This window comes from Watersipora subatra, chromosome 3 (genome assembly GCF_963576615.1).
Source record: "Watersipora subatra chromosome 3, tzWatSuba1.1, whole genome shotgun sequence".
In the NCBI taxonomy this organism is placed as follows: domain Eukaryota; kingdom Metazoa; phylum Bryozoa; class Gymnolaemata; order Cheilostomatida; family Watersiporidae; genus Watersipora; species Watersipora subatra.
Genome location: NC_088710.1, coordinates 17,825,712 through 17,897,800, shown reverse-complemented (window position 1 = coordinate 17,897,800; position 72,089 = coordinate 17,825,712). Strand labels below are relative to the sequence as shown.

The following is a 72,089-nucleotide window of genomic DNA, read 5'->3' as shown; positions in this document are numbered from 1 at the left end:
TTTGGATGATTTTCCTGAGAAACCAGAGCTAGTATGTAAATTATTTACTATCGCGAGAAGCGTTTCACATCTCGTAGCCAAAACAATCATTATAAGTAACGGCGGTAAGGGTGCGCAACTCCGGCACAAGACCATTAAGTCGATTTTATACGTCACAGTTTTCGGGATTTTCGAAGGGTTTTCCTCTGATTCTTTATTAGGTAGACCTGTGTTTGGCTGTCTATATCTCAGCTTCTAGGGGGTCAATCTCCTTGATACTTTTTTTAGAACATCAGTCAACGCCTCAAGATAACTAATAAAGCATAATAATATTATGCTTTCTCTATTCTTTAAAGACCGTGGGTTATGTGATGAACAAATAATAAAATCAGGTTACCAGACAATTGCTGAATAAGTCAGAAAATGCGTTTATGTCAGTGACCCCTAAAAAACGCATAAATACGTTTATGGCAACGTAAGGGTTATACAGTTTTGGTTGTGAAATTGGTTGCTACCTATCTATTTTCTTCTTCTTAGGATTAGAGTGTGAAAGTCACGGCAGGAGGGACCTAGACGTCATTGATAGTCTAAGAAACAAATGGCAGCAAGTGATCAAATTGAATTGTCGATCTCACCCACACATTTCAACCTGTGGTTTACAAATACGAACTACTCCCAAATTGAATTTTTTTCTTATTAGTGAACTGGACCTGAGGAATGTAATGTTTTTTCCACTGCATTTATTTTCACACCACTATATTTTCGCACTCATCAGAGCCACGAAATTAAGTTGCAGCGAAATTTTACTCTGTGTGCTACTCACGAAACTAAATACTAGCGAAATATAAGTGTCCTAGGGTAGTCAGAAAGCGCCATTACACGCTAGTATTCACATATCAAGTGTACCAGTTTAATTTTATTGCTAGACAACCGCCATATGGACTAAACTGTTTATATTTACTCCATTCATCGTTTGTAAAATTTTATTTATATTTGAAATATTTTATTTGTACACTCAAGTTTGTAATAAATTATAATATATCTATACATGAAATAAAATATATAATTTAATCAAGTTTGCTGCAGCGATATCAAGCAGTTGTTGTCGATGAAGGGGTCTAGGTTGACTGGTTGCTTCTTTGCCAATATTCCTGCCTTGATGAATATTACTACTTGTCCCTAGTTTTTGTAATCGGAATAGGTTGTTTCATTCTCAATCTGCAGTAAACACCAAAAAGAAAACATGTTAACGAGTGTTGAGGAAGTACAAAAACAATAGCTGAAGCATTTAATGAAAGCGATCAGTTTTTAAACAAAAGAATTAACTAATGCAGTTGATTATGAAAAAACGTATCTGCACTGCAAGTCAAATACATACCATAATGTCCAGATCAGACTCATGATCGTCCTTGACTTCGGTATTAGAAATTGATGGAATTGATTCTAATTTAAAAAGACTAGGAAAGCTTTTTTGCTATGCTGAAGCCATTCCGAATAACTTGTAAAAACCTTGAATAATTTTGTAAAGTTTGACGCAATGGCAATAAAGCTCGAAGCCTGGCGATGATTTTAAACAAGTTTTTGAACTCGGCTACGTTTAGTACTTGTGCCTCGCGGCTATTTTCGCAATGACGCCATTCTGCATATCTTGTGACAACCTCGAATAATTTTGTAAATGATTGTGATGCATTGCCAATGGTGTTAGCTCAAAGCACAGGCAATGATTTTAAAAATGTTTTGGAACTCAATTACGTTTAGTATTTACATTAAAAACTAGGCTAGCAACTAGTTTTCAATTTGATGCAGTAGTTATTCTCTTTTGTGATTAAAAGTAGAACTAATTATTCACTGAATTTAATAATTCTTGATTGACTGTTCGCGAAATCGCGAATTTTTATGACCAACGAATATTTTCATCCTGTAGGGTATAGACTGAGGTCATGCATCACCTAGTTAGTTATTACAGACTGAGGTCATGTATCACATAGTTAGTTATTATAGACTGAGGTCATGTATCACCTAGTTAGTTATTATAGACTGAGGTCATGTATCACCTAGTTAGTTATTATAGACTGAGGTCATGCATCACCTAGTTAGTTATTCCAGACTGAGGTCATGTATCACCTAGTTAGTTATTATAGACTGAGGTCATGTATCACCTAGTTAGTTATTATAGACTGAGGTCATGTATCACCTAGTTAGTTATTATATACTGAGATCATATATCACCTAGTTAGTTATTATAGACTGAGGTCTTGCTAACACCGTAATATGTACTTAACTACTTAATTCTTTAACTTAACGGGTATTCAGTATTAACGGTATTGACTTAACTTATTCAGTATAGCTACCATCTCAAAGATGAGATATAGGAGTTACATATATGCAGACTGTCCCGACTCAAATTTATATTATTTAGCTACGACTTGATCTTATTATGACTTGGAAAGTTTAATTAAAAATCGACAATTGATCCAAAATATTGTCTGCTTACTGCAATCAATGAAGACAATTTTGTGTGCACTTATGTTTATGCTTACCAAAAAAAGGTAAAATTTTAGGCTATAGAAAAATTTGAGGAACTGCTTACAGGATGTTCATGTCTGTTATAGCTATGGATTATCTCCACTCTGAATAGTTGTACTTGGTTACTTTCATATAAGACTTAAATAAGCTACCCAAAAATGCGTTGTCCGTTTATGAGTTGTCAGTTTCACTAATGCTATTTTACAGTAGAACATGTATTTAAAAAAAGACAACAAAAACTGTACAACAAGGTCATGGTAACCGAGGGCACTGTACATACCTTGGTTATGGGTTCAGCGAGGGTTGAAACAATCTGATGTATCACGAGTCTAGTTGAAAGGGAGTGCGCGCTGAGGATAGTCCACAACTACGATATTCCACAGAAAAGGTTCTTATTTGATAAGCCGCCACCTGATTATGTCCGTTCTGTCCGCTAGGCGGCGTTTCACTCCCGATTCAGCCTCTAAACATTTGCGCATTACATTTCGTCAGAGGCGCCGCTGAAGATAGTAATCATTCTAACTACAGACGTCGTCAGGTACAGGTGCTGGCCTTCAGCATTGCCTTGTGCGCTGGTAACAAGAATGACGTAAAACTCACTTGGAATATTTCCCAAGGCAAGAATACAGCTTCAGAGCTCTTGATTAGTCAGTAGGCGGAGCCAATTCTTTTTGGCAATTCACCAATTAATTTGCAGCTGGACAATAAGGATAAGGAGAACATCTTTGATTGCCTTTGCTCTGCTTATGATCCTAAAACAGACAAGAGGGTGGAAGAGAAACTGGTAAAAGTAGTTGGGATTTGTCAAGTTAGTGGGTTGAAAACATCCTACTAGCCTATCAAATGCTAACTGTTAAGTCCGAAAAACGACTTTTACTAACCCCTCAATCTATTCACGTATTCATCATTACCATCACTCAGTACAGGGTTTATAATATCTCAGTCAAGTCTGTTAAAGATGTCACTATGAAGTTATAAATATATCGTTCACCAACTCACAAACATGACGTGATAGAAAACGTGTTTAAAACATTTGTCATGTCAGATTCACCTCAGTCAAAAAATCCTTTTTTAAGATGTTGATTACATGGATGATATAAATTAATACGTAAAAATTACTAATATATAATACTAGTATACCATATTAATGGGGGTCCTCCCATGTTTAAATTTGTGACGATTCTGACGACCCGACGACAAGGATATTTAAAAAGTGACAGACAAGACGACCATTTATCAATGTAGGTGACGAGGTGACGATGATTGTGTAAGTAGGATTACTAAAGGTACGGCTGCATGTAACAAATTTTTCGTTGATTCTGAGTTCTGGTCGAAATCACGAAAAACGCAGAATTAATCGGTCGAAATTCAAAAATTCAAAATTTGCGCTGTGCATGCCGACCGAGTTCGTCGACGAAACGCTTTTAACGAGTTAAACAAATTATTAGCGAGCACGACTCTAGCAGCTTTAGCAATTAGTATAGTCAAAGACATGTATCGCGACACACAATAAAAATTCGAAAGCATTTTAACATAGAACACACGATGTAACTGTTTAAGCCGCGCTATTGTTGGTTAGCGAGCACGACTCTAGCAAATTTTAAGATATATGTAGTCCAAGAACATAATGCGACACACAAGAAAAATATTACAGAAAGTTAACATAGTAAATACGATGCAACCGACTTGATTGCGCTAGGGATGTCAACATTTTCTACCACAAAACTTTTGATGCTAGAAAGGAAATATAATTAAAAAATAAATAATTTGTAGCTATAGCGTCCAAACAATAAATACATTCAATAACACAATCTAAGCAGTTGCATCGTGTGTACTATGTTGAATTGTACTTATACTTTTATTGCGTGTCATTATACGTCTCTTGGACTATACTAATTGCAAAAGCTGCTGGAATCGTGCTCGCTAGCACGATTCTAGCAGCGCAGAATAATTCTGTATTTCAATCATTTCGTGATTTTGGTTAAAACCAACGGAAATTTTGTTATGTGTAGCCATACCTTTACTAACTAATGATTTGTTCATAAATCACTACGGTCAACCGAAACTTAACTAGTTTTGGTTTGAAGCATCTGGCCCAGCATTTATAGACTGCCAAATAATTGAGGCAATGAAATGCCGCGACATTGACAGCAAATCCGTTTCCAAGTATGTGACTGACAGTGAGTATTAAAGACAATCTCGGTCTATTGTCAGTACAAGAAATGTAGCCCTAAAAACCTAAGACGGCTGTCACTCTTCGCGGAGTAATCAGCAATGCTCCCAAACATCACTAATATGTTTGTGAAGGCCGCTGGTTGAGCCATGCTTTTGGTTAGCAGAATTTCAAACTGAGCGAGTTTCAGATTTTTAACGCAACCCGGTGCCACCAGTATAGATATTTGTATTAAAATAACAAATGTGAAGAAAAAGGTTGTTTTGGTTACCAACTTGAAAAAGGTGACAGTGATTTTAAAAGTGACGACAGTGATTTTAAAAGTGACTATTCTGACGACAACTTTGTGTGGTAGGACCCCTATTAATGTATTATATACAATCTTATATGGACATGATGATCTCAACCTGAAGTTATTACATTAAGTAATAATTAGATAGTTTGTTGTTTCAAATAAATATCACAAGCAATCAATAAGTAATTAGTAAGAACCACATTATTCAGCAATATTATGTAATAAAACTGTCCTTAGTGTCTCCTAGTGAAAGCAAAGTTGATAATTAGATAGTCTGTTACTGTTCTGATGAGTACAAGTAAATATCAATAAAGTAAGAAGACCCAAGTAGCAGTCTATTTTTAGATAATTCATAGAAACAACAAGCAATTGAACCCCAGTCCTAGTCTTTCTCCTTATTCCACAAATTACAGGTCATTTAGTAAAACTGTAGCATGTGTACTTACAATAGTTATTGCTAAAGTGAATTAGATTGAAAATATTAACAGAAAACTCAATAAAATGGGTAATTCTGAAATATGCACCAGGGTATAGCTCAAGTTGGTAAAAGTCGAAGGCGCAAAAACTACCAAAAGCCCTGAATCACCAATTTACTAAAATACAAATATTTGGCATACAAAACACTGCGTGAGAAAACTGACAGTTGGTAGTCTTCTAGTCTGTATTAGTTGACAACCAGCAACGGGTAGACACTCACAAATCAATAATAACAACTTCATAGCTGTGAAACAAACAACTAATTAATTTTAAGTAGCTTGTGCTATCAACAGAACCTTCTAGAAGATGGTTGGATCAATATGGCTAGGACTTATGAATCTGATGTGTTCGTCTCTTCCCTAACATATTTTAGTACCATTCTCGATAAATGTTCTATTATATGTTTTATTAGTAACAATAATATACTAAACTGCGGGCTATAAGTTATTTCATAGAAAATAGTTTATCAACATCACAGCCTCCCTTATTAATATATATTCCACAAAACATTAAAAAAGCGCTAGATTCTTACAATTATGTTGCCTTCGCAATTATAGCTTCGCGATTGTTTAGTAACAAAGCTAACAAAGAATCTCGAAGATAGACCGTTTGAAAATCACCAATCGTATAAACGAAATAATTCTGTAATGGCGATTTATATCATACCTGACAATTTTCAGATTGAGTCATGCTTGAACAAAAACGCTTAGTCCTAGTCTTATAATAAACTCATATTCCATGGCCTTCCACGCACACGGTTATTCATGAAATAAATGTTTCTAGTTGTCACAAACAAAAACAGTTTGTTTTATCTTAAAAATATGCAGAAATATCAACAAAACAATATTATATTTGTCATCATCTAAAATTTTATCACCTGTGTTTTCGGTTTGGTTTTCACCATAACTAATAACGAATAGCATTGAACTCAGACAGAGCGAGCATTCTATCTCTTTAAAGCATTGTGGGAGGGATTTCAGCAAATAGAAAATTAGCATCTTCATTATTTCGATGTATTCAGCACACCAACTTTCTAATTTTAATTTCAAAAAAAATTTTTTTGTTGATATCGTATGGCGAATAAACAGTTGCATGGCAGGGCCGGAAAAACATCGTGTTTCAGATTGTAAGGCAAAATACCGTATAACAGGGTAACTATAACCCGAGGGTACACTATAACTAGTACATATAGCTGCTAACATGACCGTTCCTCCGGTTACTAACTCTCAGTAAGTATAAAATAGTAAGTCTGTGTGCTGAATGATTGCATGTGTTCAAATATTTTTGTATCGCATTGCCTGAGGACCTAAAACTTGTTGTTTCTATATAAATGACTGTTTGAGGTCTTAACAGATTGTTTCAACTGAATATGATTAAACGGAACCCTCGAAGTACCACTAAATGAGAAACGTATATGACAATGCTTGTCAACAGTTATAAATACTGTTGTAGTACAGCATCATATATCTACTATCTTTGGTAATGTGAATAGTTTTATCTATTAGAACGACACCATGTGTGTTGACAAAACTGTCTGCTCTTGAAAGAAGCACATTGCAAAAAATTATAAGTTCCCTAAGTGTGTTAAAAAAATTGCCTGCTCTTGAAAGAAGCACATTTCAAAAACTTAGTTGACAAAATTGTCTGCTCTTGAAAGGATAGTTCAAAAACGCGACTAGGCAAAAAACTCGGTACCGGTGCAGCACTAGCTTGATCGCACATTCAGGTTAGTACAGAGAGCCCAGTAACAGCTGCTCATCTTCCTAGCAACGGGGTCAATAACCCTGCCCTAATGTGAAACTGAGCTCAGCAATTTGATTGAGGCCTGCTTGGCTAGGTAACAGCATGAAGGCACACCTACTATAAAACCTGTATTTGAACGCCACTTCTATTTGGCTGATACTATTTGACATTCTTAATCTTCATGAGCCCATAAATGCAAATGAACAGTAAAAAAAGTGTCTACAAAACTGTACTAATAATGACTCAATTCCACCAACAATAATTAATTCGTTCGCTGTTTCTGTTCATATCGGAGTCCATTTTTCACCTCCATATCTTTGATTTTTTCATTAGAAACTTTGGTTGCAGCACCACAGAAATAATTAGTAACTGTATCAGGCTAATAGTAGGTCCTTTTTAATATGGTAGTTATACTTCGATATATGTTGGAAAAGGTTTTCGCATTTACGATGGAAAATGTGGTACCACATATTTTGAGGCTATTTTCATTACACGTGGTTTCTCTTTATTTCCGCTAGATGTTTCTATTCAAAATAAAAATCAAAATAAGTTTCTATTCACGCAAAAAGCTTTGCTCTGCTAAAAAGTGTTTGTACGATAATATCGACTAGCTTAACTGTGCATAAGGAGTTAAGGTCAGAAAACACTGTGGAAGGCACTGAACAGCCAGAAGATAATGAAATGGTTTTAAATGAAAGCAACAATCAATGTAATTGGTCGACCAAAGGATGCTAATAGTTTTGTTTTCAAAATGCTGATATTTGTTTTAAAACCAAAGTTTTTGTTGCTGCATGTATTATAATTACGGTTTGTTCATCACGTCAGAGACGTCATTCAACTCGCCTGTGAAAGGGTAAAATTTATCTTCTCAACATAATGACTAGGTGTTGGAAAAATACAACGTTACCTTTTAGGCTTTTCTGAATGTCACTTTAATAAAGCACTATTCTAAGGGAAAGGTTAAAAAATAGACAACCATGACGTTCAAATAAAGATTTTACTGTAGCCTCAGCATGTCGAGAATATTTTAATCCTAGACAGTTGCGTCTGCTCCAAATTTGTCATTATATGCACTTTTAAATTTAAAGTATTGGTTCAACTATTATAAAGAATTATTTAAATTAATATAGTTAAAGTTGAACATAACTGAGTTTATTCATCAAATTGAATTTATTGTACAATATCAACTCGTGTGAAAAACCTTGTTTAGAAATCAATATGAAACTTCATACAAACAGTCATAAGACCAAGCAGCCAACCTGGTAATAGAACTCTTACATACCGCAGATAGAGTTAGGGATACCATTTGCTGATGTGTCACGTGTCCATTATTGCCGGTTCCAGAGCTATGTTAGTCCAGTGCAGTTGTATCCACAACAAATGTCCATATTTGATAAGCACCGCCCTATCCCATCTGGCCACTAGGTAACGCCTTACTCCGAGTTGCGGAACTTGCCATTCGCACAACATCCTCCGTCATGCAGAGCCGCTAGTCTTATATTTATATGGTCCCCACGTGAAGAGCCACAAAGTAGGACTACTAACTGCTTTCTGTATTTAGAAACATCTGGAACATGAGATCCAGAACTGTTGATTGGCCGGCCTAAGTTTTTTCTGGCAGTTCTCCAATAAATTGGGGCCACTCAGGTTTGACAGAGAGAAAAGACAACTCATCAAGGATTCTATTCGTTCTGTTCTTTCTGAAGGAGCGAAGAAACCATGGAAGTAGAAATGGGTCTAAATAGTTGGGATTTGTCAAGATAGTAAGCTAGAGATTTCTTACTGGCTTGTCAAGTCCTTGCTCTCAAGTCCTAACCACTAATAATAAGACGATGAAAATGATACATTTGTTAGATAACCGTAGCATTTGATATCAGCACTTGACAATGTAGCTTTGTGACAGCGATGATATGAGATACACATTTCCTGTCATCTTCAAAGTTTACACAACTTGATAAAACACTCATTTTCTTTCTAGAGAAAATAAATAACAAGTCATCATTTATTTTATACTAGCTGATAAGCTGGCTACGAAGTTTCATGCAAATTTTAAGTTGGAAAAGCTGCAATGTTCATTGGATTCAAAATGTCTAAAAAATTTTAAGAGCACACTGTACGGTGTAAAGTGGTTTAAAACTTACAATTTGTCACAACTCATGAATTTTGCTAGGCAAACTAACTTCGTTACACCCTTACTGTGACTGTCTCTATTTGATAACAACTGTTATCTAGATATATTAGTAATGTATTATCTAGATAAAAGAGATGCAAGTAACTAATGTACTATTACTAGCTATACAACTACTAACCATGGAAGAAGAACTAACCTATAAGATTAATCAAAATAATATAATTGTTGATAATTGTTATTTATTAATAAAGTTATACATACAGATGACAAAACACAAAAAGAGAAAGAATTATGATATCTTTGTTATCGCTATTATCATAGAATCAATAAGACAACATCATTAGTAAAAGTATTCTACAATGATCTAGAAAAACCAGACTATCCAAAAACAGGAGTTTATGACATTTGGTTTGTGTTACAACTTGTAGTGCTTATGTATTTATTGAATACAACAGAACCATTTCCAACCTCAGACAACACGAATAGTAATATTGATTAGCCAGAGCAGGTGCTCTTCTCTCCAGTGTCATCTGTCACACAGTACTGTCCACTGCAACATACAATAGTAATTACTATTTACTACTGCATGACCCGCTAGTTATTATAGAGTCAAGCCAGCCTCTATTTCCTTTTCTAAGAAAAAGATCGCATCGTTTAGGATTTAAACTAACGCCATTCTGTTTGGTAGCTTTACTAATTAATATAATAATATTTTATTAATATAAATTGATATAAAAGCTGATGATAAAAGCCACGTCTGTTCATCTGACTGATGCCACGAATGAACATATGAAAATACGACCAACTGCTGCTATAAATTAATAAAAGGCATCAGTTCATAACACTGGAATATGTACTCAGCAACAACTTTGACCTTGAACTTTACAGATCTTCGGTACAGCTAGCATTTCAATGTTTTGCAACGGGAGTTGTGTATATAATAACTTTTCACTGTCATGGTAGTGCTGCTGGGAAATATAAGAAAAAGTTTACAGAAACAAATTACTGATATAAATATATTCACTATCTAACTACAGTCAAACTTGGCTAACTCGACCTTCATGAGACCGAGAGAAAGTGTGCGAGTTATCAGAGCATTCAAGTTATGAGAACACTGTCACAAGTGCATGTATTTATTAGTACATATACAAACTATATATAAATCAAAAGCATTGATTGCTTGTTGCAAGTCAAGGGACCTCTCATGTAATGTTTTAACAATTTTTATCAGAAAGTATAAATATTTTCCTTTTATTACTTGAAATCTGTTTGTTTGTTTTAGGTGATGTGACCGCCCGGACGTTCAGATTAAAATAGGCAAAACTTGATCGCGGTTGATACTCTCCGAACAAAAAGACAAATTTTTCTTTCGAGCGTTTTAACAAGTCCGTTTTGCCGATTTTTCTTAAAGTTCATCCGAAAGTAACCTCGCTTATCCTTGCTTAGGGAGGGCTATCCCCAAGCGGATGTTAGGTAAAATTTGATTTCTTGCAAACCTTTAGAAAAGTTGTTAACGAAAATATTTTGCCGATGTGGGTAATAATGACGCCTAAGAACTACTAAACGTTGTTCCTTATTTCTATGGCTTGGAATAAAGTGATATTCTAAAGCGATTACAACCATCTCCGTTAGCCGTTCGGCAAAAAAACTGTTCGAGTTAACCAAGTAAAGGTCAAGTTATCTAAAGCAATTTATCACTGCGTGAGAACGGACTAAACAGATCCGTTCGAGTTAACCATGTGTTTGAGGTATCCGAGGGCGAGTTATCCGAGTTTCACTGTACTACTACTATAACTTGGTTAACCCTTTGACCGGGTATAAGCCCCAAAAACAACCGAAACTCATGTAATTTATTTTCAAAAAATCAGAAATTTTGTATTTTAGGAATATACTTAGCTCGAACTGAAATGTATTTACATATGTACTTAAAATTTACATAACATCTATTTACTAAGCTGCTGCTACCAAAAAAATACAACAAAGTACTATTGTCTATGTGTGGAATGCTTGAAAGCATTTCTTACGGCAGAGTACAACTCCACAGCTTTTATACCATGTAGTTATTTGTGTTCCTTTGTAGCCGCTAACCCTGCTCTTGCTACAAACAGCACCGACTTTACGTTTCTTATCTGAAGTTGTCTCACAAAAATGTCTAGCTGTAAAATCTTTAGCTGTAAGAAAAAATAATCAAAATATTCCACCCGTAATGTATCAGCAGGTGGTGTGAAGTTTGGCCCTGTGTGAGCAGAGAAATTGTGGAGTGATGGAGGCTTGTCATTATCTAAGTCAGTAACCGTTTTCCATTGACTTAAAGTCGATATGGTTGCAGTTACTTCATCTTCTAGTCTCTCAATATTAGAATCCTGTGTATTAAAGCTAGTAGCACGATTATTCCTTGATATGGAGCTGCCGCTACCACACACTGGACTCCTATTTACAACGGCTTGAGTGGATATAATATCGTCATCGTCCGAGCTGCTGTAACCAGCACTTTTCTAGGTAAATTCGAAATCTTCAGAGTTAACATCACTTCCATCGTTCAAATCATTATCATATTGATCTGACAAAAGATCGCTAACGATCGCAGGATCAAATAAATTTTTACTTTTACTATTACTTTTACTATTACTACTACTACTTTTACTTCTTACTATTTTTATTTTTACAAACGCCGTGCCGCGATTTGACTGGATTTTCCAACTTCCATTTTTTTGAAAGCGTCACGAATTCGTATTTCTTTAGCTTATAGCACAAAACGACGCCTATCAGATAATCGTTTCAAATAGAAATTTATAGATTAATATCTTGCCGATAATATTTAAGAATTGCTAGCGTTCATATCCTTTATTTAATGTTACTAGGCGACAGCTTTATAAACGTCTACCGAAATAGACATAAATGTCGTTTCCCCAAGCAGCTGATAAACGACATTCCGGTCGTTTCCCCTGTCAAAGGGTTAAAAGATTTTACTAAAAGAGTTACGTCACCATGCCTATTATCGCTATTGATAGCCTCCACTCTTCCTTGGCAGATTTTCAAGTGCTTAAATAAGCTGCCAAAAAAGGGTGCTGTCTGTATACAAATTATTAGAGTCACTAATAAATGCTATTTTACAGTAAAACATGTACATACCTTGGTTACAGGTTTAACAAGGGTTGTGAGAACCCCATGTGTCATTGTCTAGTTGAGCGGGTTTGCGCGCTGAGGATAGTCCACAACTGTACGATATTCCACAGAAAAGGTTCTTATTCGACAAGCGCAGCCTATTACGTCTGTGCGCTAAGCGGCGTCTGTGCGCTAAGCGGCGTCTGTGCGCTAAGCAGCGTTTCACTCCTGATTCCAGCGTCTAAACATTTGCGCATCACAGTTCGTCAGAGGCAGTTGCTCACAACGAGCTACACACTTCGTCAGATAGAGCCGCTTGTCTTCTGTAGTACCGTTTGGTGGTGACAAGAATGACGTAATACTAATCCGCCTCAAATACTATACACGCTAGAATAGAAGATCCCAGAGCTGTTGATCAGTCAGTAGGCGGAGCCAATCCAATGTTCTTTTTTGGCAATTTACCAATTACTAATGTTATACACAGTATAGAAAAGCAGACAACTCAAATATCTGATTACTATGCGATCTGTTCTTGAAATTTGAGACAAATGAAGGAAAGAGAACTTGGACTGAGTAACTGGAATTTGTGAGATTGGTAGGTTGACAACATCTAACTAGCCGGTCAAATCCTAGCTGTCAAGTCCTAACCACTACTTTTACTAGGCACTACATCTATTTACTACAACACCTTCAAGTCTGTCCATCTCTCTGTCTATAAACACAAGTAAACTGTACTGCTCCGTTGTCAAGACTTGATTGAAGTATTATGTCTGTGAGACAGGCAAAGGGCTGTGAGATGCAAACACTCATTATGTGTCTCACAGCCATAACTTGCTCCATCACTACTAAGTGGTACAGTCGGTGTCTGATGAAACAATCACAGTCGACCCCTTTATATTACCTCCTTTCAGGAGAAGAAATGTGTTGATGGTGTGAGTTGTGGTACAGGATTCCATTTCGAGAGTTAACAAATGAAGATGCTTGTTTGTTACTGCAGGCTGCACTGCGTCATTGCAGTGTAATAAGGCAATGCATTACAACTTTCTAGTGCGCATATTTGCTGCTACTGTAACCGCGTTCCTAAATTGCCTGCTGAGCTCGACTGAGCATTTACTTCCATGACAAACTACCTTAAACCCAGCAAATCATGCATACTAGGTGTGTGTATTCTTCTTAATTTGAAACTGCACTTGCAGTGCGACTACGCATCAGTATCAAGTTGGTACTGCTGATAAATTGACGCTGCTGGGTTTACAAATGTCTCTACTGAATTGTACTAAACTTTCAAATGCTGTTTACCAAGCTCCATTCACTTCCTTTCCAACTCACATATCATTCCAGAATAGTGAGTCAAGAGTTGTCACCACTTGTATGTTCAGCAGTCCTGTGCAGTCTGAGAGATTATCATGAGTAATAATTAAGTGTACGGCAATTAGATCTTTCGCTACCAAATAAATTTCTTTACCGGAGTATAATTACATATTCGATAAAACCTGATACTTGACGAGGCCCAGTATAAGCCGTCATAACTCATGAACTACACAGTTTATAAAAATATTTTGATACCAAATTATTCATCATAAAATTGTATATCAACTAATGACATGAAAAATACCACAAATGCATTGCAAAAGGAGAACGAATGTTTTTTTGGCCCTTTTTGAAAAGATGGTGAACATGTCCGAGTCGGACGATTTATCAATATTATTACAGTTTACTGCATTATTGTTACTGATAAAATATGACTATCAACTCTCAGTAGTATTATCGTTCAATAACAATGACCTAAAGTCTATGGATCTAAAATTGGTATAAATTCACAGTTGTTATGCATCAAGCACGACTGGTCATTGCTAACAATAAACTTCTATAACATCCAGCGCTACACACTGTACAGTAGATACCAGAAGGTGTCACCATTTCCTTAATACTACGGACTCTGCATTAGTAACTACAATAGTTGTACTGCATGTGTACTAACTAATGCTCACTAATAAAAGTATGCAATTGAATTATACTGCATACCACATGACTATGGCTCACTACTGCTACTGCACTATTAATACGAATTCGGAGATATCAAAGCAAAATTATTTTTCGTAATGGTCACAACTCTGTTACCCACAATCCTATATGATCATAATGATCTCAACTTAAACATTCCTAAAATGGATTAGGGTATATATGTTGTAGGAATACCTACTAGTGTTGGGCCGGTATCTAATTTAGTGCCGGATCGGATATCCTTGCACATTTTTATTGGTTTTTCCGGTATCGGTATCCTCGGTATTTACTATCTTCGGTATCCTTTGCCAACTAAGAAAGTTCGGCATTGTCGGTACTATTGTTCGGTATGTGGTTATCAGTGTGTCTTTAAATGGTTTAAACTTTAAATCATAATTGTCTCGAACAATTTTTATCGTTGTGCAAAAAGTAGCCTGTGCAAAAAAAAACATTCTTTAGTCAGCAGTATATTGTTACGGCAAAGAGACTCCTTGTTTTAAAAAGCCAACAAAGATGGAAATATAATTTTCATGATAGATGTTTTTATTGTTTATTCTATTAAAAAATATAGTTATTGATACAAACGTTAAGTATAATAAAGAACAGATAGATAATGGCAATGGGCTCTCTTTGTTAAATATACTGAAACAGTTTTATAAAATCTTACTATCACATATTGTAATCAGGTAATGTAATCACATAATTATACGCAGTCCACTTAGAGTCCAGTCCCGTTAGAGTCTTTATACATGTACGTCCTCCCATCTGTGTAGAACTCCCAAACCTTCGAGGCTGGTGGCATTATCAATGTAACGTAATATAATAGTAGATACAGTAAGCGTGGAAGTCTTCGTTGAATTTGTTTGCCAATGCATGCTGAGATTGGCATGTTCGTCATGAAGCGTTTTAAAAATCTCTCCGGATATCCGTATAACCATATACCGAAAGGCTTTTACGGATAAATACCGATCATATCAAACCGGCCGCGGATACCTAGCTGATACCGAAAATGATTGGTTTCCTCGGATACCGATAATCCCTCGGTATCGGTAAGAGCGGATAACCCAATACCGGCCCTACACTAATACCTACTGTATCAATAAGATTTTTTTTAGAACTATTTTTTAGAGTCTATTTTTAGAACTAAAACCACTCAAACCTGAAGAACGCTGTAAATACCTTTTTGTAGTCTTTGTAGTAATGGTCACAACTCTATTAAACACAATCCTATATGACCATGATGATTTAAACCTGAGGGTATTATTTTAATGATAATTGGAAGGTCTGCCGCAATAATATATACAATAGGCGATACTACAACGTAAATAATCTGTTCAAGGAATCTTTACGTTGTAGGGATTTTACATTATAAGAACAATAAAATACATGTAAATTGCCTAATCCATTCCGAGATTTTTTTAAACTCGTTCCTTTGGCCGATACAAAAGGAGAAACTTGACACATTCTTTTTTAATTTATTGGCTGTACAGTAACAGCAAACTGATTGGTTTGCATGTTCAACTCTTCTATTATTGCTAATCAAGTTCATTGGTTTTATAGACCTATTGATTAGATTAATTATATTGTGATCATGATTGATGATAATAAACCATGATTGTGGTAATCTTACAATAAATTGATAGAAAGTACCCATCTTTAACATTTACAAACATTTGCTCATTTTTCTAAACAGCAAAGTCTATTAAAAATCCGGTATGATTACCAATGGAGCGACTGACATAACACCGCAGTCAAGCCGCATAAGCGGAAGAGAACAACTCCATTTCAGTGCAGCTGATACATAAGGTGCAGTGCGTCTTGTGACAAGCTGTTGTTTCGCTCGCCATGCTTGCCGGGGGACAACTCCGCAAAAACAACAGTTTGCCAAGACAGGCTAGAGCACAGGTGTCAAACACATGGCCCGCGGGCCACATGTGGCCTGCCACCTCATTTTATGTGGCCCGCGAGGGCTTAATTACTCATTCGCCCGAGACTTATTCTCCCGTATTTATAACGTTGCTAGGCACACCAACGCGAGTTGTCTTGCCTCTGAAATTTGTCTATTCATTGTTGTTATTTTTAAATTACATAAGAATAATTTTGATTAGTCAGAAGTATAATTTTTGGCCAATCAAACAAACGTACATATATACCTCAATGATCTCTCTGGCAAAAGTTATAACTAAATTACTACGCCCATTTCGACATCTACTGAACCGAAAATCATCGCCGTCACTTTGAAATTTCTCGTTCTCGATCAATTTTTTTCAACTCCAAAAGTAAATATGCAGATTCAGAAGGGGTAAGACAGTGAAAGACTGCATAAATCAAATTGAAACATTATTTTTAATGTTTCAAAGTGTTTACTAACTTTTAATTTTGTCAATTTGCATCGTTACACTCGAATAAAAATGCACTTTTTATGCTGTCAACCGTAGTCAGACAAAAGTTATCATTCAATCTCGATAGGATCATATTCATTCTTAGAACGGCCTCTGAAGTCTGAAAAGTCAAGAACAGAGTTACTGAACATAATGTTATTGTTTGAAACATGTTTATGACAGTTTATTTGAGTTATATTGGGATGTAGGTTTGCCATGTTATGAAGAGAATACTCGCGAGGAAAAATTCGAACTTTCGTGATTTTCATGTTCATGACTAACTGTACATGTATAAATAATATTCATAACTTTGTATTGTATGTAATAAATTACTAATTTTAGTCAAACACTGTATATTTTGTAATTTCTTTGGTGCAAGTCTAACTTTGTTTCAGCAAATAGCAAATAATTTTTTGATTTTTTGCTGCTTACATATTGATTTTGTGTTGCTGCTGTTGCAATATTTAGTGTTTGCAGATTTAATGTGTGTATGCCAACAAATTCATGTTCTTAGTAGCTCACAATTTTTGATTTTATTGAAAGTATGCCCATGTTGATGGGTATTGATTTTTTTCGAAAACAAGTGTTCTGCATGTTTTGCTGTGCAACTGTTCTGTTTGACACTTTAAGTAATAAAGTCAGAGTTATTTAATATCAAAGACTAGTTTAAGTTATTTTATATTATTCGATTACATTTTATTACAATTATAAGTTACATCTGGCCCTTTGAGGACAGCCGTAACGCTGATGTGGCCCTCGGTGAAAATGAGTTTGACACCCCTGGGCTAGAGAGTCTACCACGATCTCAACAGGCAGAGGTTAGGTGTACTCTTTTTCAGCTTTCCTCACAAAACTTGGCATACAGCCAACTGGCTGAGCTAAATCTCATGTAGGCAAAACAAATGACCTTGGACAATGGGCAGTGTGACTGACTCTATACTAGTGCTGGGACGATATTATACGATATATTACGATATTTCGGTACACAGGCGCTACCACTTTCTGATACCGACCGTGCCGAGTGCTTTCTGCCCATATTGAAATATTGGATATCGTCGATATTTGACGATATCGCCAATAATACATATTTCTACACGATTTGATATTCGATTCGTCAAAGAATTATACTGGTACATGGATTCATTAGGGAGTTGTTCTCCCTTGGCAGCTTTTTCTGGCAGACAAGACAACTCCAATAACATACCCGATATTTCGATATACCGGTTGGCTACGCCATCATATCGTACCGAAACGAATTTTTGATATCGCCCCAGTATTACTCGGTACTAGGGTTGGAAGATAGCTCGATAGTCAACTGCGATAGTCAGAGGTTGTCTTCTCTATATGAATACGTTGCCTATTTTTAGCCTATCAAAACATCCGAAACTTATATACCGTTATCAAATAATAAAACAGAATATAACCCGATAGTTTTGCAGATTCAGTCAGACTCAGCTAACTCACTCTCGGATAGCTCAAACACATGGTTAACTCGAACAAATTTGTTTGGTCCGTTCCCACGCACTGATAAAGTGCTTTAGATAACTCAACCCCAACTTGGTTAACTCGAATAGTTTTTTCCCAAAGGCTATACTACGACGGTTGATATCACTTTAGAATATCACTTTATTCCAAGCCATGGAGATAAACCTCAACTTTTAGTAGTTCTTATACGTGGTTATTACCATCCTCGGCAAAATATTTTTGTTAATCATTTCTGTAAAGGTTTGCAAAAAATCAAATTTACCAAACTTCCGCTTAGCGATGGCCCTCCAAAAGCAAGGAAAAGTGTGCTAACATTCGAATAAATTTAAAGAAAAATTGGCAAAATTGATCTTGGTTAAAACACTCAAAAGAAAAATATTTCTTTTATCTTAGCGTTTCAACAGCGATCAAGTTTTGCCAATTCTAATCTGAAAACATTCTTGCAATCACATCACCTAAAACGACAAACCAATCTTAAGTGATAAAAAAGCTTCTATACTTTCTGATGAAATTTTTTTAACTTTACAGTAGAAGCCTTTTAATTTGCAACAAGCTATCTATGCATTTGATTTCTATATAGCAAATGCATTTCTGTTTGCATATGTACACTTATCTACTAATAAATACATGAACTTGTGACAGTGCTCAGAAACTGTTTGGTGTGAATGTAAAAACTGCAGGAAAATATTTTGTTTTGTATCACCTGTTACTCTCACAGCAGTTTATACCTATCAGCAAGTGTGTACATATTGTATAGATATATGGCTTTATTATCTCTACTTCGTTCAGTGAAGCAAGGCTATATATTTCATATTCATGGAGACATGAACAGCATTTAGACTGTGTTCCCGTTTTAATGAGATTTCCTTTTATTTAGCGCAACAGCCAGGGCCCTTCATTCCTCTGGAACATCCTCATCTTCTCCTCGTGTCTCTGAGAATGAGGCTAGGGGCTCTAGTCCTACTTTCTATTGGCCTCATTCTGACAGCTCATCTACTTCTGACTCTGGTCTCAGCGATAGCAGTTCAGTTTCTGAGGAGAGCTTACCACCAGTTGAGTGTTGACACTATTCAATACTGTTTGGTTTACTTTCAAGGTAGCTTAACCGTATGAGACACTTTGTTTAATGTTGTTGGTTTGTTAGTCATGACATGTTCTGTCTGTTAGTCCCTTTATCGCTCAACTTGCTCTCTGGTTTCTTTTAAATTGATTAGGTGAGATCAGCCGGTTTGTCTCACGAACTTTGACCTTTTCCCACTCGACTCTGTTTCAGCTCTTGAAGATTTGCCGTGTCATTACGTTAGAGTTTGAAAGTGATGCTCTATATGGGACCTCATGTAATGATATAGTCGGCGTAGACATCAATGACCCATCCATGTTTCACCATGAAGAGATCGTAGCTGATGCTGGTGAATGCTTTGTTGGTGAATGTTTATTTCGACAGACCAAGTGGTTTTTAAATTTCAGCATTCAAATTTTTCGAAATACTCTTTATAGTGTGGTAGTCCACGACATATAAATGCAGTTATTTACATATATGTACATTATTGGTTTTGTATGGGATACCTTTTGCATTTAATTTTTACCTTGTCCGATCTATCTGAAAAAGAAATTTTGGGATTTAAATTTCAGATTTCTAAGTTTGGCAAGCTTTGTATCTCTGCGCTGACCTGGCATGCTGTGTGCTATTTTAATCAATCAGCACGGAAGATTAGCAGGTGCATAAGTATGCCCACAAATATTTATTAGTATTCCTAGTTGGATGGGGCAGTGTAATGGATAGTACGCCTGTCTGCGGACAGGATAGTTTCAAGTTTAATTCCAATGCGAAAGAGATGTTTTGTTTTTTAAAACGTTTTTGCTGTAACTGGGCACACTAATGACAAACATAGAAACACAAAGATTTACATATACAGTGAAACATGGATAACTCAAACTTCACTGGACCGAGCGAAAGTGTTTGAGTTATCAGAGCGTTCAAGTTATCAGAGCATAGTCACAAGTGAATGTATTTACCAGTAGATACATATACAAACTACATGTATATATAAAACTAAAGTATAGGTTGTTTGTTGTAAGTTAAAGGGCATCTGATGTAGAGTTTTAAAGTATTTATCAGAAAGTATAGATATTTCTATACACTTGGGATTTGTGTGTTGTTTTAGGTGATGTGACTGCCAGAACTTTTTCAGAATAAAATTAGCAAAACCTAATCGCAGTTAAAACGCTCAGAAGACAGTTTTTCTTCTGAGTGTTTTACTCGAAATCAATTTTGCCAATTTTAATCTTAAAACGTCTTGTCAGTCACATCACCTAAAACTGCAAACAAATCTTAGCCCAATAGAAAAATATCTATTCTTTCTGATAATTTTTAAAACTGGACATAAGTAAACATTTATGACCAATGCAAAAAAGCATGCTTTACATCTGATCAGTTGTTTCATTTAAAAAAACTTATCGAGGGTAGTCTGTGACAAGGTATTTTTTTGACAAAGATCAACAGTGTGACTTATTGTAGAAATAGATTTTAAACAGTTATTATAGTCCTTAAAAACTTGTTAGCCTTTTCTAACAAAATTGGCCCATCGATAGGTACGCCTTCACTACGCACTTGTCTAAACCAAGTCAATAATACACCATCCAAATCATCGTGCGACGTTGAGCGATCCCTTAGCCTTGATGAATTTTGGTCACATAATGATCTTATTCTTTCTTTTTGTTTAATCCATGTTGACACTGTACTTTTTGGAAGATTTTCTCTTGTTGATAATGCAGATATGTAGCTTTTGTCCTGCTTCGATTTCCTCGAGTACTTTAAGTTTGTAAGAAGGTTTCTACGCTTTTCTTTGCTTGCGGGATGCCATCGTAAAGCGGATGTCTGTTGTAGCGGACGACAAGCCACGAGCCTATTTGTGACATTTTATCTTTATGTATCCGCATACAATCACTGTTACAATATGTTTTTTGCATGCTGTGTCTATCTTTATTAAATTTTTATCGCTAATATCTTTCAACGTTTATAACTTGGCCGTAACAAAGCGAACGTCTTAGCGACCCTATTAATCATTTTTATACGATTTCTTTTCGGTTTCATTATACGGTACGGGGGAAATTATACGTACACTATACGAGTACTAAAAGCGCTTTCATTAAGAAAGCGGAGTAGTCTCAGCTCCGCGACTAGTGGAAACTCATTCGAAATAAATTGAACGGAGACCGTTTGTGAATTCGGCAAAAAACTGTTCGAATTAACGGTGCCGAGGTCGAGTTATATAAAGCCATTTATCTTTGCGTGGGAACGGACCAAGCAAATCCATTCGAGTTAACCATGTGTTCGCTATATCCGAGGGTGAGTTATCCATGTCGCACTGTATATATATACATATATATACATATATATGCATAGATATACATATACATATATATACGTATATATATACGCATACAATGTTCACCCTGCTCTTGTGGCATTCATCAAGATGTCAATGACCCAATGGAAGACAGAACTGGAGGCTAATGGCAAAAAGCTGGCGAGTGTACAAATTAAACGAGGCATTTATCAAGGTGACTCCTTATCACCGCTGCTCTTCTGCATATGCCTAAACCCTCTAAGCAATATGCTGGAGGAGACTCAATATGGGTACCAGTTTAAGAGTAGCACCAAGATAAACCACCTCTTCTACATGAATGACATCAAGCTGTACGCTAACAAAGAAAGGGACATTGATTCGCTAATACACCTCACTCAGGTATACAGCAAGGACATCGGAGTGATTTTCGGTATTGAGAAATGTGGAAGGCTAATTCTTAAGAAAGGCCATTCTATGCTCACGGATGGCCTAAGAATGCCAAATGGTACCATCAAAGATATAGAAGAAGGGTACATGTACTTGGGGATTATGCAAAGCAACATCAACCACGAAGCCGAGGTACGTCACAAAGCCATTACCAAATACAAGAAACGCCTTCGGCAGGTCTTACGGAGCCAGCTCAATGCCAAGAACCAAGTCATGGCAATAAATACCTACGCACTGCCAGTAATAAGATATCCAGCAGGCATAATAAAGTGGACTGAGGAAGCCATCAAAGAAACAGATATAGCAACTCGTAAACTGCTGACCATGCTTGGAGCACTTAACCCAAAATCTGATACTGCTAGATTGTATCTTGATAGGAAAGATGGCGGTAGGGGACTCAAAAGTGTACAGCAGATAGTGAAAGAGGAGGAGCAAAGCATCAATGCATATGCAGCCTCCATGGCCATCTCAGATAAGTTGCTAGCTGAATTTCAATCGGCTGCTCTTGCAACGGACCTACGCCCTGATGATGAGGAAATTGACTGGCACACAAAACCTCTTCATGGTGCTTACCACCAACAAATATCTAAGGTTGGCGATCTTCACCAGACATATATGTGGCTGAACAAAGGAAACCTAACGGCCAATACAGAGTCACTAATCATTGCAGCCCAGGAGCAAGTGCTCTCAACAAGGCAACTCCAAACGAAAATCTATCACACTAGAGACGATCCTAGATGCAGACTGTGCAAAGATACGCCTGAGACCATCCAACACATCATCAGTGGATGCAAGCAGCTAGCAGGGAACGCATACACTGAGCGGCATAATCACGTTGCAGGTGTTATGTATGGAAGTCTATGTGATGAATATGGCCTTAATAAACCACAACACTGGTGGGAAGCTCCTGGTAAAGTCAATGAAAATGACCGCGCTAAGATCCTTTAGGACTTCTACATCCGGACTGACAAGCAAGTCCTAGCAAACCAACCAGATATAATGGTGGTAGACAAGGAGAACAAGAGGGCTACTATAATATATATAGCAGTACCCAATGACTACAATATAGCCAGCAAAGAAAAAGAAAAGGTAGAGAAATATCTCCCTCTTGGAGAAGAAATTGAAAAATGCTGGAATGTAAGAACAACTGTAATCCCAGTAGTCATTGGGGCACTGGGCGCAATAACACCGGCGCATAAAATGTGGCTTGCCCAAATACCAACAGCAATCAACTCAGGTGAGTTGCAGAAAAGTGCGCTATTGGGAACAGCTAAGATCTTGAGGCGAGTTCTCAAACTCCCAGGTCTCTGGTAAGAGACCCGAGTTAGAGCAGAATTTACCACCCATGCGGGGTATCCAGGGTGAGGAAACAATTTTATATATATATATATACATATATATATATACATATATATATTCCCATGCTACAGACAGTACTGTTTCGGCTATTGAAGCCTCATCAGTGCAGCTCAGAGCTTTGGCAAGGGACGCAAATCCCATTACCAATGAGAGTTGACTTCCTGCCATGAAACAACTAGGTTGCCTCGCAGACTTTAAGAAAGTAAATGTGCTGGCACCAGAGTGCTCAAATCACAAAAGTGATGAACTTTGCACAAAGGCTAATAGTGCCGCACCTCTCACAAAGTGCTCAACCAAACCGAAGTAAGGGAGCATATACTCATGCTACAGACAGTACTGTTTCGGCTATTGAAGCCTCATTAGAGCAGCTCAGAGCTTTGGCAAGGGACACAAATCCCATTACCAATGAGAGTTGACTTCCTGCCATGAAACAATTAGGTTGCCTTACAGACTTTAAGAAAGTCAATGTGCTGGCACCAGAGTGCTCAAATCACAAAAGTGATGAGTATCGCAAAAGTATACTCCCTCTAATTGCACTGCTACCTAGTCACCCAAGTTTATTATCATTCTAATGAAACAAGCTCAAGTGTCATCAATCAGCAGATTCCTAGCTGACTGACCAATTACGAATATAGGTTACGAATAATTTATGAAAATAATTACGAAGTAATAATTTATTTTTAGCGAGCAGTATCAAAAACATTGAGCTATTGTAATTGTAAAATGTTGGGAGTTGCGGGATAATCAAGCCAAAGCTTCAGTAATTGGCAAAGTTAGAATTTATGCAGACTTCACCCAACTCAACAAATATGTGATGAAGGAAATTCATCCAATGGCCACTGTAGAGATCAGTCTTGCTAGTCTGGGAAACGGTGTAAAGTTTTCAAAAATTGATGCTTACAGTGGATTCTTTCAAATACCACTCAAGTCAAGAGTAAAAAAAGTTGACTACTTTTTTGACTCATAAGGGAAGATACATGTATGGAAGACTTCCCCAAGGCCTTTGTAGTGCTCCCGAAGTATTTTCAGCAGAAATGAATAGAATACTGAATGAGATTGAAGGAGTGATAGTTCATATGGACGATGTATGTGTATTTGGAGAAACGGAAGAGAAACATGACAAAAGTTTGGAGCTGGTCCTGGCCGCAATCAAGACGGCTGGTATGACACTGAACAAGTCAAAATTTAAGTTTGGTCAAAAAAGTGTGGAGTTTCTTGGGTATATCATATCCAAGGAGGGTATAAGCGCTGGACTGCGAATACAAGGAATACAAGACTTTCCCACACCCATTTCCATGACAGCTGTAAGAAGTTTCCTTGGTCTTGCAAATCAATATGCATGCCTCTCAGAGAAGCTGGCTGAGAAAAGTGCTCCTCTGAAGGCTTTGCTGAAGACAGGTATTGAATGAGACTGGGGTTATGCGCAGGAGAGTGCATTTCAAGTACTCAAAGAGCTGTTTAGCAAACCAAGCATCCTTGCTCCATACAGTACAGAAAAGCCCACATTTGTGGCCACAGACGCCAGCATTCAAGAACTAGGAGCTACTCTGAGTCAACTTCAAGGTGACGGTACCCGCAAGCTAGTGGCGGCTGCTAGTAGATCCTTTAGTGAAACTGAGCAAAGTTATGCAGCAATAGAAAATGAGGCGCTAGGAGTGTGCTGGGCAATGGAGAAATGTTCTCAATATATCTTAGTAATGAAAGATGTAACGATTGAAACAGATCACAAGGCCCTCATTCCCTTGTTCGGTAATCAGTTTCTAGATAAGCTGCCTCCCAGAATTCAAGGCTTTAAATTGCGACTACAGAGTTTCTACCATGACATCAAATATGTGAGTGGAACTGACAACAAGGCAGCAGATGCACTATCACGATATAACACTAGGGAACCAGAACAGTGTGATATAGTACAAGTAGAAGTGATTGAGAGCTATGTACGAGAGAGTCTGCATTGGAATGGAAGCTGCGACAGATTGGAGAAATTCAAAGTGGAACAAAAAAAAGATGAAACCTTGGGACAGGTTATTAATTATGTTGAACAGGGTTGGCCAGTTTACCTTTTATCCATGGACACAATCCTGAGGCCGTACTTTGAAAGGCGAGGACTACTGACTATGAACAAGGGACTACTGATGCTAGGCATGAGGTTGGTGGTTCCCCTATTCCAGAGAAGTCAGGTTTTTGAGGATATACACAAGGGACATTTAGGCACTACTAAATGCCAAGCAAGGGCTAGAAACAGTTTGTGGTGGCCGTCTATGGCAAATGCAATCGAGGTACGAATAGCTAATTGTAAAGTGTGTAAGAGAGAATTGAATATATCATACAAACCCCTGAAACCTTCCGCTACCCCTGATTGCCCTTGGCAAATGTTAGGCACTGACTTGTTTCAACTAGAGAGAAACAACTACCTGATAGTGACAGATTATTATTCAAGATACCCTGAGATAGCTTTACTAGGTAGAGATATTACATCAAAGAATGTCATATCCCACATGAAAACTATTTTCCGGGCACAGTATTCCAGATTGTTTAGTGTCTGACAACGGACCGCAGTATTTATCTGAGGACTTTCAGAAATTTGCAAAAACATATGGATTCACTCATGTCACAAGTAGCCTGAAGTATGCTCGCGGCAACGGTGCAGCTGAGAGATCGGTTGCAACAGTCAAATCCTTGCTCAGTAAGGAGAAAAGTCCATATATAGCTCTCCTTGCCTACAGAGCATCACCACAGTTAGGAGTATACTCTCCCGCTGAATTGCTTAAGGGACGGATGCTGAAGACAACTGTGGCAGCACATCCTGATAGTCTAATGCCAAAGCTACCCAATCATGCGAAGTTTAAAGCCAAGACTGAGCTTTACAAAGAGAGAATGAAGATGAACCACGATATCAATCCCAAGGTAAAAGATCCTCCAGCAGTGTGTGGTGGAGATCGTGTTATGGTGAGAGATAGTAGCCAGGAGGGCACAGTAGTCAGAGCTAACCAAGATGGCGATCGAAAAGTTATCATAGAGGGAGATAATGGTCAGCACTTGGTACGAAACAGGTCAGCAGTAATCTCAGTTAATGACTCTACTGTAAATGCAGAAAGACGCAGAGTTAATGTCAGATCAGCTACGACGGCAACCCCGAGGATGAGTATGCGGCGCAGGCAACAGCCAGATAAATATGAGGCATAAGCTTAAGAGTATGGTAACTACCATACTGCGACATGCTGCTACATCATATCGCTGAGCAACAAACTATGAACTCTAGACAATCACTATTGCATATTATTACGTACCTTACTCTTGACAAATATTCTTGTTGTTTACTTGCGTTGCATTTACCCATACAAATTTACAATAGCTTATGTGGTTGTCACAGGTTTTATGTGCCAATTTATCTTAGTAGATCATTATCTAGATATGCCAGCTTTTGAGCTTGTGAAGGGATGTTGTAATGATATTAGTACAAGTGCGAGTTTTCTTCTTATATTTATGTTTTCATTAAGAGTAGACATTTTTGCATTTAACGACCACATTATATTCATGTCTGGAGATTACCATGCATTTTCGGTTGAATATAAAATTTAAAAAAAACGATCTTATATCGCTCTCTTTATAATCCAAGCCATCCTCTTCATCTGTGTAATACAACAGTACTATGCAGAGATGGCTTATCTGAAAGTATCGCATAGCAAGGTATACGAGGCTCTCATGAAGAAGGGTTATTTTGCTTATCAATCACGACATCACTGTCCATTCAATTTTATCGCTTGTGATCAATCTATTGAGCAAACAGTTAAAAGAGACTCAGTCTTACAGTGGAATCATAGGGTTTACAACAAAGCCATCGACCTCTCAGCACTGGACTCTATTTCACCCGAAATGAGCAGCTGTACATACAGATATGAAGAAGATGCTTGTGCTTAGTGGTTTGGATGCGGCAAGTTATGAGATGCGTGAAAAGGCATGGAAGGCTGATGAGGAAATGAGGGAAGTTATGAGAGACTCATAACAGCAAGAATAAATCCATTTGCGTTTCAAACCACGAAGCTAGTGCATTTTACAAGTGGTGCAAAGGCCTCCATTGAAGTGAAGCAGGATCTAGAAATGCAAATGTGATAGAAGAGAAACCGCTTTCAGAATTTGTCCAGAAGAGCTTAAGCACCCAAGTACTTGCTTTCAATGCAACCATCAAGTCAGACAAGCTCAAAACCTTCACCGCATTACCATCACCTAAGATGAAACCAAAAGAAAAGTCCTAGAGTGTTTGCACAGACTGTTTGAGAATTTGTTCGTGGTCAGCCAACAGCATAACTTGGATTTGAGAAAAGTGTTATCATTCTCTCTTGGCAACCTCAGCGGATCCCTGGCTAACTCTGATGGCTCTATACTGAAGACTGCTAAGTCGGCTCTGATGTCTGCTGTTGAGAAAGATGCATATGATGAACCATCAATCTATGTTAACCAGAATCAGCTACCAGTCTTTAACCTTTTTGTGGTTGATTTTATGGCCAAAATTCAGAACCTGAAAGCTCCTCCAACTTTTGGCATGGTTGCAAGTCAGCTTTTGCAACAGCTAGTTAGTATTGCAAGCATGTACATGTATGACACATGTCATGTGGATTTTGTTTGTGACACATACCCTGATATCAGCATTAATGGAGGTGAGAGAAGTTGTAGAAGTGTGAAAGGAAAGCAGAAGGTTGCTGTGTTTATCCCTGGTGTAGAACTAACGAGTGCCAAAATGGTCTGAACAAGACTGCCTTGGGAACTTTTTGAAGGATACATGGAGCGAGTCAACTGTAAAGCAGAAACTAAATCTTGTAACAGCTTTTTCTCAAGAATGCCACATGATCAGCTATGACCTTGATAGATCAATTGCTGTAAGCCAAATAGATAGTTTGACATCAGAACACCAAGAGGCAGTTACGCGCATGTTATCATATATCGCAAAGATAATGACCCAGCTCAAAAGTTCTAGTCAAGTGCCAGGACACAGATGTTTTCCTAGGCTGTCTATCTCTAGTGAATGAGCTGCCATCTCAGATACTCATTTACTGCCGTGATAAGGAGCAGTTGAGATATGTAAACATAGGCTGTCTGTCTACAGTCATCACACCCAAAAGATGGAAAGCACTGCTCTGGTTCCATGCTCAAAGTGGATGCGACAGTGTAAGCGCATCCTATTCCAAAGGAAAGATAGCTTTTTTTTTAGCTGCTAAAAAATAATCCTGAATTCTGTAACACACTGAAATTATTGGGAACAGATTTTGAAGTTGGTGGTGATAAAGAGACAAATTCCGCCAATGAAGCCTGGTATAAGATCTTCTGCTCACTGTCTCGCACATCACAATCAAACCTAACACCTACACTAGATGAGTTAAATCTTCATATATCTAGGGCTGCCTATCAGGCCACGATATGGAAAAGAGCCAAGCAAATCATCATCAATGCCTCACCCCCCCCCCCAGAATATTCAGATGGCTGTGAATTACATTAGAAGGTTAGCATTTGAGTGGTATTGTAACCAGAGGTGTGCTTCATGTTTGATTAGAATACGTATGTGTCAGTCATACCTTATAAAAGACTACTGACTAATTGCGTTTTCACTTGCATAATAAAGTACACGGTTCAATATAAAAAGCATTAACGATGAATGTATGTATACTAAAATATTATATATACATGGTATGAGTCTTTAAAAACACTTTTCATTTTGTTTTGTAGATCTGTAATGATATAGGAATTGCGCAATAACAGGGACAAACTGTAAAGCTGCCACAATATCAACCAACCAAATTGAGAATACATAATATGCAGCTCATACGGCAGCGTTTACTACCTGTGTCGTAGTTTTGAATACTAACAATACGGTAATATTCAATCGCTGATACTACCGTGGCCGTAGTAATGAGAACTGAATACTACTTCATACTAGTATACGTAGTAATATTGAATCATCGCTGAAACCAGCTAATTGTTAATGAGAGTTATCTTCTCTTTTTCTTCTTTATGCCAACTTTGTTTCTATGGTATTTTGCTGATCATGCTGTTTTGTTCTATTCTAGCGAGTTGCATTCAATCTTTTTATAGTAATTGAATTCTCGCTGGACTGGTGAGGTTGTGATGTGTAATAAACGAATAATTATTTGTAACTTTTGCACATCACATTTGAGCTGGACATCGAAACTACAACATTTAAAGGTAGAGATTAAACCGTGAAGTTGCTCATAAAATAAATTCTACTTAAAGATTTAAATTTCGGTTTTAATTAATTAAAAATATTCGTAAATGTAACAAATCAATCAAAGGACGGCCTTGGGCAGGCAGGCTTGTGTTGAATGAAGTGATGTATCGTAATGGTTTATTTTCATTTTAGTAATTAATCAGTAATTAATTTTTCATACGAACCTTTACTGTATGTTATTGACATAATTCGTTTTTTTATTAATTAATAAAAAACAATAAATTTAATGTAAAGTTTAGTAGTAGTTAGTTAGGGATATTAACATAACTAACTCCTTTTACTTGTTTGGTGTCTGATAGAGAAAAATAAGGTTAAACAAACAAAGGTTATTTATAAATAAAGTTAGTAACATACAGTAGAGTATAAGTAAGTATAAATAAATTAATTATATAACTTTCCCAAGTTCAGGCCAGTGATTATATATAAATAATCCTCAAATGAAATATTAAATGAATACTGTATATTAAAAATATAAAAAAATATTTAGAGAAATAATCGTAAATAATCAATATGAAATAATAGTAATAACTATTTCACTACATGTTACTCTATGCATTCACTCACGCAATCCCCTACTCTTAATGTGTTAGTTTCTAAAGGAGTGCTTACATGTTTTACACTATATCTAGTTGATATCCTTCAACCAGAAAATTTATTCATTTGAAGTTCATACATGTATATTTGTGTAGTCTAAGCCTCAGACTTGAAACGTGTGGAGTTGATGGTGCCCACTATCCAACTCCAAAATGAGCCAAAGGGTCATCATCCAGCTGGCCTGTGTTGGGTAGTCAATGGGGGTAAAGGCACGATTTGTGTATTTATCATGTGTATTTTGATTGTTTTAGCATGGCTAACTATGATCAGTATCTTGATGTCTGTCTTAAAGAGCAGGCGACTAAACGTCCAGCTGAAGACTATCAGGGCTATTTGAAAACATGCATTGCTAAGCAAGAGTCAAAGCGCAGCAAAGATAATACAGGATATTGTGATTATCTGGCGACAGTACAGCAAGAACTAGGCAATAAAACTGAAAATGGTTAGTGCTGTTTTAGTTCATAAAAGTGTAAATCAGCCGGATAGAGTCTAAGATGCTTTAGGTGAAGTGCAAGATTTTCAATGGCGGTATTCGGCTTTTCACTTACCGCAATGTTTTCTCTTTTTACCCACTTGTTTCATGTTTCAGCACATATGGATGGTGTCAATATAGAGAGTGCCACAAGCCAAAAGAACACATGTATCGATATTGATGCCACCCAGGAAGCTCCTAGCTCTTCGCACTCCTTGAGCAACAAGCAAGATCCTTGTGGTAAACTCAATAATTAAGTCATACTCAGTTATCATTGTTTTTATTCAAGCAATTCAGACATCGGAAAAGTTGGGGGATTGGAAACCTTTTTAGTGCAACTCAGTAACAATAAAAAATGCAGCATGGTCGCATTCACAATTTATGTCTCATTGCTATGCTCCGATATTCATAACTAAATGTGACTCTTTACTCAGGGTATTGAATGAGTTGCTCCGCTTTCCTTATAAATTGTGCAGTATATGAGGCAATTCTATGTAACTAACCATGCGCTGGTGCAATCATACCACTCTGTGACCATATTTTAGAATACCTTCACAGACCAGCAGGCAGACAAGTATCTCCGGAAGTACGTGTAGACTACTCACAATACGTCAGCTTAGTGTCTGGTTAGTATTAGTAGCATGGTGAAAGGCATGCATGTTGTTAACTCTATCAGATGTAAATAGTGTGATTGGTAGGCATAGGTATATCCTGACATTCACTTTATAACACCCCAACCCCACAAGAAAAATATAACTGCACACAACAGTAACTATTATGCCATGCCCATACTGAGTGGGGTGCTTACAACTTTCATGTTCATTACAATGAAACGACTTCCATGGATCATGGTTTAAACAGCAATGTTTTCACTCAACCCACTGGAAGCCATCAGCATGGCATAAATAGTCACCATAGCCCAAAGCAAAGGCCTTTTGTTTATTTCAATACAATCATGGAATTTACTGAATGACTTAAGGTGGATAGGCTTATTTTCCTACCCACCCTCTCTGGCTAAAAATCCAAAACCTACTTGTAAAATGCATTATATGGCAACTTCCTCAAAGGCCTAGATGTGCATTATTATAATATAGGAGGTGATTAACTAGCTAAGCTTGTTATAAACAGAGTTATTAAACTGCAAGACCAGCTAGCAAGTTATGAGATATGTTTGCTTACCAGGATAGTAAAGAACTGTAGTTGACTGATGGCAATGATATACTCTAACTCACATTGAAGCTACACAGCAATCAGCAAGTGAAACTCTTTATGATTGAAATCCTGTTTCTGGTATCAAACAGCCAATGTTGTATTTTCCTGAATTCATCAGCAGCATGATTATTGCCCGAGCCTTGCCCGGCTACTATAGCACTTTAGCTACCACCATAGCCAAATGAGTTTGCGGGATAATGTGATATGTACCCCAATGGTATTTTGACTCTTTTGAGTTCAATGTGAAATTGTTTTCCTTTTCAGAGAATATAGAATCTGAGCCAAGAAGGACAAGAAGGACATTTATAGAAATCAGTGAGGAGGAATGGGGCTTGGTCAGAGATAGATTGTTCAGTTTGTTTCAAGACGGAATGGCTATATTAACTGCAGTACATGATTTAGGTAGATTTTTTGCTATTTGTCAGAACTTGGCAGAACATTGATTTGGATGCTTAAAATTCTCGCTCCTATGACTTGTTAACACAACATTTGGCGGCTTAAGATCAAAAGCTCAAGCCATTAGGATAGTTCGCCAACAATTGATGTTGTATTTATTGTGCTTTAATTTACTTAATAATTGCTTCTCCTAGGTCAAAGAGCAGCATATTATTCAAGCACCGAGTGCCGGGATTGTCTAGGGACAGAGAGTGAATCATATGAACAAGAGATATACATAATTAATCAGGGTTAGTTGAGTTTATACTGGTTTTGATGCAGGACCATAGATATAGTAAACCCTAGATATGCGAATAATCAAAACAAGTGAGGCCTATAATTAGCATGACGCAACGTCATGGTGATGTGCAAAGCGAATCAGCTGATCTATTAACTCCTATTGAATTAGCACTAAAAACTGCTCAATTTTTCCATAGTTTGTGCATCTAAGACTGCATACTTTATTGAAAATGTGTAAAACTTATATACAGTAATACTTCAACTTACGAGTGCCCTAACGTACGAGAAACTTGAGGTACGAGCCAGCTTTTAAGCAAGTTTTAGCACTAACATACGAGCCATGTTTGAGATAGGAGCACATGAGTCAGTTGCCAAGTATGTCGGAGGTGTTTTATGAGAACAGCATCTCTCTGTATTTTTCAACTGCTCAGATTATACTTTTGTACCATGTTTTTTGTGCGCGATTTTCAGTGCAGAATTATGTGAATTAAAAGTACCGTGCGTAGACCGAAAGTTTGCCAGTAAAAGGATAGATAATGCAAAGAAAAAGCGAATGATAACAATTGATATTAAACGGAAAATTATTGAAAAATATGCAAAATATGTATGCGTGATTGAGCTAGCTCAGCAATATGACAGAAATACATCCACAATTATCAAACACAAGGATTGTATTCAAGGCATTTAGTTTGCAAAAGGACTAACCATAGTTTCTAAACGACGCAGCGATCTTCACGACCGCTGATGGAGAGACTGCTCAGGCTTTGAATAAAAGACAAACAATTGGCCGGTGACTGCGTAACTGAAACGATGCTACATAAAAAAACCGGTGCTATTTATCGAGACTATAAAAAATAGACATTCGGACAAGTTAGCTAGTGGTCGTGCATTAACCCTTGGTGACGACACCTGTGTTCGTCCTGATCGCAACATGTTGAAAGGGCGACAAAGGCAAACGTCCTTATATAGGTTTCTCTTAAAACGGCCAGCTGGTCGTGAGAGCGAAACAAAAGAAAAATTAACTAACCAGTGAGAAACTTAAAACTATGAACGCCGAAGAAATTTTGATTACGTTAAGTTGAAGATTAAAGTTTGCTTTTAAGTTTGTCTTTTAAGACTTGGATAAAATCCAAATTTATCAAAGTCAACTGTTGTAATGAAGGATAACTTATCTCTCCCTCTCTGGCAAATGCTAGCGTTAGCTGCTATTGTATGTATTTCATTTTACATTTTAATTAATCACATTTCCTTGCATTATTTTTTATTTGTTGCTTTTTGAAAGCATGTGGTAAGTTAGGACAATAACCAACATCTTCTTTCTGTTACAATATATTGTTTTGAGTGTTTATTTGCATTTTTAGAGTATGGAAACCAATCAATATATGTGACCCCTGCCGTCAGAATGTACAATCGTGCGGTAATTAGATTGTTCACAATAGCACGATAAGTGTGCTTTACCCTATTGTATGATTCACCGTCACTATTTTAGTAAACAGTGGTTTATAGTGCATTAAACCCTGCTCTTTCACGTGGTCTTGTTTATTTTGGTGTCTGACCAATCAAAAAGCCATAATTGCCATTTAACTATACCCATATCGGTGGTTGCTATGGAATTTTCATAACCCAAGATCATAAATATTGGCTCTAACTACGGGTGCGCGCATGTATGTGGCTATTTCCTGTTTTGATGCTTCAGGCTAAAACAAAATAGAACCATCGCAAAAATTACTGCTCGTTGCTGCTATTAATTTAGATGAGTATTTCTACTTAGAATCTGAGTCAGCTGCCTCAGATCATAGTGAAAGCGATGATGAGGGAGGGTTGTGACAATATGGCAACCTTAGAAATGCAGCTTCATACGCAATATGAGGCTGCTAACGATAATGCGAGTAATAACGGTCATCCTAATGAATTAAATCAAATTACCGCCTATCAAAGATCAGCCTGATAACATTCTTATTCTAGCTGTTGACATCAAACTAATAAGTGGGTGCAAATGTAGAGAATTATGCGCTAGTTTTATGTCGTCTGAACAATTAAGCCTCATTAGAACTGTGTATCAAGAATTACCGAAGGAAACATTGAATATGGTTGTGTTGGGACAAATTGCCACTAGCATAATAAACAAACCCCTCCAATGCACTACAATAAATCTCTCCAGCGTACTCGTGCTACACTGTGTGAGTGTTAAACTACATAAAAAGAGCTCTAGATTGAATGGTCACTTGATGGGTTGATATTTCCGCATCCTGATGCCCCCTGTTGTCACTTTTCCTTGACCTTACCATGACCTTCTGTATCGGTGGACAAATCTGAATGCACTTCCAACACTTTGTCAAGTTGTTGGACTGTCATTATATGCAGTCATAGCAATATAGCTTGATGGGAAGTGCCCAGTTTGAAGCATACCCTTTTAATGGAAAACTCCAGGACGGTGAGCTTTTAGCCACACATATTGTTAACCTTACCATGACCTCTGGGAGGTCAACCGTCAATCGAATTAGAATAAAAATGCAACCATCATCTTTTTCAGGGTTTTATTGTAGATAATGCCAGGTTTCATCAATATAGGTTGAGATTAAGTGGTCGGTTGCTATGGCATTTTGATTTGTAAACAAATACCATGATTTACAGTTCATGAATCACCAACTTTATCCTGCTTAAACTCAAAACAACAGTTTTAGTTCATCATGAGACTTTTTCCACTAAATCTTGCATAACCTGGGCATATATAATCCGATTTAAAAAATTTTAAATGCATTAAAATCCTCAGAATTTGCTGATTTCAATTCTTTAATTAACTCAAAAATGTGGTTTTAGCACGATTGTACATTCTGACTGCCTGGGTCACATATGTTTAATTGTTCTATATATAAATAAATTGCACCAACATGTGAGTAAATTGACATACAAGCTCAGTCTCTGAATGCATTAAGCTCATAAGTCAAAGTATGACTGTAATGACTTTGGATGAGAGAGGCAAGAATCTTACACACATGGTAATGAATAATACCAATGATTTAGAAGCTTCTATATCTTTGATAATACAAAGAGTGACCAAATAGAAATTAAACTAATAACAAACTAATGAATCAAATGATATTTAGAAGCAGTAAAGCTGGACCACTGTATCAAACACCCATTAGACATGACTGAAAATAACTAGACGAGATAGTTTTTGTCTAAGGTTGGTTGAACTAGATTCCTGCTTTGAAGCGGCATAGTGTATTCTGATTTTAGTATAGCGATTTACTATAGTTTTGAGTAGACTGTTGGCATGCACTGTACATGTGAAACCTTGATTGAGGTTATGTAATAAGACATATATGTTATTGTCTGTGATGTTACTTGTTTAAAAGCTCTCTGTGTGATACCATAGCTCTCCTTGTGTGAACGTAGGCACTTTTCTGCAGCAATTCATATTCGGCCTATCAATCTGGTCACCAATCCTCCTCTGTTTTTAACTGAGATTAGGGTTATGTCATCACTATTTCTACTTCCTACTACTTCTACATCGGTCAAGAACTTGATACACTCGTCACATTTGAGTTAGAAAAAAATCCTCATCACCGAACTCCTCATCTTCACCTTCCTCAGCTTTTGACTCTTCTTTCTTTTTCTTTCTAGCCAGAGAATGTAGTAGTAGTTGGCCAGTTTTTTCAGCCCTGCTCACATCCAGATCAATGCAGTTAACATTGGGACTTGGTGTGATATCTGCTTTTATGAACAGTGCTCGAAGTGCAGATCTAAAGCTCTGCACATCCGGGTTAATGTTATAGCCACCCTTAGATCCTATTGTGGAAAACAGAGTCTCAATGTGATCCTGGTTGATCTTAAAGGTTAGGAAGTAGCTGATGTGAGGGTAGTTGCTGAAAAGATATTGGGCAATGCCATGTGCAGATTTGGCTGCTGACTCAAAACCAATGACGAAATGATGATGATTTTCCTATTATTTTCCACTAGCAGCTTTCAGCTTGGTGTCTTTAATCGGCATAGATAGCTAATGATATTGTTGAGAACTTCTTGTTTTGAGTTGATGTTCTGTCTTGTCATGGGCAATTCAGGATATACCTAGGGTGTTGTGGTCTCTTCTGATGACATTTCACTAAGAATTTGGTCTTATTGTTACGTTTATGACTTTAAAACTAGCATGTCAAACATGCTTCCACCACTAAACTTATTGCTCAATTGAAGGCTTCGATGCTGTGATGCACATCACTACGACGTAACGTCGTGAAAACAACAGCCAATTATAGGCCTCACTTTTGCTTCATTGTAATGATAGCTATTCGCCAATCTAGGGTTTACTATATCTATGTGCAGGACAATGGCTTGTCGCAGTTGGCTGCGGAGTGACAAAACCCAAACTGCATAATCGATTGTGTTAACAAACATCCTTGTAAAGTGTGTGGTTTGAAGTATGGACCATCAGGGCTTTATGATCTTGCTGGCCAAAAGGCATCAACATTCATAATAGTGAGGGTTGGACTCCTCTCCATGCCACAGCCTCTTGTGGATACATAGTATATTGCCAGGTGTCTTTTGATTGTGGTTAACGGCCGGCCCAGTCAATCCACATACCAGAGTTTTTGATGCTCCGAGAGTCACAAGCCTCAAAGTATGATATTTGTTTAGTCGTGTCATGTTTTACCACACAGTTTTTGTTCCTTTCATCTTTCTTTTTTATCAATTGAATGACAGGTCATGGGTATAATTGTGACCAACCAAATAATATCCAAGTCTTCCTTCTAAAAATAGGCAATACATTCTGATTTTAGGTTTCCGGCATCCATCCTGTTATGTTTGTCTGACATGCGGAATCAGGGAAGATCCAATACAGTTAATGCGCCTCGGATTGTTTCCTTTATCTCCTGACAAATTTGTTTTCTTCTCATTTGAAGTTTTGAATTTGTTGTCTGCTATGACTAACTTCAATGCTTTAGTGAGTTACGCAACTATAGCCAGCGCAGTTAACTTCAACACGAAGAAGAGTTTTCAGGTATGTGAGTAATTTGCTGGTTCATGGATCGTTTTTGTGTGTAGGTGTGTAGTAAACTTCGCACGCTAATTAAACTCTTGATCACAAACAACCTCACTGCTTCATTTACTAAGTGTGTATAGTTTTGAAAATGAATGTCTGTTTACTTATCAGTTATAAATCTCTAACCAAGCGCATGATGCCAGTATTTGCAAAGGGTGTACCCCAAAACGCTTTCAATTGGGAAGGGAAGCATTTTCACATTTGGTACACAAGCTAATATGAACCCTCAATAACGCGTACAGCTTTTTTCCAAAATATCAGATGAGGAGTTTGTCTCACAGCTTCTGATTTTTAATAAATGATGTAAAGCAAAAGATGTATAACTCACCTAAATACTACCTAAACTATGATATTATTACACTTCTGGCAATTTCTGAGCTATTTGGGGTAGTCTTAGAGCTTCAAACTAATATTAACATTGGTGATGATCACAATGTATTTTGCACTTCATATTTATTTACAGATGTACAACGTAAGACCTGAAATTATCAATTGTGTCATGAGGGAGTGGAAGAGGGTGGAGGAACTAGCAATGAGTGAGGAACATAATCTTCTACAGTGTCCAGCCTGTAACACAAAGCCACACACCATTAACGTTGATGGTAACTCTAAGCTATACCGCTATAAGAAAGCAGGAGGGTAAGTAATCCTATACTGCCCGAATTTCCAAAGAATATTGATGTATGGCGCTGGTGATTGTCTTTCAAGTAGCACCTATAAGCAGTGTTATTTATAATTTTTAGGTGGACTGAGATTGATTATAAGTCTGAGCTCATATTAGACTCTACTTATGTTGACAGAGAGGTTGATAAACTCAGAGGCAGTAAATCAGGCACAGCTGTTCAAGAGGTGAATTCAAATTTGATTGCTCCATTTGTTTCACACTGAGCACTAACTTTCTGTCTCATGAGTACCATAAAAGATAGTTCATCCCAATTGCAACAGTCAAGTCACATTCTAGATGTGTTAGACTATTTGGCTGCACAAATATTTAGCTGTTAGTTGGATTACATAGCAGAAGGCCTGTGGTGTTGCATTGGTATAGATGTTATGCATAAACTGCTAGCAGCATACCCAATATTTACAGCAATAATTTGTTGAGTTTTGAATCTCCCTCCCAAGATAAGTTAAAGCTCTACCGGTATGGCGTGTTTCAATTGAACTTTAACAATGTATTGTATTACTGGTCACCATTGCCGGATGTTTCAGCAAGGCTACGGATGAATGAACCCGCCTACAATTTCTTAGCACCACTGACGATGCAAATTGCATATTGAAATTTGAGTTGATTGTATCTTTCATATGAATGTACAACACAAGACATTGGGATTTGATCTAAAATTGGTAATAGATTGTGAAAGAGCACACAGTTATTCCTAATTTTGATACAATCATTTTCAGATACCAAAATTTTTAATAATCGGTGTGTTCCTTCCAGGCCTCCTACTGTAAATAAGCACATCAATCACGTTTTTCTTGAAAGGTTGTTGACGATTCACGTGGGAAGACAAAATTGAAAAATGCTCAAGTCGGGGGAAAGGCCCATTCTTCTAAAGATGAGACCGGTCTCATGCTAGCAACATGTCGACACGTGTTTATTCTGAAAGGACTGGACATTAAGAGAGGAGAGATATTCCAGTATCCATATATACTTCAGGTATCAGTTTGTATTTCATCTATATGTAAACAGAACTCTCTCCTAACGCTGCAAATCATAAGTTTAACATGCCATGATCATAAAAAAAAAATTTTGTTGTGAAATCTAAGCCAGGCGTACTTGAGGGAACTGTCATTTTCCTAACCTTTTGCTTTAAACATGAAATATCTTATGGTTCATGGTGCAATTAATTGTTTTTACTTTGTTCTCTAGAAACAGTTTCCAACAGCACAGTTCTTTGCCTATGATGTTGCGTGTAGGTATTACCCCTGGCTCCAGAAGTTTGATGGGGAAACAGCCAAAAAGCAAACTCCAATGTTATCCGTAATGCATGCTAAATCACACAAGTGGTCATGTCAGGTGATTATTGTTGTTATACGGTAGAATATAGCAATAATTCATCAAGTTTTGCCAAAGCCCTTGTTGGCATAATTTTAAGTTTACCCTCAAGTAGGAAATCCTGATTTCTAAATTTAGTAGATAACTTAGAAAAAATATTCAGACATTTGTACAGTGCTTCCAAAAACCTGCATGAAAAAAGTTCTTTTTTGCTTAGTCATAAATAAACTACTTATGTAAGATTTTGGCACAGGCAAAGCGGAAAACCACTTTCACTTCAACACATGTTACAATGCCACCAGACTCTCTCCCACCCCCCCCCCCCCCCACAGTGGTTGGCTCAGGCCTTAGCGATGTCAGTTAGTGAATAACATTTTTATAACAATTGTATTTTCAGATGAAATGGAGTGGTAAAGTGGTAAAGAGAGCTGGTCGCTCAACTGGAGAAACCTGTGAACAAGCTAACAGTTACCTCTCACGTTTAGGTCCTGTCACTCGAAACTCTCATTCTGCAGGTGCGTTTTGTAGCATCCCATGACTGACCATTTGATGAATTCCGCATAAGTTATTTAAACAGTTGGCATTGCTAGCACTGACCATTGTCCGACATGGGTTTCACCAACCATTCACCCACTCAACATTCCCAGACAAGCTATATTATCAGGCAAGGGACTTTATATTGTCTAACTCAACCCATAATATAAGTGACAAATTCAGGCAACTCAAATGTCAAACTAACAATTACTGCCCTAAATACCAGAGGTGTGCACCTTTTCTCTGTCACACATTTGAGAAATGCCATTTTGGTTGACTCAAAGTGAGGTGGGTGTTGTTTTGGCATAAGATTATGGTTAATTGTGGATGATGGTTGACCTGAATCTTACCGATGTGAGAGTAAGCATCATGTCACTTCGATAGCAGATTTTCGTGTGTCTATGAATTGTGTCTGGTCAGGTGTCTGGGTCTCTTGTGATTATCAATTTTGACCCACACTGATGTATAACATTGACTGCGGGTGAGACTGGAATAGGGGGACGGAGGCCAGCAACTTCTCTCAATAGACCGAGTAATTAGACAATGAACTGCTTGACCTCTCAATACATGCAAACTGAGACCCATTTCTGTTGTTATGATGCTGTGGTGTATGTTTGGATACCTATTTTTTCATTGTCTGCAATAGTGCGTAGGGAGAGGATAACTCAGAGTGCTAAGTTCTGGAATAGCCGCAAGCTTTTGGAACTTCCAGTGTGGATTGCAGCACAGTTGAGCAAGGTAACAAGGTGTATTTCATTTGAGACTTGGTAATTTGGTAAACAGAATTTGTGGTATGAGCTTTGCTTCTAAAGAAGAGTATTGGTTACTAACACTTCTATTTCATGTCTAGAAAATGATAAATGGAAGAAGTTCCGTATCTGAGTTTGTTACTGATTGAAATAATTGCTGTGAACCATATCTTCATCCGAGGAAACAGAACTAATTACCCTGATGCCAGGCATGATCGGCAGAAGCTTGCATCTGGACTCATAACTCAATCAGGCTAACCAATGGGAAGGTTCAATCAATACTTGTATTTTGTAGATGAAGAGAGAAATTAAGGAAATGGAGGAGCAGTTTGTGGTGATGTGTGGAGACTTGAAGAAGAGTGAGGCTCAGATTGAACAGCTAGGAGAGGAATATTCCAAGATTGGAGAAGGTAATAACTATGTTGGCATTTGCAATACGGTCTAATTGGTTGCATTAGTTCAGGGTTCGCAGTACAGAAAACCAAAAAATCCAGTGTTCAGTCCCAGTACAGCAAAAATAATTATTTTGCTTTTTTGTAGTTTTTCTACCGATTGAAATGTAAATTAGTTTATTTTTGGTATTCTTTTCTAGGCGATATAACACCACAGGAGCGGAAGATGGAGGGGCTTGCCTGTCGCTACAAAAGATTAGCATCAAGTATATTGAGTGACCAAGGTAATAATGTACTTTTTGACAGAAGTTTTAATCCATTGAAATCAATGGTACACATGCAAACTGATATTCAACATTTTTCATAAGTTGCCGTAAAACCTCTAATTGAAAGCTGCCTCTATTTGAACGCCACCTATATTTGAACGTCATCTCCAATTGACCGTCACCCTGAGAAAAAGATTGAAAAATAGACCGCCACTCTTCAATTGAACGCCACCTCCATTTGACCACCACTTTGACCTTATTTGATCTTCACGAGCCCATAATATTAACTGATCAGTAGAAAAGTGTCCACAAAAATGTATTAATAATTAATCGTTTGTATCAATAATGATTAATTCTCTCATTATTTAATTTCAAAGCTTTTCGTGAATTTTTCTGTTAAAACTTTGAACACGACACCATAGAAATAATCAATAACGATCTCCGGCTAGTAGTAGCTATCTGTTTAAAGATGTAGTTGCGTCAAAAATGAAATTAGGACCCATAAAAGGCTAAAACATCAGCTACAATTTGATGCCATTTTTGTCTTTGTAGACCAACCCTGTCCAGAGATATATGCGTTTGAATGAGGCCCTCTTTTAAAAAGCTCACGTTCCAGCGGGTGCCAATTTCGTGACGTCACTAGCTTGTTTTCTGAAACGAAACCACGAGCGATAAATATGAGGTCGCTTCGTTAGCCAATCACGATCGCGAAATTTTTATATAGACCGTAATAAATGTTATCACTCGTAAAACGCGTTGTCTGTGATCTCGAAGATTCTCATCGCTAGAGAATTCATGCTCATCGTTACTGATTCAACGCGTTTCAACAATTACTAAGTTATACATAGTTTTAAAATGGCTTCAAGTTCGAGCGACCGCTACTCAGAGTTATCTGAGCAACGTTTAGTAAAAGATTAGAGTAGACAGCCTATGGCCAAAGCTGACAGGCGTCAGCAGCGTTTTGCTGCAGAAGAAGACAGAATGGAGGTAAATTAACTTAGAGTCTTCTATACTTTAGTAAATGTAATATTTTTTATAGTCATAAATACATATACTAATTAATAAAATGATAATTCTTTGCTATCTCCAATCATCGTTTCATAGCTTATCTGCCGTTTTACCTAGCTATAATATTTTTTCGAATTTTCTTTGGTAAATTAGAGTCATGATTACAAATTATTTTCACACGTAGGAAGTGGGTAAAATCGATTGATCATTGCAAATCTTTAATTTCCAGAACCAAAGCTTCGAATCGTTGGCTTGGCGTACTTGTGCCTTTATTAAATGTTTATTCGTTTTTAAAATTACACTCGCAATCTATTTAACTCCCAATTTGGAAGCTGTCAATAGATACGCTTTAGAATGACATATTTATGAATGACATATTTATTGCATCTACTTTGTTTACATTTACTTGTTTTACTTATTACAGAATGTTTATGTCGTCCCACCAGCCGAAGAAGCTTTGTCAGTGTGGAAACTGCTATAAAGGAGAAAGCAAGACTTGAATGCGTGCTGGATGATGTTTTGTTTGAGTTTGTTGCAGTAGATGAATTTGTCTTATTGTATCAGCTAATACTATGTGAGTGGCCACGACTTGATGAATATTTTTAATAAAAGCTTTATGCCGAGATGAAAATATTTTTGCTTGTAAAAAATATATAATAAAATAATATTGTTGAAAAGATAATGCAAAACATGATTTGCAGAATATTGTAGTGAATCGGATATGGTATATGGGTGTCCGCAGAACTGGAGAATGTGAGTTCAAATCCAGTTTGCAGCAGACTTCTCATCCTTAAAACTCTATCCCTGTCTATATTCTTTTCAAAGAGGTGGCTTGCTAGTAGTAAGAAACTAGTACATAGGTAATAGGCGACATAATGTGGGCGGGGCTTATGGGAGGCTGTATATCGTTTATATGGGTAGCTGCAGAACTGTGCTGATACAAAGACCGCGTTCTGCATAAAGTGACTAGACAGAATTACCGTAGACCGGTAGAATTGGTAGTCGGTACCCAAATGTTTACACAAGATTTGGAGAAAGTGAGTAGAACAAACTTTCAATTTTCGTTATTTGAGGCCTTTTAAACATCCATAATAATGCATCTGTAGCAGGATTTAAAATTTTATTCTAGCTAACACGAGCAAATACAAAATAAGATATATGCCAATAGAGCCGCGTAAGACTAGACTTTTATCGCAAATAGCCGATGTGAATACGAGAGATAGAGAGAGGTTGCCAAACGCGTGACATCATTGTTGGCGAGGCTGGGCACGTTTTTGTGGCCTGAGCGTTTTTACGGTGATCAGATTTTTTCGGTTTTAATCTTCAAATATCTTGGCAATGCGATCGCGTAACACAACAAACAACATATCAACTGATAGAGAAAAAAAATGCTTTCTTTTAAGATCAACTTAAATTTTGACGCAACTACATCTTTAACGCGTTCTTTCTACTTCGAAGAAGCCTACATATAAAACGGCTTAAATTTACAATAGTAGATGAACTTTCAATGCAACGCTATAGAAATAATTACTGTCTCAAGCTAATAGTGGTTCCTTGTTTGATGCGGCCGAGCTACTTCGATCTAAGGTTATGTTTACTAAGCAAATTTTACGCGTTGTGTTCGTACTTAATGCAGGGCGCTAAAAATATGATAAAAAGTTGCTGGGATGTTAGTATCGACTAGTTCAGCAGTGCAAAAGAAGAGTTGAGGTCAGAAGATATTGTAGAAGGTATTGGACAACTAAAAGACGTTCGTTCCATCAAAAGCAACAATCAGAACGCAGCTATCCGAGCAAACGATGGAAATATTTTTGTGTTAAAAACGTTAATTTTTGTTTCTGCTTGTAATATAAGTATAATTATGTTTCAATGTTTATGTCACTTGTTCATAAATATTTGTATCATTTAATAGATTGTTATTGAATAATTTATAACTAAGCAGGTCTATAGCATGTTATTTAATTAATAGCGTCCTTGCAGCTATCTTAACACGGCTTACGATAGATCAATGCTCGTAACTCCACTTCTATTGCACGTAAAAAGTTAGTTTTGTATGTTCTCGAAGTACATTTATTAAGCGATCTGTGACAAGTTAGAGGCAAGTTAGCAGATTTATTGCATCCAAAAGGTTTAATATCGCTACACTGGAAAAAGAGAGCAAAATATAGGCGACATTTGTTTCGCCCGTACTAGTGCTAAATTTGCCTTCCGAAAATTTTGACGAGCCATTTGAAACATACACCGCCAGCCTATATTAGAATGCCGCCTCCAATTGACCGCCACCTTGAAAGAAGAGTTGGAAAATAGAGCGCCATGACGTTCAATTAGAGGTTTTACGGTATGTTGAGCTGCCTACCCTTGACTGTGAGGGTAGGTCTCAAGCCATGTTTAGTTCAAAAAGTTAGCCAATAACTCCACTTTCTCAAAGGACTAGACTTCCGTCATGTGCAGCAGTGAATCTACAAAAAAATATTTCCGGCCCAAACATCACTTTAAAGCCTGGAACAACGGCAGAAACAAATTCTTTGGCCAAAGAACAACTGACCCAAGCAACTTCACAATGTTTTACTAAAGATTATTATCATGAGGAGCTGAAATATAACCTTAGCTTCCCCGGTCAAAGCTTCTGCTGGATCTACAGACAACTCCAATGGCTGCTTTGAAAAACTGTTTTTACTCTCAACTTAAGCTATGGATATTGTTATTGTTTCAGATTCTTCCAAGATCAGAAAGAGACACCGCGACATGTTGACCAAAGTCAAAGGGCAGTTTGAAAGTGAGGTGGACAAGTATCTGTCAGGTAATCATTGTGTTAAATTTTATATCAAAATGTTTGAGTTTTAAGGAAAATTAGCTAGTTAGTACAACGTACTTATATTTATATATGATGGGTCAGAATGATTATGATCGTAGTTGTTGAAATATCATCTCATCATTTTGAACAGGTAGAAAGAAAGGAAAGAAAGTAAGCAAGAAGGAACTTCTCCAAGTCCAGGACACCCTATATTTTCCTTGGAGGGTTTCAACACTCGAAATCAGTCCAGGATTGCTAGCAGCAGTGGATCTTCACCATCGGTGAGTTTGAAAAGTGCATAATTTTGGAAGGACCTAAGGGTGGCCAGCAGTTCTCATAGAAAATAAACTTCATACAACTTGAAAGTCATTCCCTTTCCTAAAAAACTTGTACTTTTTACAACAGGAGAGATGAGGTGTTCTATTGCAGTTTCCTCCATTGTTTTTTCTCCATATTGCTTTGGCAACCTGCTTATTCTTCTCTATTAGTTGTTAGCTATTATTATAAGATCAATTGATGTTATGAAGAAGTAGAAGTACTACTTACAGAGAGAGACAACCTCATTGAATACATCAATGATAAGTTAGAAACAGTGCAGGATAAGTCTTGGTTGACCAAGGAGCTTGTTTCCAAAATCAGAGATTGCTTGCTAATTCAGATTGACCAGCCAGATGTAGATGATAATGTAGAGTTTGAGGAGCCAGAATTAGAAAGTGATGTCGATGATGATTGATCACAAATAACGAAGGCATGATAGGATAGAACAAAATACAATATGTTGCTAGTACGCAATTGCCAACATTGATACAGCAAGCTTTCACATACCATTGTCAGCTTTTGTAATGTACATGTATAGATACTTGCAGTCACCTCTTGTCTGCTTTGCAATGAACCTTCAACTTTTTAATTTCAACGTTTGGTATGACTGTAGTGTAAATCGGCAGACTGTTATTATAAAAATATTGTTATTGTAAAATCTATACTGTATAGAAGAAGAGTTGATCTCGACCGTTGACCATCTCGAGTTGACCATTGATCTCGATATAGTTGATAGTACGATAAAATACTTTTATCTCACAAATAATTTCAGTGCTCAAAAAATATACGATTTTGTCCAAGGCTATAGTTTTAGTCATTTTTAACTTGTGAATTCTGATTTTGCAGAGCAGCCCCGGTGCCCAAACAAATATGATTTTGTTTAAATATCATCTTTAATCAGAGCCAGAAAAAGATCACCAATGTCTTTTGTTGCCGCTTCCATCAATCATCTTGACAGAACACCAAAACCAATGATCAAGCTATCCTCATAGTTGCGGTTGGCTAGTTACTTGTCAATTTGTCTGGGATCAAATTAAGCAGTGTGGGGAGACGATTACGATGTTGAACAGTTACTAGGGGTAAACTATTACACGCACACACAAACTATGAGAGCATATTTGAAATCAGCATGTCTGATATGTGTATGACTGGTAGTTTCGAGTTCACGGCTCTATGATTGGGTTTGTTGAATTCTCTGACTTTGCAGAAGCAGCCCGGTGCCCAACCAAATATGATTTTGTTTAAAGAATAGAGAAAGCATAATATTATTATGCTTTATTATTCATCTTGAGGTGTTGACTGATGTTCTAAAAAAAGAATCAAGGAGATTGACCAACCAGAAGCTGAGATATAGCCAGCCAAACACAGTTCTACCAAAAAACAAAAGTGTTTTGGTAATCATCAATATATGACGTATGAAATCGACTTGTGTGTCATTGGTCAATTAAGCCAACTAATGTGCTCTCCTATAACAATCACGGCGTTTTAATTGGTTTAATCCCTGGAAGTATAGAACAATCAAATTGGGCCTAACAATCATCGCTCCTAGAATTCCGAACCAGTCCCTCTGACGTGTAGATTAGTTTTAGCATAAAATAATTACACGCATCTATTATTTCGCAACATTTCGCTATCTTGCTAGTTCAGCTCAGTTTTGTTGTTCTCCTACTTAGCTTCCCTATTCAGACTCATCTTTAGCGTTGTTCAGATTTTTTTTAACTATAGCTAATAAATGGAATCAATTAAATCAATCATCAATCTCGGTTATCATTTGGAATTTTCTACAAATTATATTAGTTACATCATTTATTCTATAGGCAGTTATATTATTATTTTGTATAATATGCATTATGAATATTATATAAATCATAAAAAATAATCATAGATAAGATAATAGATCAATAGAAAAATCAAAGCAAAAGTTATCGTTTTCTTTTCTTATAGCAAGAGCAGCACGGTCAAGTTAGTTTTTTTAAGATTATGGCTGTAGTGAACTTCCAGTCTGTTAATAGTGACGATAATCATGAAAATCAACTGAATGCTGCAGTAGATACACAGTAGAAAAATGATGAAGGAACAAAAAGTCCCATTCCTATTTTTTATTCTAAACAAACTGCAATCGCGGATATCGCATATAGACTATACACGCGCCGTTCGTTGAACAGATGATCTTCGGAGCATATCCGTGGAGATCGAGTTAAAATTTGAAGCACAATAGTCAAAATCTGCTCTTCTGTTTTAAAAAATCATGGCGAGGGGTTGTGGGCAAATGCCTTTACCACACAATGTTTGGATGATTTTTCTGAGAAACCAGAGCTAGTATGTAAATTATTTACTATCGCGAGAAGCGTTTCACATCTCGTAGCCAAAACAATCATTATAAGTAACGGCGGTAAGGGTGCGCAACTCCGGCACATGACCATTAAGTCGATTTTATACGTCACAGTTTTCGGGATTTTCGAAGGGTTTTCCTCTGATTCTTTATTAGGTAGACCTGTGTTTGGCTGTCTATATCTCAGCTTCTAGTGGGTCAATCTCCTTGATTCTAAGCATAATAATATTATGCTTTCTCTATTCTTTAAATATCATCTTTAATCAGAGCCAGAAAAAGATCACCAATGGCTTCTGTTGTGCTTCCATCAATCATCTTGACAGAATACCGAAACCAATGATCAAACTATCTATCCTCATAGTTGCGGTTGGCTAATTACGTGTCAATTTGTCTGGGATCAAATTAAGCAGTGGGGAGACGACCAGTGGAGAGACGATTACGATATTCGACAGTTACTCAGGCTAAACTACTACACGCACACAAACTATGAGAGCATATTTGAAATCAGCATGTCTGATATGTGTATGACTAATAGTTTCGAGTTCACGGCTCTATGATTGGGTTTGTTGAATTCTCTGACTTTGCAGAAGCAGCCCGGTGCCAAAACAAATATGATTTTGTTTAAATATCATCTTTAATCAGAGCCAGAAAAAGATCACCAATGTCTTCTGTTGTGCTTCCATCAATCATCTTGACAGAATACCAAAACCAATGATCAAACTATCCTCATAGTTGCGGTTGGCTAATTACGTGTCAATTTGTCTGGGATCAAATTAAGCAGTGTGGAGACGATCAGTGGGGAGACGATTATGATATTCGACAGTTACTCAGGCTAAACTATGACACGCACACAAACTATGAGAGCATATTTGAAATCAGCATGTCTGATATGTGTATGACTGATAGTTTCGAGTTCACGGCTCTATGATTGGGTTTGTTGAATTCTCTGACTTTGCAGAAGCAGCTCGGTGCCCAAACATATATGATTTTGTTTAAATATCATCAATAATCAGAGGCAATGAAAGTATATATTTATCAGTAAATATATAATTATACAGTTAAATATGCGACAAACGTATAACTGCATGGGGTTAAACTTCCAGGTGCTCTGGTTGGTTTTGCTCATTTCTTCCTTTATATACACTTTAAGCTCGGCCTCCTTTAACCTCGGCTGGTCATGCGTATGTAACTCAGATTCTGTGTATAAGCAATAACTCGTTTGGTTTTAGCAAAGCCGAGTATAGCCTTAATAATCGAGCATACCCTAGGACACTTATGTATTCGCGGCATCTAACTTTCGCGTTTTCGCGGTGTCATCCTCTCGCGAAAGTTTCATGTGCGAAACTAAACTATCATAACAAACTAGCGAAAAAGCGAAACTAAATAGCTTTGTTCGTTGATACAGTAGAATGGAATTTTATAACGACATTTATTTTAACGTTTTTAACGACCACCATAGCATCGTTAAAATATAAACCAACAAAATAATTTGACTGCCAAAATTTTATTACGTTATTATTTTGCAATTAATTATGATTATTTTCCCATTAAGAATGATTTATAATGATAGGAATTTGATGTCAATGCACATGCATTGGTAGCGCTATCGTTTGCTGGGGGCATCAATCAATGCAGCGAGCACCGTGTGTTGAAAGAAAATAAGACACACTGACACTCGCAGTACTACACAAGCAGCATGGCTCTGAAAAGGTTTGGATTCACCACTGACACCTCTTCAATAACTTGTCATTTTTTGAGATTTGTTTTGTTTTAAGTGATGTGACTGCGGAGACGTTTTTAAATTAAAATAGGGAAAACATGACCGCAGTTGAAACGCTCAGAAAAAGACATCTTTTTCTTTTGAGCGTTTTAACCAAGATCAATTTTGCGGATTTTATTTTAAGTTCATTCGGAGGCTTTTACGCTTTAGATGGGACATGGCCAAGCGGGTGTTTGATAAAACTTAATCTTCTGCAAACCTTTATAAAAGTCGTTAACAAAAATATTTTGCCTCTGATGATGATAATAATGATGCCTAAGAACTACTAGAAGTTGATGTTTGTCTCTATAGCTTGGAATGAAGTGATATTCTACAGCGATAAAAACCGCGTCCATGGCCGTTGGGCAAATAACTTTTCGAATAAATGATGTTGAGGTCGAGTTATCTGAAGGAATTTATCATCGCGTTGAAACTGACCAAACAAATCCGTTTGAGTTGACCTTGTGTTTGAGATGAAATGTTACATTTTATCTGAGGGCGAGTTATCCGAGTTGGACTGTACTTACCGTAAAAAAATTCCCAAAAAGATGGGGCGGCTCAGCCGGCCAGTGAAAACGGGTCTGTTGATAGTCCAAGAAACAAATGGCAGCAAGCGATCAAATTGCATTATCGACCTTGCCCACACCATTCTACCTGCGGTTCACAATTACAAACTAGTCGCAAATTTAATTTTTTTTTCGGTGAACTTAACCTGAGGAATCTAATTATGTTTGTTCCACTGCATTTATTTTCACATCACTATATTTTCGCACTCATCAGAGCTGCGAAATTAAGTTGCATCGAAATTTTACTCTGTGAGCTACTCACGAAACTAAATACTAGCGAAATATAAGTGTCCTAGGGTACTTTTTCATTAATAGCCAAAACAGTGTCAACTGTGCCAAATTTGATCATGTTAGCCAAGCTTGCTATAGCCGTGCCAATTGTACTCAGTCAGTTGGCTAATTCCGATCGCTCCGTTGATAGCGAACACAACTAGTTGTTGAACCTGCAAACATAATGTATGATGTATAATATATGAACGTCAGGCCAATGTATTACACAGGTAGGTAGATGTAGCATTGTCTTCAAGTTTCTTCGTGCAACTCAGTCTACTTACAGATATAAAAAAATCAGCAGACTAATAGTAGCATAGATGATGTAATAGAATATATCTTCATAACTTACTCTGTGAGGTTGTCGTCAGGGAAGTGGCGGACTCTGACTGGGTAGTGTGTAAGTTGTTCTACTACAAAATTGTTATGTGGAATATGAAACAGAGATGAACATCCTTCCAAGCAACTTTATCCAAACAAGCATAAAATAAAAATAGATAGAATTTTGTTATCCCACCAAAATCTGTCACATTATCCAACATGATCCAAAACGAAATAGTCATCTTAGCTTATTTTAGAGGTACTCATTACAATACAGAGCTGAGGCCACTTGTAATGCAAGTGGATTTCGCACTGCATTTTAACTTCCACTAGTGGAATGCTAGGTAAAATGCATCAATACATACAATACAATGGCATTCAGCAAATCCTTAGAATGATTCATATTTTACATAAAGTACACCTTCCCCATTCCCTACTAGGGCTTTAAAGTTCTAAACTCACTTCCTTGTTCATTGTCAGCAGAAATTTTGGTCCTCTTGCTTTCTCTGCTGCTCCATTTTTTTTCTGCTCCTTTCCACTGCTTTGCTTTGGTTTATCAACTACAACAAGAACTTTAAATTTGAGGTACAGGCCTTCTGTTTTTAAACGATCAGGTGATAAGAGAAAATCAAGCAACAATTTTACCAAGGGGTGGGTAGATAAAATAATATTAACAAAATTTCAAGCTGTCCCTTGCCGTATAACATGCTTGTCACTTCATGGTAAAAACAATTCCTCATGTTTGGGACTTTCTCCCCCTTCTAAATTTTGACTGTTCCACAATCACCTTGTTTTTCATGGTTTTCTGCGTTTGGTTGCTTACGCTTCTCTCTCGTGCCTTCATCTCCTTGATCAAGCTTTCGTTCTTCACCTAAGAATATAATTTAAACCACAGTTAACAGCAGATCACATGACTTTTTTCCCAGGAGACCTGCTTCGGTAGACAAGTTTTTGCAAACCATTGTTCCTAGGATAGCTTTGGTAAAATTAGGAATTATTCTCACCCCTGTCAAAAGTTTCTCCTGTTGGCTCTTCTGTCATATCTGTGTCTTCTTCTGCCATCTGCCTGTGATCTGCAACTTACAAAATAAAAAGTAGACAAATTAGAACAAATTGATCTAATATATACATAAATGTTATACTGATCATAAGAAAGTTGCGTAGTGACACGCAGATCTTATCAGTTGACTCTTGGGCTGAATGTATTTTGAAAGTATAATCATACTACAAATGGAACTGCTTTGAAAACATTAGGTCTCATCATTTCCTCTAACAGCAACATGGCAGTAAACTAATAATTGGAGTTAAATGGACTAATACATGCTATGAAACATCAAAGTTGACCTACAGACTAAACATGGCCTGCAGTCTAACGTATGAGTGCACATAGCACCAAAATATTAAGCTTTTTGATATGACACGCAGACACTTTTTGGACACAGATAACAGGTTTTTTCAAATACTCAGACTTCAAAAGAATGGTGTCGCTGACACCCACTATCCAACTGGACCCAGCAACATAACTTGTTTGAGGTTTCAGTACTTTCTACAGTATTCAAAGGTGACAACAAATGTATCATAAGCATAACGCATATTGACTGATGACAATGGCAACCCGATATTGCACATGGTGTTGAGATCTTACTGAGAATATCTTCAAGCTGCAGTTCCTGCAATGGCACCCATCGCCCAGTCTCATATAGCATGGCCGGTCCTTCTATCGCTGACTCTCCTGTCGATTGTTGTTCTGCTGGTTCCTCTGCTGCTCTTCTTATTTCTGCAAGCTATAGGCCCTATGTGCTGTATGTAAGTTACAAAATGAAAAAATTATACAAAAAAATCAGAATCAGGGCAAAGAATAATATTTTATGACAAACTCCCACGATGAAGACAATGAAATAATTGATTGTTTTACCAAAACGGAATCACAGGTTCAGTGCAGACAGACAGTTCTCACTAACCCAACAGTCGTGTTCCCTGTTCTGTTCACTGTTCAGAAAATTATATTAATTGAATTTTATTCCCAATCCTTATTTTTATTTACAAGAAAACGAAAATAGATATAACTCAAACTGAACTTTCTTCTATCTATTTTATATTCATATCAATATTTATATTATATTTTGATATCAAAAGACTCGAGAAAATACAGAACACCGCTTTAAGGTTCATTTTTAAACTAAAGGGGCAAGTCAGTTTTACAGAAATAAGAGCAAATACAGGGATCGAGAGTTTAGCTAAACGGCGAAAAGATATTAGGTGTGCATTTTATTTAAAAGCAGTGGAAAAGAAATTTATGGTCCCTGAGTTTAAAAATACTATCAAGCACCACAACACTCGACAGAAAGCAGGTCTGTTTGTGCCAACAATCCGGACAAATGCGTTTTTAATTCTTTTTGGCCGAGAACAACTCGAGACCTGAGAGGTTTTTAGTAAAGAATTGTTGTAATAAAAGAGTTCCCACACCTTTCCTTCTTTCTAGAAGGGTGTAGTGGGAAAATTTTAGATTAGATTAGATGTCGTTGTTATGGATAACGATATTCTAAAACGGGTCTGTTTTAGCCCACCCACCGAGAGCGTTAATAGAAAGTAAAAAGAGAGCCACTACCTATAAAATATAATTAATTATGATTAACACGAGTATTAAATTTTGGCAATAAGATTTTTAGGAGGAATAAAATACAAAATAAAATGCGAGATTAGTACTACTGAGAATAATAATAATATATATTGTGTTGGATTGAGCCACCAACACGTAGCAGCGTACAAAACGTCTTACGCTACAAGTGACAACCAATTACTAACTTCGTGTAGCACTGCGTTGGGCCGAGTTACCAACACGCAGCGGCATATGAAATGTCTTATGCTACAGGTAACAAGTCACCAACTCGGGCAACCTTACGTTAGAATGCGTCACCAACGCACAGCGGCGTACGAGACGTCTTACGCTATAGGCAACACAATTGCTCGTCTCTAGACAGGGGTCGACCCCTGGTCGACAGTCTACAGCAAGGTCGACAGCCAGTAGAGGTCGACAGGTCGACTTGTCCTGCTATACCGAGCAGAGCTTAGAGGCAAAATGCCGAGATACTTGCGATAAATCAAGTAATTCTCCTTATTCAGAAAAACTGAAGACAGAGATGGTTCATGGAACAACATGTATTTCAGAACGAAATAATAAGGCTGATGCCTTCCTTTATATACTATAACATATGCAAATAAGGCCAGTCCATGAGGGCGTGGCTAATCGGGAAAACGATAAAAATAGGGCACAACTCCCTATAATAATATATAAAAAAAACGTTATTTACTTGGTGGCAAATCCACCACAATATATACACAAAGTACCAAACGGTACATCGTACTCCGAGTAACTTTTATTTGAATTATTAAAATCAAATACTAATTTCACTAGGCACGGCACCTAGTGACGTGTTAGAACATCAGCCTTTTTGTTCCTTAATCTCACGAAAAGACTGATGTTCTAGCAATACGCGAACCATATGATAGAATATAAACCACAAAAATTGTCAATCTAATACTCATACAATGTTTATTTTTAAGTATCATTCTGTATATATTATTATATTATCGTTACAATTTTGTACCAATATAACACTGTAAAAATCTGTACAGGAACAATTACACTGTAGATTGTATTAATACACTCTCAAGTATTAACCTTTTATCTTGGCCCGGAAAAGGGGACATTTTTTCTGTTTTAGTATTATTTTTAATCAATAAAGAGTTCAGGATCATCGTAGGCACGTCACACGACTTTTGCTAAAAAGCGATTAATTTAAATTCCTACGTTTTATTCGTTAAAATCTAGCAATTGCTTACTGTTCTTATCAAACCTGTACCTACATTGATTATTTACTTAACAATTTATCAATCATATCTTGTCGCGGAATTCTTACGTTCTGTTGTAGTCTAGTTCACAGTAAGTCTTTTAGTTTTCAGTTTTGTAATTTGTTAGAACCTTGCGAATCTAAGATAATAAGTATGAGCATGAAACGCGACCCCAAAACTACCTTCGTTTTAGACTCAAATCCATGGCCATTTTAATTTCTTTCCTATTTTAATACAGCCCATACACAAGTCTATGACACTGTGCTCCAATGTTTACGGGGTGACTAACTGCACTAATACCTGAGAGATCATTCTTTTATATGCGTTCTGATAGATTGAGGCTTACTACGTTATCTGTAGTATTCGCACTCGGATAATCACTGCATAGGTAGTATATCGTGAGGTCATACTACCGATTCCGTAATATTTTTACTACGAGTAGAGTAGTATTTCATGCAATATACACTGCAATATGATATAATACAATTATGATATTATTCTAATATTTGAATAATATTTTACTGTTATAAGAATTGGTTCCAATTTAAGTTATTGTTAGTTATTCAGTAATTATATGCCATTTTCATTATCACATTATCGGTAGAAGCAAATAAAACATTACAGATATTTATTTGATTAAAATAATATATCAATTATATTGCTCAAAAGTAAACATTCTGAGAGGTGTGAAAACCAGATATTTGAAATCAGCTCGAAATTCTGAACTAGATGCCACTCTGATCACATAGCCCACCTTCAAAGGGAATAAATCACTTTTTTGACAGCTTTTTGATGCCCTCCTGCTCTATTATCTTCATGGTGCTTACATTACCACCGACAAATATCTTGGATTTGCGAAGTATATATATATATATATTTGGAAAATTATTGCGAAAAAAGTAAACTTTTAGTATATGCGTTACAAATTTGTTTCGTGCGGAGCACTCATCAGACGCGATTGTACTAAAATGAAAAGCTTTACCGAATGTGCCAAAATATACCAAAATATCAGAAATGGGCTCGCTGTGGTAATCATGTAATTCAGTGCTAAATGTAACCGAAAAGATAACTCCTAGCATGTCTGCAATTAGAAGTAAATTCATTTCTTTTATTTAATGTGCCTAAGTGTGGTTTGCATATTATGAAGTATTTTTCAAGTAAACATAATTTGCATCGTTTTGTTTTGTTTGTGTATGGTTGTGCTTGAGCTAGTATTTTCCATGTTATGTTGTATGTTGAGTTGCTTTCTTTTAACTTCCAAATGTGCTTGCTCAATTCTGTGTGGTGTTGTTTATTTTTGTGGTTAAACGAGGCTTTATGGTTACTGTATCTAGTTTTAAATTCGGTTGAGCAAAGTCCTATGTAGGTTGCTACGTGGTTGTTTGTGTTGTTGCTCACTGTTGCTTGATATATCACATTTTTGGCTCTGCATTTTCCTTCCAAAGGGCAGTTGTTCTTTTGTCTGCAGTTGCAACTTTTTTCGTTGTCTTCTCTTTGTAGTGTACTGGTTTTATTAAGGGTTTTGTTGCTCCCATCAATGATTGTTTTCATGTTTGGCATTACTGAGTAGCTCAGTTTTAAGGTGTGTCTATTAAATATTGCTTGGAGTGGGTGTTTCTTTGGGAAGCATGTTGTAACTATGCTGAAGAGTTTTTGTCCGATATTGGTTGCAACATTGGCGCTGAATGGTGGGTTGTACCATGTGATTTTTCTTTGTCTGTTACGTTTTTTAGGTTTTTTCATGTTGGTTTCATATTGTAGTTTGCTGTTGTATCCACTTTTGTGGAGTGCTTCTTTGTATGGTGGTACTGTGCTATTAAATTGTTGTTCATCTGATGAAAGTGCGTTTAGTCGTTTGTTTATGTTGTTAAAAGACCACAAAGATAACTTCACAAACCACCCTACATGTAGACTAATCAATCCAACAAAATCGGAAATAGGAAAAATAAGCAAAACTCTGCTCACAGGTATCAACAAAAAAGTGACAAGAGAAACTAATGTAGAATTATGGCGAAGTACGGGTGACGTACTGAATTGGTTTAGAGAAATAAAGGAAAAGCAACAGCAAGCTTTTATTACTTTTGACGTTTGTGAACTTTACCCTTCAATTACAGAGGCACTATTAAAAAAAGCATTAGATTTTGCAAGCAACATAACAAATATCACAGAAGACGAAAAGGCACTCATACTACATGCAAAAAGATCGCTTGTATTTCACAACGACACGGCCTCGTCAAAGAAGAACTCTAATAAATTGTTTGACGTGACTATGGGTAGTTACGACGGAGCGGAGACTTGTGAATTAGTAGGGACTTACTTACTGACTCAAATACCCAAAGAATTGACTCGCAGCATTGGACTATACAGAGACGACGGACTTGCGGTTTGCAAGGGTACACTACAAGCTATAGAGAGAACAAAGAAACTGATATGCAACATATTTAATAAGAACAACTTGAAAATTACTATTGAGGCGAACAAACGATTAGTGAACTTTCTTGACGTAACTTTAAATCTACAAGATGGCAGCTTCAAGGCTTTCCAAAAACCAGGCAACACAATACTATATGTGCACAAACAAAGCAACCATCCACCTTCCATATTGAAAAACTTACCAGACAACATAAACAAACGACTAAACGCACTTTCATCAGATGAACAACAATTTAACAGCACAGTACCACCATACAAAGAAGCACTCCACAAAAGTGGATACAACAGCAGACTACAATATGAAACCAACATGAAAAAAACCTAAAAAACGTAACAGACAAAGAAAAATCACATGGTACAACCCACCATTCAGCGCCAATGTTGCAACCAATATCGGACAAAAATTCTTCAGCATAGTTACAACATGCTTCCCAAAGAAACACCCACTCCAAGCAATATTTAATAGACAAACCTTAAAACTGAGCTACTCAGTAATGCCAAACATGAAAACAATCATTGATGGGAGCAACAAAACCCTTAATAAAACCAGTACACTACAAAGAGAAGACAACGAAAAAAGTTGCAACTGCAGACAAAAGAACAACTGCCCTTTGGAAGGAAAATGCAGAGCCAAAAATGTGATATATCAAGCAACAGTAAGCAACAACACAAACAACCACGTAGCAACCTACATAGGACTTTGCTCAACCGAATTTAAAACTAGATACAGTAACCATAAAGCCTCGTTTAACCACAAAAACAAACAACACCACACAGAATTGAGCAAGCACATTTGGAAGTTAAAAGAAAGCAACTCAACATACAACATAACATGGAAAATACTAGCTCAAGCACAACCATACACAAACAAAACAAAACGATGCAAATTATGTTTACTTGAAAAATACTTCATAATATGCAAACCACACTTAGGCACATTAAATAAAAGAAATGAATTGACTTCTAATTGCAGACATGCTAGGAGTTATCTTTTCGGTTACACTTAGCACTGAATTACATGATTACCACAGCGAGCCCATTTCTGATATTTTGGCATATTTTGGCACATTCGGTAAAGCTTTTCATTTTAGTACAATCGCGTCTGATGAGTGCTCCGCACGAAACAAATTTGTAACGCAAATACTAAGTTTAATTTTTTCGCAATAATTTTCCAAATATTTCATGCTCCACTAATAATCTTTTAGATTTTTAGTGTAGAGTTTTCTTTTTATATGCTTTTGCACTTGCTTTTAGTTTATATATATATATATATATAGTATATATATATAGTATATATATATATATAGTATATACATGTATATAGTATAGCCAAGAAACTCATTCTCCACCTTCTCTAAGTCCTTTTCAAGCTCTTTTACGCTGTCTGTAGCATGAGTATATGCTCCCTCACTTCGGTTTGGTTGAGCACTCTGTGAGAGGTGCGGCACTATTAGCCTTTGTGCAAAGCTCATCACTTTTGTGATTTGAGCACTTGGTCCCAGCACATTGACTTTCTTAAAGCCTGTGAGACAACCTAGTTGTTTCATGGCAGGAAGTCAATTCTCATTGGTAATGGGATTTGTGTCCCTTGCCTAAGCTCTGAGCTGCACTGATGAGGCTTCAATAGCCGAAACAGTACTGTCTGTAGCATGAGTATATATATATATATATATATTTGAAAAATTATTGCGAAAAAAGTAAACTTTTAGTATTTGCGTTACAAATTTGTTTCGTGCGGAGCACTCATCAGACGCGATTGTACTAAAATCTTATTTTAGTACAATCGCGTCTGATGAGTTCTCCGCACGAAACAAATTTGTAACGCAAATACTAAAAGTTTACTTTTTTCGCAACAATTTTTCAAATATTTCATACTCCACTAATAATCTTTTAGGTTTTTAGTGCAGAGTTCTCTTTTTATATGCATTTGCACTTGCTTTTAGTTAATATATATATATATATATATTAACATATTTATATAGATAAAGATATATATATATATATATATTATATATATATATATATCTTTATCTATATATATCTTTATCTTATTTATATATATATATATATCTTTATCTATATATATCTTTATCTTATTTATATATATATATTATATAGATATAATATATATATATTGTTATGTTTCTGCACAGAAGCAATTAAATAGAGTATTAAATTAGAGAAATGGTTTATTGCACACTCCAGAGACAACTGATTTGATAACAGAAAACCCAAGTATTTATATGTTTGGTCATAGAAAAGCTTTGTAAAAAGCTACAAGCATTATTAATAGCTATAATGAGACAGTACTATATAATATTAGCTTGTATAAAGCTTTAGCTAAAAAGCATAATGTTTGTTGGCAAAGTACCAGTAATACTTGGCACTTGCATGACACCTCCTCACTAAGCTAAAGGTTCTTTCTGGTTCTCTTAGACCTTCGGGGTTTGTCTCTGCTATACTCATCTCCATCAGGTAGACGAGGGTTGCGTGGTCTTCTTCTAGACGGAGGTTGCTCTGTTACAGTTGTAGGGGCTGGTAGTTGCAGTTTTGTCTCCTCTGTTATATCAGGTTTATCTCCAGGGTCTTGATCTTCTTCTGTTGAGTATCTTGGTCTGAGTTGTTCAACATGTCTTCTCCAAGTAGGTCCCTTTGGTACCACTTTGACATTGAGACTACGAGTTCCATATATCTTAGTAACAATGGCTGGAACCCATCTAGGTTGTCTGTTGCGTCTAGGTCCATGATACAAGGCATAGCATGGTGCTCCAAGATTGTAGCTGTGTATCTTGCCAACTGTCTTTTCTGCTGATCGGTTGACTTCTCTGGATTGATTAAACTGTGCTATGTGTGCGGGTGATGGCAATAGGATGTCAATCTTGCATCTCATCTGTCTTCCATTCAGCAGCTGACTGGGAGAGTATCCTGTAGGAAGTGGTGTCCTTCTATAGTGCATCAGGACCTGTTGTAGTGGTGATTTAGGTGAGAGTGACGATTTCTTCATGACTTGTTTGAAGGATTGTACTAGTCTTTCAGCTGCGCCATTTGTAGCTGGATGGTAGGGTGCTCCAGTGAGGTGAACAATGCTTCTCTCTTGACACCACTGCTGAAACTCTCCTGAGGTGAAGCTGGTAGCATTGTCAGTGACTATGGTGAGAGGGTATCCAAAGTGTGCGAATATCTCCTCTAAGATGTCTGTGGTAGCTCTGGTAGAAGTAGATGACGTCCTGTGTATGCATGGATACTTTGAGTAGGCATCTATCATCACTAGCCATTGGCTGCCCATGAAGTTCACTGCATGATCTAAGTGAAGACGACTCCATGGCTTCTCAGGTAGCATCCAGGGATGTATAGGATACTTCTGTGGAAGCTTCTGGTGTTCAGCACAGGCAGTGCACTGTCGGCTTGTCTCCTCTATATCAGAGTCAATGCGAGGCCAATAGACAGCAGTTCGAGCTAGCTTCTTCATTCTTTCCATTCCAAAGTGTCCAAGGTGAAGGATCTTTAATACTTCCTGTTGTAACTTGACAGGAATGACTACTCTGTTGCCATATAGAAGACAACCTTCAGTGATAGAAAGTGAATCTGAGATCTTGTGGAAGAGTGACAGCTGAGTCTCCTTCATCTCTTTGTTACCAGGCCATCCTTCTGCTGTGTAGCGCATTACTGTGGCTAGTGTTGGGTCTTTCTTTGTCTCCTTTGCTAGAACATTGTAGTCTGTAGAGTTGAGCTGTTGTCCAATAGTGTGAATAGTGCATACTGTATCAACATCATCCTCATCTTCTCTTGCATCAAACTCTTTATCAGGTCCAACTGGCAGTCTTGAGAGGACATCTGCATTTTGATAATGCTGGGTAGATCTGTATTCTATGGTGTAGTCATACTGATTTAGTACCAGTGCCCATCTTGCTAGTCTGTTGGCTGCTAGAGCTGGAACTCCTTTGGTAGGTCCTAGAAGTGTGAGAAGAGGTCTGTGGTCAGTTACTAAGATAAACCGTCGACCATACAGGTACTGGTGATACTTCTTTAGAGCAAATATGATTGAGAGAGCTTCTTTTTGTATTTGTCCATATTTCCTCTGTGTGCTGGTCAGTGTTTTTGAAACATTGGCTATTGGTCTCTCACTTCCATCAGGATAACGATGAAATAGTACAGCTCCCAGTCCAGTTTCTGAAGCATCACATGAGATTCCAATGTCAAGATCTGGGTTGAAGTGTGCTAAGACACTATCAGTTGATAGCATATCTTTCAGTTTGTTGAAGCTCTTTTCTTGTTCAGTGCCCCACTTCCAGGTCTCTGCTTTGCGTGTCAGTTTGTGCAATGGTCCTGTGAGTTGTGACAGATTGGGTATGAACTTGCTGTAGAATTGTGTAGCTCCTAAGAAAGATCTTAGCTGAGTTAAGTCTGTTGGGACTGGCATCTGTTGTACTGCATCTGCCTTCTTTCCTTTAGTGATTCCCTTTGAAGTGAGTTTGTGTCCCAGATACTCTACTGTAGGTTGAGCAAAACAGCACTTGTCTTTTCTACATCTGAGCCCTCTTTCTTCTAATCTTTGAAGAAGTTGACGTAAGTTTTGTAGATGGCTCTCTGCATTGGCTCCACTCACTAGTATATCATCTAGGTATACTGCTACTCCTGGGAGGTCTTGTGTCAGTTGCTCCATGATTTCTTGAAAATACCCTGGTGCTGAGCTTATGCCAAAGGGCAACCTCTTCTGTAGTAGTACTCCTCGGTGTGTTGATAGTGCTAGTCGTCGTTGACTTTCTGGTGCCAACAATATTTGATTGTAGGCATCTGCTAAATCACTCTTTGTGTAGCAATAGCCTCCACCTAGTTTTCTGATTAGATCTTCTGGTAGTGGGATAGGTTTCCTATGTGTTTCTAGCTGATTATTGATAGTCTTGGAGTAGTCTCCACATACTCTGATCTTCCCTGCAGCTTGACCTGTTGTACATTTGCGTACAGGTACAACTGGTGTTCCATACTGGTTGAATTGAGTTGGTTCCCATATGCCTTTAGCTACACCTGCTTCGTATGCTTGGTTGAGCTCTTCTGTCAAGGCAATAGGAACTGGTCTGGGTCGGCAGAAGACTGGCTTTGTTGAAGGTTTGAAGTTTATCTCTAGTTCAAAGTTCTTGAGACATCCTAGCTCGTCTTTGAATATTTCTGGAAATTCTTTGCACATCTCCTTACACTTGATTTGTAACCTCCCATCTGGCTGGTTCTCTGTGATTGTTGATACAAGGTTCTGTTGTAGCTTGTCATCAATAGAGATGCCTAGTTGCTGTATAGCAGTTCTTCCTAGTAGGTTGAGATCTTGTACAGCACTAATCACAAATGGTAGTCTGACTTCTTTCTGTGCATCCAATTGGGCAGTTAGCTCACATCTGCCAAGCGTCTCTATGAGATGTCCTGAGGCTGATTTGTAGTTAACTGTAGTAGGTTTTAGGTTTGGCTTTCCTAGCTTCTCCCATATTGATTTACAGATGAAGTTGTCACATGCTCCAGTGTCCAGTTCAAGTGTGAAGTTGTCTCCCTCCAGTTTGATGTTTTCAGCAAGTTTCACCATCTTGGTTGATGTGCATTCTATCATCTTTACTGGTTTTTCTGCTGCAGATGATTTCTTTTTCTTGCATGCTCTTTCTATGTGACCTTGTTTAGAACAAAAGTTGCAGGTGGCTGCTTTGAATCTGCAGTCATCCGCTGTATGGTTAGTTCGGTCACATCTGTAGCATAGCTTTCCTTCCTTCTGCTTGTCAGGTGTAGAGTTGTTTTTCTGGATTGGTTTGTATCTTGATTTCTGTTGAGCAACCTTGTTGACTTTAGACGAGTTTCCATAAACTGTCTCTTTGGCAACTTTAGCTGCTTCTTCTGTTTCCTGTGCTACCTGTATAGCTTTGTTGAAGTTGAGTTCATTGTCCTTGACCTTGAAGAGAGATTTGAGAACTGCTTCATTGTTTACAGAGCAGATAAATCTTGTTCTGAGAGCCTCATCTAATGGATCTGTAATGTCTATGAAGGCACATGTAGTTGCATCTTGACGAATTCTGGCAGCTAACTCTTGAATAGTTTCTCCAGGTTTCCTCTGCATGTCACTTCAATACTTGTAACGCTCTCTAACAATGAAGCGCTTAGGGTCATACTGGTCTTTGAGAAATTCCAGTATTTCATCCATGTTGAGGTCGTTGATCTGCTTGGGTGTTGAAAGCTGAGCTGCCATATTACTAAGCTGCTTGTAGAGTGTAGGCTGTTGGTTGGTGAGAAAAGTGCCAGCAATCTTGTCTTGATGAATAGAATTTGCTGCAATGAATGTGTTGAATCTGTCTATGTAATCTGTTAGTAGCTCTGCTGTTGGATCAAAACCTGGGAAGGCTGGAACAGCGGTTGCAGCTGTTTCTTGTTTCCGTTGTAGGTTTTGTAGTAGTAGCTCCATCAGTTTCTTATTCTCCTCCATTCTTTCATCTTGCTGACCTCTGTATTCCTCTTGTTGCTGCTTGAACTCCTCATGCTGCTGTTGTCTATGCTCTTCTTGCTGCTTTCTCTGCTCCTCTTGCTGCTGTCTCTGGTCCTCCTGCTGCTTCTGCATTAGCTTGATCAGGTCTGCTACTTCTGCCATTGTAGTGGTGCAATTTTGAACAGTTACTCTTGTAATAAACTAGAACTCTTTGTATCGATTTTATCAATGATAAAATCTGAACAAAACTCTTTGTAACTGTTCAAAAGAGAAATCCTTGTCGCCAATTAGCTTCTGTTATGTTTCTGCACAGAAGCAATTAAATAGAGTATTAAATTAAAAAAATGGTTTATTGCACACTCCAGAGACAACTGATTTGATAACAGAAAACCCAAGTATTTATATGTTTGGTCATAGAAAAGCTTTGTAAAAAGCTACAAGCATTATTAATAGCTATAATGAGACAGTACTATATAATATTAGCTTGTATAAAGCTTTAGCTAAAAAGCATAATGTTTGTTGGCAAAGTACCAGTAATACTTGGCACTTGCATGACATGTATATATATATACAGTGTGACATGGATAACTCACCCTCGGATATAGCGAACACATGGTTAACTCGAATGTATTTGCTTGGTCCGTTCCCACGCAATGATAAATGGCTTTATATAACTCGACCTCGGCACCGTTAATTCGAACAGTTTTTTGCTGAATTCACAAACGGTTTCCGTTCAATTTATTTCGAAAGTGTTTCCACTAGCCGCGGAGCTGAGACTACTCCGCTTTCTTAACAAAAGCGCTTTTAGTATGCGTATAGTGTACGTATAATTTCCCCCGTACCGTATAATAGAACCGAAAAAGAAATCGTATAAAAATGATAAATAAGGGTCGCTAAGACGTTCGCTTTGTTACGGCCAAGTTATAAACGTTGAAAGATATTAGCGATAAAAATTTAATAAAGATAGACACAGCATGCAAAAAACATATTGTAACAGTGATTATATGCGGATACATAAAGATAAAATGTCACAAATAGGCTCGTGGCTTGTCGTCTGCTACAACAGACATCCGCTTTACGATGGCATCACGCAAGCAAAGAAAAGCGTAGAAACCTTTTGACAAACTTAAAGTACTCGAGGAAATCGAAGCAGGACAAAAGCTATCTGCATTATCAAAAAGAGAAAATCTTCCAAAAAGTAGTGTCAACATGGATTAAACAAAAAGAAAGAATAAGATCATTATGTGACCAAAATTCATCAAGGCTAAGAGATTGTTCAACGTCTCACGATGATTTGGATGGTGTAATATTGACTTGGTTTAGACAAGTACGTAGTGAAGGCGTACCTATCGATGGGCCAATTTTGTTAGAAAAGGCTAACAAGTTTTTAAGGTCTATAATAACTGTTTAAAATCTATTTCTACAATAAGTCACACTGTTGATCTTTGTCAAAAAGTACCTTGTCACAGACTACACTCGATAAGTTTTTTAAATGAAACAACTGTCTTCTGAGCGTTTTAACTGCGATTAGGTTTTGCCAATTTTATTCTGAAAAAGTTCTGGCAGTCACATCACCTAAAACAACACACAAATCTCAAGTGTAAAAATATTTTTACTTTCTGATAAATACTTTAAAACTCTACATCAGATGCCCTTTAACTTACAACAAACAACCTATACTTTAGTTTTATATATACATGTAGTTTGTATATGTATCTACTGGTAAATACATTCACTTGTGACTGTGCTCTGATAACTTGAACGCTCTGATAACTCAAACACTTTCGCTCGGTCCAGTGAAGTTTGAGTTATCCATGTTTCACTGTATATGTAAATCTTTGTGTTTCTATGTTTGTCATTAGTGTGCCCAGTTACAGCAAAAACGTTTTAAAAAACAAAACATCTCTTTTGCATTGGAATTAAATTTGAAACTTTCCTGTCCGCAGACAGGCGTACTATCCATTACACTGCCCCATCCAACTAGGAATACTAATAAATATTTGTGGGCATACTTATGCACCTGCTAATCTTCCGTGCTGATTGATTAAAATAGCACACAGATACAAAGAGATACAAAGCTAGCCAAACTTAGAAATCTGAAATTTAAATCCCAAAATTTCTTTTTCAGATAGATCGGACAAGGTAAAAATTAAATGCAAAAGATATCCCATACAAAACCAATAATGTACATATATGTACATTTGTATGTACATACATATGTATATATAAATAACTGCATTTATATGTCGTGGACTACCACACTATAAAGAGTATTTCAAAAAATTTGAATGCTGAAATTTAAAAACCACTTGGTCTGTCGAAATAAACATTTACTACAGTTTTACTTGCGCATTAAAGAATGTCGAAATGATCGTAAATCAAGGTTTGATAGAATCCTCACTCACCCTCTGCTCTCACAGCACTGTCTGACTTTTGGTGAGATGGCAAGGGAGAGGTAGGAGAAGCTATGGGTGCTTCTGTGACATTCTCAATGCATTCACCAGCATCAGCTACGATCTCTTCATGGTGAAACATGGATGGGTCATTGATGTCTACGCCGACTATATCATTACATGAGGTCCCATATAGAGCATCACTTTCCAACTCTAACGTAATGACACGGCAAATCTTCAGGAGCTGAAACAAAGTCGAGTGGGAAAAGGTCAAAGTTCGTGAGACAAACCGGCTGATCTCACCTAATCAATGTAAAAGAAACCAGAGAGCAAGTTGAGCGATATAGGGACTAACAGACAGAACATGTCATGACTAACAAACCAACAACATTAAACAAAGTTCCTCATACGGTTAAGCTACCTTGAAAGTAAACCAAACAGTATTGAATAGTGTCAACACTCACCTGGTGGTAAGCTCTCCTCTGAAACTGAGCTGCTATCGGTGCGACCAGAGTCAGATGTAGATGAGCTGTCCGAATGAGGCCAATAGAAAGTAGGACTAAAGGCCCTAGCCTCATTCTCACAGACACGAGGTGAAGATGAGAATGTTCCAGAGGAATAAGGTGCCCTGGCTGTTGCGCTAAATAAAAGGAAATCTCATTAAAACGAGAACACAGTCTAAATGCTGTTCATGTCTCCATGAATATGAAATATATAGCCTTGCTTCACTTAACGAAGTAGAGATAATAAAGCCATATATCTATACAATATGTACACACTTGCTGATAGGTATAAACTGCTGTGAGAGTAACAGGTGATACAAAACAAAATATTTTCCTGCAGTTTTTACATTCACACCAAACAGTTTCTGAGCACTGTCACAAGTTCATGTATTTATTAGTAGATAAGTGTACATATGCAAACTATATAGAAATCAAATGCATAGATAGCTTGTTGCAAATTAAAAGGCTTCTACTGTAAAGTTAAAAAAATTTCATCAGAAAGTATAGAAGCTTTTTTATCACTTGAGATTGGTTTGTCGGTTTAGGTGATGTGATTGCAAGAATGTTTCCAGATTAAAATTGGCAAAACTTGATCGCTGTTGAAACGCTAAGATAAAAGAAATATTTTTCTTTTGAGTGTTTTAACCAAGATCAATTTTGCCAATTTTTCTTTAAATTTATTCGAATGTTAGCACACTTTTCCTTGCTTTTGGAGGGCCATCGCTAAGCGGAAGTTTGGTAAATTTGATTTTTTGCAAACCTTTACAGAAATGATTAACAAAAATATTTTGCCGAGGATGGTAATAACCACGTATAAGAACTACTAAAAGTTGAGGTTTATCTCCATGGCTTGGAATAAAGTGATATTCTAAAGTGATATCAACCGTCGTAGTATAGCCTTTGGGAAAAAACTATTCGAGTTAATCAAGTTGGGGTTGAGTTATCTAAAGCATTTTATCAGTGCGTGGGAACGGACCAAACAAATCTGTTCGAGTTAACCATGTGTTTGAGCTATCCGAGAGTGAGTTAGCTGAGTCTGACTGAATCTGCAAAACTATCAGGTTATATTCTGTTTTATTATTTGATAACGGTATATAAGTTTCAGATGTTTTGATAGGCTAAAAATAGGCAACGTATTCATATAGAGAAGACAACCTCTGACTATCGCAGTCGACTATCGAGCTATCTTCCAACCCTAGTACAGAGTAATACTGGGGCGATATCAAAAATTCGTTTCGGTACGATATGATGGCGTAGCCAACCGGTATATCGAAATATCGGGTATGTTATTGGAGTTGTCTTGTCTGCCAGAAAAAGCTGCCAAGGGAGAACAACTCCCTAATGAATCCATGTACCAGTATAATTCTTTGACGAATCGAATATCAAATCGTGTAAAAATATGTATTATTGGCGATATCGTCAAATATCGACGATATCCGATATTTCAATATGGGCAGAAAGCACTCGGCACGGTCGGTATCAGAAAGTGGTAGCGACTGTGTACCGAAATATCGTAATATCGTAATATCGTCCCAGCACTAGTATAGAGTCAGTCACACTGCCCATTGTTCAAGGTGATTTGTTTTGCCTACATGAGATTTAGCTCAGCCAGTTGGCTGTATGCCAAGTTTTGTGAGGAAAGCTGAAAAAGAGTACACCTCACCTCTGCCTGTTGAGATCGCAGTAGACTCTCTAGCCCAGGGGTGTCAAACTCGTTTTCACCGAGGGCCACATCAGCGTAAGGGCTGTCCTCAAAGGGCCAGATGTAACTTATAATTGTAATGAAATGTAATCGAATAATATAAAATAACTTAAACTAGTCTTTGATATTAAATAACTCTGACTTTATTACTTAAAGTTGCAAACAGAACAGTTGCACAGCAAAACATGCAGAACACTTGTTTTCGAAAAAAATCAGAAAAGTTACACAATACCCATCAACATTGGCATACTTTCAGTAAAATCAAAAATTGTGAGCTACTAAGAACATGAATTTGTTGGCATACACACATTAAATCTGCAAACACTAAATATTGCAACAGCAGCAACACAAAATCAATATGTAAGCAGCAAAAAATCAAAAAATTATTTGCTATTTGCTGAAACAAAGTTAGACTTACACCAAAGAAATTACAAAATATACAGTGTTTGACTAAAATTAGTAATTTATTACATACAATACAAAGTTATGAATATTATTTATACATGTACAGTTAGTCATGAACATGAAAATCACGAAAGTTCGAATTTTTCCTCGCGAGTATTATCTTCATAACATAGCAAACCTACATCCCAATATAACTCAAATAAACTGTCATAAACATGTTTCAAACAATAACATTATGTTCAGTAACTCTGTTCTTGACTTTTCAGACTTCAGAGGCCGTTCTAAGAATGAATATGATCCTATCGAGATTGAATGATAACTTTTGTCTGACTACGGTTGACAGCATAAAAAGTGCATTTTTATTTGAGTGTAACGATGCAAATTGACAAAATTAAAAGTTAGTAAACACTTTGAAACATTAAAAATAATGTTTCAATTTGATTTATGCAGTCTTTCACTGTCTTACCCCTTCTGAATCTGCATATTTACTTTTGGAGTTGAAAGAAATTGATCGAGAACGAGAAATTTTAAAGTGACGGCGATGATTTTCGGTTCAGTAGATGTCGAAATGGGCGTAGTAATTTAGTTATAACTTTTGCCAGAGAGATCATTGAGGTATATATGTACGTTTGTTTGATTGGCCAAAAATTTTACTTCTGACTAATCAAAATTATTCTTATGTAATTTAAAAATAACAACAATGAATAGACAAATTTCAGAGGCAAGATAACTCGCGTTGGTGTGCCTAGCAACGTTATAAATACGGGAGAATAAGTCTCGGGCGAATGAGTAATTAAGCCCTCGCGGGCCACATAAAATGAGGTGGCGGGCCTCATGTGGCCCGCGGGCCATGTGTTTGACACCTGTGCTCTAGCCTGTCTTGACAAACTGTTGTTTTTGCGGAGTTGTCCCTCGGCAAGCACGGCGAGCGAAACAACAGCTTGTCACAAGACGCACTGCACCTTATGTATCAGCTGCACTGAAAAGGAGTTGTTCTCTTCCGCTTATGCGGCTTGACTGCGGTATTATGTCAGTCGCTCCATTGGTAATCATACCGGATTTTTAATAGACTTTGCTGTTTAGAAAAATGAGCAAGTGTTTGTAAATGTTAAAGATGGGTACTTTCCATCAATTTATTGTAAGATTACCACAATCATGGTTTATTATCATCAATCATGATCACAATATAATTAATCTAATCAATAGGTCTATAAAACCAATGAACTTGATTAGCAATAATAGAAGAGTTGAGCATGCAAACCAATGAGTTTGCTGCTACTGTACAGCCAATAAATTAAAAAAGAATATGTCAAGTTTCTCCTTTTGTATCGGCCAAAGGAACGAGTTTAAAAAAATCTCGGAATGGATTAGGCAATTTACATGTATTTTATTGTTCTTATAATGTAAAATCCCTACAACGTAAAGATTCCTTGAACAGATTATTTACGTTGTAGTAGCACCTATTGTATATATTATTGCGGCAGACCTTCCAATTATCATTAAAATAATACCCTCAGGTTTAAATCATCATGGTCATATATGATTGTGTTTAATAGAGTTGTGACCATTACTACAAAGACTACAAAAAGGTATTTACAGCGTTCTTCAGGTTTGAGTGGTTTTAGTTCTAAAAATAGACTCTAAAAAAATAGTTCTAAAAAAAAATCTTTTTGATACAGTAGGTATTAGTGTAGGGCCGGTATTGGGTTATCCGCTCTTACCGATACCGAGGGATTATCGGTATCCGAGGAAACCAATCATTTTCGGTATCAGCTAGGTATCCGCGGCCGGTTTGATATGATCGGTATTTATCCGTAAAAGCCTTTCGGTATATGGTTATACGGATATCCGGAGAGATTTTTAAAACGCTTCATGACGAACATGCCAATCTCAGCATGCATTGGCAAACAAATTCAACGAAGACTTCCACGTTTACTGTATCTACTATTATATTACGTTACATTGATAATGCCACCAGCCTCGAAGGTTTGGGAGTTCTACACAGATGGGAGGACGTACATGTATAAAGACTCTAACGGGACTGGACTCTAAGTGGACTGCGTATAATTATGTGATTACATTACCTGATTACAATATGTGATAGTAAGATTTTATAAAACTGTTTCAGTATATTTAACAAAGAGAGCCCATTGCCATTATCTATCTGTTCTTTATTATACTTAACGTTTGTATCAATAACTATATTTTTTAATAGAATAAACAATAAAAACATCTATCATGAAAATTATATTTCCATCTTTGTTGGCTTTTTAAAACAAGGAGTCTCTTTGCCGTAACAATATACTGCTGACTAAAGAATGTTTTTTTTTGCACAGGCTACTTTTTGCACAACGATAAAAATTGTTCGAGACAATTATGATTTAAAGTTTAAACCATTTAAAGACACACTGATAACCACATACCGAACAATAGTACCGACAATACCGAACTTTCTTAGTTGGCAAAGGATACCGAAGATGGTAAATACCGAGGATACCGATACCGGAAAAACCGATAAAAATGTGCAAGGATATCCGATCCGGTACTAAATTAGATACCGGCCCAACACTAGTAGGTATTCCTACAACATATATACCCTAATCCATTCTAGGAATGTTTAAGTTGAGATCATTATGATCATATAGGATTGTGGGTAACAGAGTTGTGACCATTACGAAAAATAATTTTGCTTAGATATCTCCGTATTCGTATTAGTAGTGCAGTATCAGTAGTGAGCCATAGCCATGTGGTATGCAGTATAATTCAATTGCATACTTTTATTAGTGAGTATTAGTTAGTACACATGCAGTACGACTATTGTTGTTACTAATGCAGAGTCCGTAGTATTAAGGAAATGGTGACACCTTCTGGTATCTACTGTACAGTGTGTAGCGCTGGATGTTATAGAAGTTTATTGTTAGCAATGACCAGTCGTGCTAGATGCATAACAACTGTGAATTTATACCAATTTTAGATCTGTAGACTTTAGGTCATTGTTATTGAACGATAATACTACTGAGAGTTGATAGTCATATTTTATCAGTAACAATAATGCAGTAAACTGTAATAATATTGATAAATCGTCCGACTCGGACATGTTCACCATCTTTTCAAAAAGGGCCAAAAAAACATTCGTTCTCCTTTTGCAATGCATTTGTGGTAATTTTCATGTCATTAGTTGATATACAATTTTATGATGAATAATTTGGTATCAAAATATTTTTATAGACTGGGTAGTTCATGAGTTATGACGGCTTATACTGGGCCTTGTCAAATATCAGGTTTTACCGAATATGTAATTATACTCCGGTAAAGAAATTTATTTGGTAGCGAAAGATCTAATTGCCGTACACTT

At 37.0% G+C, this 72,089-nt stretch overlaps 1 protein-coding gene across 1 annotated transcript; it reads left to right on the top strand.

The window, feature by feature from the left end:
- Positions 1–29,538: 29,538 nt before the first annotated feature.
- On the top strand, positions 29,539–46,159 carry LOC137390403 (uncharacterized). The gene is made up of 18 exons (XM_068076735.1): positions 29,539–29,650; positions 30,539–30,729; positions 30,877–30,999; positions 31,305–31,385; positions 32,236–32,373; positions 32,562–32,657; positions 37,425–37,645; positions 38,151–38,326; positions 38,431–38,536; positions 39,171–39,344; positions 39,558–39,704; positions 40,081–40,198; positions 40,864–40,955; positions 41,262–41,376; positions 41,559–41,642; positions 45,346–45,432; positions 45,578–45,707; positions 46,066–46,159. Exons 2-18 carry the CDS (start codon positions 30,540–30,542, stop codon positions 46,157–46,159), a joined length of 2,172 nt encoding a protein of 723 aa, XP_067932836.1. The 5' UTR covers positions 29,539–29,650; position 30,539.
- Positions 46,160–72,089: the final 25,930 nt, after the last annotated feature.

Excerpts from the sequence above, each read along its gene's own strand:
- LOC137390403 (XM_068076735.1), top strand. The coding sequence starts at position 30,540 with ATGGCTAACTATGATCAGTATCTTGATGTCTGTCTTAAAGAGCAGGCG. Across the intron at positions 39,345-39,557 it reads AGTATCCATATATACTTCAG|AAACAGTTTCCAACAGCACA; the intron begins GTATCAGTTTGT and ends TTTGTTCTCTAG. Across the intron at positions 40,956-41,261 it reads TTGCAGCACAGTTGAGCAAG|ATGAAGAGAGAAATTAAGGA; the intron begins GTAACAAGGTGT and ends TGTATTTTGTAG.